We start from the raw sequence: 72,089 nt of genomic DNA on the forward strand, positions 1-72,089 counted from the left end.
AAGGCGCAATTACAGGAGCTATTAGATCAAGGTTTTATTAGACCGAGTGTTTCTCCGTGGGGTGCACCAGTACTTTTTGTTAAAAAGAAAGATGGCTCGATGCGATTATGTATACTGAATAAGGTGACGGTGAAGAATAAATACCCTCTTCCAAAGATCGATGATCTGTTTGATCAGCTCAAGGGTGCTTCAGTATTTTGGAAAATTGATCTTCGATCAGGGTATCATCAGCTAAAGATAAAAGAGGAAGATATTCCTAAGACGGCTTTCAGAACCTGATATGGTCATTATGAGTTTGTTGTGATGCCGTTTGGACTGACCAATGCTCCAGCAGCATTATGAATCGAGTGTTTCAGTCATATTTGGATCTATTTGTGGTCGTGTTCATTGATGATATTTTGGTGTATTCTAAGACTAAGGAGGAGAATGACGCACATCTCTGTATCCTACTACAAACGTTGCGAGATAAAAAGTTATATGCTAAATTGTCAAAATGTGAATTTTGGTTGTTAGAGGTCGCCTTTCTAGGCCATGTGATTTCAGCAGAAGGAATTAGAGTAGATCCCAAGAAAGTGCAAACGGTAGTGGAGTGGATACTATCGGAGATTTGTTAAGAATTTTTCAATAATTACATCTCCACTTACCAAGCTACTTCGAAAGGATATACCATTTGTCTGGACTGAAAAGTGTCAAGAAAGTTTTGATATGCTTAAAACGATTCTGACATGGGCCCTAGTGTTAGTGTAACCAGAGTCAGGATTATGTACTCTACAGTGATGCGTCCCAAAATGGTTTGGGATGTGTTCTAATGCAAGAAGGTATTCAAGGCAGTTAAGGGCACACGAATATAATTATCCGACACATGATTTGGAGCTAACAGCTGTAGTGTTTGCTCTGAAGATATGTCGCCACTATTTATATGGTGAGCGATATTACATTTATACAGATCATAAGAGTTTAAAATATTTGCTCACTCAGAAAGAGTTAAATCTAAGGCAATGGAGATGGATTGATCTTCTCAAAGACTATGATGTGATTATGGATTATCATCCTGGGAAGGCTAATGTGGTAGCTGACGTACTTAGCCGAAAAACCTTTGCTGCTATGAGAGCGTTAGATGCACGACTATCAATGGAAGATGATGGTGCATTGATTACAGAATTAAGATTGAAACCTGCCCTATTAGATCGTATCAAAGATCTACAGAAGAAAGATAAAAAGTGTTTGGATAGAATGGAGCAAGTGAAGAAAGGAGAAATGAAAGACTTTGAAATTAAGTCTGATGGTTGTTTATATTATTGGAATCGAATTTTCATACCCGATGACGAAGAACTAAAGAAAGATCTTCTTTTTGAAGCTCATTATAGTCCTTTAACTATGCATCCAGGAGGAAATAAAATGTATCAAGATTTGAAGAGTAGGTATTGGTGGGCAAGTATGAAAAGAGCTATCATTAAGTTTGTTTCTAAATGTCTAACCTGTCAGCAGGTAAAAGCAGAACACCAAGTACCCTCGGGGTTGTTGCAACCTATCTCAATTCCTCGGTGGAAATGGGAACGAATTACCATGGACTTTGTGACAGGTTTACCTTTGACACCCATTAAGAAAGATTCAATCTGGGTGATCGTGGATAGATTGACAAAAACAACACACTTTATTCCAGTTCGAGAAGATTACTCTATGAACAAATATGTTGAATTATATGTCAGAGAAATTGTATGACTTCATGGAGTACCCATTTCGATAGTTTCAAATAGAGATCTAAGATTCACTTCGAGATTTTGAAAGTCTTTGCATGAGGCATTGGGAACTCGATTAAGTTTCAGCACAGCTTATCTTCCTCAGATAGATGGTCAATCTGAGAGAACTATTCAAATACTTGAAGACATGCTAAGGGCGTGTGTTATTGATTTCAAAGGATCATGGGAAAAGTATTTGCCTTTAGCAGAATTCTCTTATAATAACAATTATCAGTCAAGTATCAAAATGGCTCCTTTTAAAGCATTATATGGAAGAAAATGTCGAACGCCACTAAATTGATATGAATTAAAAGATCGAGATGTAATTGGTCCAGATCTAATTAAGGAAGTGGAAGACAAAGTGCGGGTAATCCAAGATAATCTCAAGATATCATCCAACAGACAGAAATCTTATGCTGATTTAAAAAGAAAAGAGATTGAATATCAAGTAGGTGATAAGGTATTTCTTAAAGTATCACCTTGGAAAAAGATTCTGAGATTTGGACGAAAAGGGAAATTAAGTCCAAGATTCATCGGGCCATACGAGGTTGTAAAGAGAGTTGGACTAGTAGCTTATCAGTTGGAGTTACCTCCAGAGATGGACAAGATTCATAATGTATTTCATGTGTCGATGCTTCGAAGATATCAATCAGATCCTTCACATGTGATTACACCAGAGAAAATTGAGATTCAGCCTGACTTATCATACGAAGAGGGTCCAGTAAATATTCTAGCACATGGAGTCAAAGAATTGAGAAATAAGACGATTTCACTGGTAAAAGTTCTCTGGCGAAACCATAAAGTTGAGGAAGCAACTTGGGAACGAGAAGAAGATATGAAGAAAAAGTTTCCTCATCTATTTAATTCAGGTATGTAGATACGTAGAGAAAATTCGAGGATGAATTTTCTTTAAGGGGGAGGAATTGTAATACCCCAATTTTGATCGGTGACTAAAATGTAAGTTTTGAAAGTTTAGTGGCTAAAGTATAAACTTTAAAAAGTGTAGGGACTAAAATTTGTAATTTTTAAAAGTTATATATTTTAGCCTGTAAATGAACACTTTGGATTAAAACAGAGATTTTAGTGATAATCAGATTTTTGATACGGGAATTATGTTAAAAGTTAGAAGTAGTAAAGTTCGGTATTGAAATCGGATAATTGGATCGAGCCGAAATTTTACGAAAATTGCAATGATGTTAGAAAATGATCGGAAATATTATTTTCATATTTTAGATCAGAGAAATTTAGTTCAGAACAATTCAATTTTTCATATTCGATCGAACAGTGGAATTTTAGTGACTAAAATGAAATTTTGGAATATTGAAGGGTCAAAAAAATATTGAGAGATGAGAAATTTATATCTATTTTAATAATATTAAAATAGAGGTGAAGGAGTGGCATTGAGGTAATTTTGGGAATTTATTAAGGGTAATTTGGGTTTTTGGCCCAAAATGAATATAAAATTCATTTTTAATTATATATTAAAGATAAGGGGGGGAGCTTTTTCTTATAGAAATCTCACGAACTCTCTCTTTCTCTCCATCTTCAACTACTATCAAGCCTACACAGCAAGGTAAGGATTTTTATTTTGATTTTTGAAGTAATATACTTGATTTTTGGAATTTAGCTATTAGATAGATAATTAATCTACATAAAATTCTCTATCATTTGGTACCAATATTTCATGGAGAAGATGATTATGTGATGAGATTTTATGATTTGGAGTTATGAAGAGTTAAGTGATTTTAAGAATTTGGTTGTAATAATTGATGAAGAACCTAAAGATACAAATTAAGGAAAATAGTTTAGATTTTGAATCTGACAGTTACTTTGAAAATTCACCAGAAATTATATACAATTTATTTGGAGGTTATGTTTATATAGTTGTGTTCGTATATCAATCTAGTTTTGTTTAAAACAAACGGGGATCAATTTTAAGGTGTATAAAAAAAGATATGAATATTTAACCGAGGAAAGGTCAGAAAAACGGGCAGCAGATTATGCACAAAACAAGTTCTGCCAGTCAACTTTGAAAATTCACCATAAATTTTACATAATGAATTAGAAAGAGTTACTTATATGGATAGATTCATATTCGAGTATAGTGCTCAAAAGAAGAAACATAATTAAATTCCAGTGTTTATATCAATACAAAATACTAATTCTTTAAAGGTAGTGAAAGTTGTCTGAATATGGAAATTTTAGAATTTAAGTTGAAATGGATTAGAAGATGAAGAGTAATGTTTAAATATTGAGTATATTTTTGGATGCTTGGAATTTAAGTTAAATGGCAAGAGACCATTTTGAATAAATTGGAAATGTTGAGAAGAATTCTAAAAGAATTCATTTTAATGGTTAGATGGTGGAATTCGAAAGGTTTCAAAACTTTGGGGACTTGTTTACAAGTTCTTAAATGAAGAAGTATTATTTGGGTATTTTATTCAAGTGCTGGAATTTTAGTAATTAATGTACAATTATCATAATGGCGAAGGACCATTATGAATTAAAGGAAAAGTTGAGTTGAATTCTAGAAAGAATTTAAAATATGTGGTTTGATTTTATAATTGGTAAAAGTTGAAGATCATGTTGGGAATAATTATTTGTGGAATTGAATAAGTGTTTCGAGAAGTTTGAAGTTATAATGGAGTTATGAGTTAGATTGATATCGATTTAGTTATCGATTTTATTTTATAGATTTTCAAATGTCAAAATAAGCTTATGTTATAACGATACTAATATGTAGTTTAAACATTTTGTGTTATAATTTGGTATTGTCAGATTTCAATAAACTAGCAATCCGAACGATCTGAAAGGAAAGGACAAAGCTTGTGACTAGTATTATCGTATACAAGTTCTGTAGTGAGGCAAAGGTGAGTGTAGTTTATTTATTTAATTATTTTGATCGAGGACGACTTGCGATAAGTCAACCTCACCTTGCTTATTTCAAATATATGAATTATGTTTTGATTATGGAATTATATCCATAATATTTTTAATAAGTTTATGAAATTTTTTGGGTATGAACTGCCCATGTCACATTTTACGAATGTGAATTAAATATATTTCTGACTATGATATGATATTTATCAAATGATTACGAAATGAACTGAAGCCCAATCTTTGTTATATTGAGAGTCAAAGGTACAATTGGTATGTCATGAGGTGGAGTGATTATCTGTTATGATTCTGATATACTGTGGTGTACCGTAGTGTACACTAGTATATATATTCTGATCTGAATGCACTTGGAGTGCATATTGTTATTTCCGATGTGATAGCATTGTGTGTGCTTATCTGTTCTGACTCTGATGATCTGATATTTGTATTGCGCACACTCGTCTTACTCACGTACCTTATATTCTCTTAAAATATACTTTGGGTTATAAATATGAAATAGGAAAGTTCTGAAAAGTGTTTGACTACAAAGGAATATGGATTGATTATTCAATCTGATTTATTATGATCTTGTGAAAATTATCAGATGATTCTTTTCAGGTTTATGATAAAGTTCAGCATGAGATATCTGGTTTGAACGTTCTAAAAAATTTAGTTGTTTTATTTTAATGATTTTATATATTTCGATATTTTATTTATTTGTTCTCACTTTTAGTATTACTGCCTCACTAAGTTATACTTAGCGCATGATGATTTTCATGTGTAGGTTCTGATTGAGACATAGACGTTTTGTGAGGAGCCTCCCAAGCATCGTGTGCAGATCATTTGTAATATCAATATCAGTAAGACATCATCGATGTTTCTTTTGACTAGTAGTGGAATGTATATTTATATTATCAACCTAGTTTATCAGTTACGACTATATGATATGTAATAGTAAATTAGGACTGTTTAGTTTCATTACATTAGCTTATCAGTATTTTTAAAATGCCTAAAATTATATAGTAAATAAAATAATATGTTTATAAATGGTATTAAAATTCAAGTAGATAAAAAAAATAGTTGATAAAAAGTTGAAACTATGAATGTTTAATAAAAAAAATAAAATTAATTAAGTGTGATTAGAAATCGTTAGTTAGTTTGATGTGACATCTTTGACTCGTATATTGAGACATATACGGGTTATGAGTGTTACAAGTCGGGCGAAACCCTTCAGAATCATAGGCGGGTCAGGTGACAAGTAGAAATTCTGGATTCAGAGTCAAGTAGATAAAAAATTCGAACCGACCCATGTTCGTCCCAACCCATTTCGTCCCTAATTATCACATATGGAATTTCTCCTTTTTTTCATAAAAAAAGGATCACATTTATTCTTTTATTTGTAAAGAAGGCAAATCACCATGCGCTAGTCACTATGTATGTGTATTTGCACAAGCTGGTTCCTACATGAGCTTGCAAAACTATTTGCAAAAAACTCATGTATAATTGCACATATTCAAATTAAACTCGCTTATTTTTTTTTATTGTCGAATAGAAACAACATTTCAAACTTAGTAACCAACATTACTTTAACGTTAATCTCTATAAATAGATTTGTCTACTTTGAAATTAAGCAAACCAGTTAAAACGACATTATAAATCTCGAAAATGAATTTATTTACTTATCTCAATTTTTCAAGATCTCTGAATCGTCTTAGATTTTTTTCTAAAAAGTTAAAAAATAAAAACCTATCTTAAGATTGTTAGAGGTATAACAATCCAAGATGATACAAATTAGTTGGCTCCTTAGCCACCTTCCCGTATGCAATACCAATCAATTGGTATGCTAAGGACAAAACCAAATTACATGTATGCGATGATAAAATCAAGTAATTCCCATAAGCCAATTGATAAATCTTTTCCAAATTGCAGCAAAGGATAATCGATTCCAATGGCAATACCTCGTCGCAAAATTCGTAAACATGAATTAAGAATAAAAACAAAATGATTAATGAGATGTAAAAATTATTCTATTAAATAATCGAAAGAAATATAAAATAAAAATAAATACATGATTGGAAACGAGTTGAGGCCTGCAACTACGTAATTTATTTAAAAATGATTTTCGGCCACTCCGTGGTACTCGAGATCTTTAGTCGTTTGTCTTCCAAGATATAACAAAGAGGTGATCAGTGCACAGTAGCACAATTGTTGAGATCACGAATTATTCCTTATCTTTGTCTATCACCGAAAAACTAGAGGAGATAAAACTTTTTGAATAGTTTTTGAGTTGTTTTGAATTGTGTTTAACCTAGTAGATTTATATGGTATTTATAGAGATTTCACATCGTAAACAATTGAAATTTTTTGACCTAATGAAGCATTAATGAGAATCGAGTAATTTCCAATATTAATGTTTTAATTAAAGGAACCTTTTATCCAAAAACAAATTTTGAAAAGATATGCTTTATTTAAGGAATATATATCACATTTTGGTTAAAATATCTGCAAGCCCACAAATAGTCCGACAGGTTCGGACATTCACATTATCCACATCATGCACCTTTGCACATGTACAAACCAAGAATTGATTTTACATTTTTCTCAACAACGTTTGGATCAATTTCTCATTCAACGCTCTAAAATTATCGAATTTTTCCACAAATTTAAACGTTTATTATAAAATGATTTAAAGTCTTTAAAAAATATACTACCTTATAATCACGTAAGTTTTATAAAAATAAGTGTATCAAATCATAGTCATTATTTAATGTCATTTTACATTTTTACCCCTACTTATTTAGAATAAGAACCTCAATCCAGTGACATAACAGGAATGAGTGGATTTTCATAAAAAGACAAAGATGTGTTTGGTTTGCGAATTATAATGAAAATCATTATGATTGATTAATACAAAAAGCAGTTTAGTTGCTCTTTTATTACTTTTAAAAATATATTTTATGATTATATTTGAATATAAAACATTTTAAATCAAATTAAATCTATCTAATTTTTGAAAAAGTAATATTATAAAATCATCTTCCATGGTAATTTTTAAGATTTGAATACAAAATAATATATATTTAAAAACTTTCAATTATTTAAATCATATTCTTGAATATGCGGTACTCAAACCCGAAATTTAAAGAGATAACAACACATTTTTAACCACTAAAATTACTTGGTTCGTGCAATTTTATATCAAGTATAATAATATTTTAAATATTATCCTATAGCATTCAAATTCTTAAATCAAGTATAATAATATTTAAATACATTTGAACCATTAACTTAAGGAGGTGTTAAATAAGTTAAAATTCTTTTAACAAATAATAATTTATTTTTTAAAATTATAAAATTTTAATTAATAATTATGTATAGTTGAGAACAATGTTATCAGCTTAAAATTTTGAAAAAATGTAATCTTTAAGAATTTATAATATTTGATCATAAAAAAATAACAGGGTAAAAATACAAGAGATCATTGAATTATATTTGAATGATTATTTTTGGTCATTAATTTTTTGAAAAATATAAAATAATCATTAAATTTACCAAATCATTATAAGCGATCACTATCACGTTATAATTTTTTAACAATTTAAAAAAATAATGATAATTTTATAATAATTTGATAAAATATCATTGTCATTTCATAATAAATTAATGATCATTTTATAAGTTATAAAATTTCAATAAATTATTTTTAATTTTATTTTTATATCATTTATTGAATTTAACTTTTTAAATATTTTACTAATTAAATGGATATGCAATAAATTCTTAGTTCCATTCAATCAATTATTAAAAATATTTTTATTATATTTAAATAAAAATAATTATAGATAAATCATTTTGGAAAAAATGGGTCAATTAAATAATGTGAAATTATAAAATAAAAACTACTATTATAATAAAAAAGACAATTTAATTCAAATAGAAAGGATAGCCATTGGCCGGTTTGCTTACAAAGCCCAAGTGTCAACTACCACGCAGCATCACCAAGATTCCGTACTATCTACAGCTAAAAACGGGAAATATGACACGTCATATTTTATTTTTAAATTTATTTTCACTAATAGGCCAAATAAAAAGTTAATTTATTTTCACAGTCCCTCGAGAAAATTCCCACCCCGAACTCCAAACCCTCTTTCCCTCTATATTCGTCTCCTCGTATTCATTTCATTTTACTGTCAAATCAGTCATTTACGAACAGCGTTTGGTAACATATATATTTTGCATGCTTAACTTTATTGTTCATGTCAATTGTTGATTTTTAACTGCATTATTTTTTTACATGATTTCCGTATCAGATTGACATATTGTCTTCAAATCTTCCAGGTTTTTGTTTTCGTTTTAAGTTTTTATTTTGCTTTAACTAATTGATTATAGTTGAATTTACTGTTTCTTTCTTTCCGTTGATTTTTGTACTTGTTAGGCGTTTATCTGATGCGTTTCTTTTTGCGCTTTCTGTTTGGCTGCCGAGAAACAATTTTTTTTGTCTGCGTTTTTTTTCCTGATTCGGTTTTCTCTGGAAAGAGTAGATTAAATTTAAGCACAGTGTATTTTTCAGAACAATTTATTTATCGATAGAATTGCATGTTAATTTTGATGTTTTTTACTCTAATTATAACAATTATTGTTATTTCCCCATTTTATGAATATATTCTAATAAACTTATTAGTTTTTTTCTTCGAATGAAAATGATTTGCCATATTTCTTAAGATGCAAGACGAGAGTATTATGGCTGAAAATTATAAGCTGAATCTAGAGGTTAGGGTTAGTGAACAGAAACTTTTACTTTGTTGCTGTGGACAATGTCATTTTCAGGGTAATTCTTAAGCTATTGGTGACGCTGATTGTTTCGAGTCTCTTTTTTTATTCTCTTTTTAACTTGATCTAGTGACTGAAACTTGAGCATCTTGCATTTTTAGTTGTTGCTTGTGAAGATTGGTGGAAATGTATCTTGAACTTCGTATGTTACTAAGGACGTTGTTGTTTCTAATGTCAATTTAAAAAAATACTTAGGTAGCTTTTTGTTGCTTTTAATGTTGTATAGGAGTAAATTCCATATATGCGACATAAATTAACTTGAGCACAGGTTGATTGTTGATAAATTGTTTGAAACATGGGTTCTGATCTGTTTCCATGTCTCTTTTACAGGTTAAGAAGCTGCTCTTGGGCTGTACTAAAGCTCAAGGGAAATGGTACTCTTTAGTTTTAGCATTTATTTCTATTTTTTTTTTATTCTTGTAGTATTTCTTGACAAATTTTCGGTTATGAACTAGGTTCAGTTGTATTATTTGGCTGCTTAAAACCAAGGAAAACTAGTATTATATTATTATTCAATGTTATATATATATATATATATTTGATACCATGATGTTATCTGCAATTTTTGTAGGATCGAAATAGTTCTGGTGGTGATGCTGATAATTTTGACTGGGATACTGAAGATGAACTGGAAATTGATAATTATGCCATCTCTTCTCACTCAGGAGTGTCACCTACCAATGGGGAAGCTGTTTTGGGTACAACGGAGGTACATGCTCTTCTGTAATTACTTTATGCCACATTCTGGAATAGGAATAGTATTGCAGTTGCTGTATTAATTTGGATTTTCAGAGGAATTTTTTTAGTGATTATTAGGATTGTCTATGATTGAGTTATCTTCCATTTACAATTTTCAAAGAAACAATACACATTTTGTTAGTGATATTAATTGATGAGATCTTATGGGAACTAGTTGAGAAAATGGTGCATTGACCGTTAAGACATTTGCTACTATAGGTTTCTGTAATTCTGCATCTCCGTCTCATGTACTGCTTTATTCTGAAGTCTAAACTCTTTCTTATATAAGGATTGCCTACCCCAATTATTCTTCTAATACCTGGTTTTTTGCTGACAATCTTCTCTCCTATGCTTTATATGTAACTTTTCTACAAATATTATGGTTAAGGGAAAAGTAATTTCATAACTAACTCATGATTAACTTTTATCTTCTCAAGGTGAGCTCTTCTGCAGATTCTCCCAATTCCAAGTTAATTGATCATTTTGTTGGAATGGGGTTTTCCGAGGAACTTGTTGCAAAAGCAATTGAGAAAAATGGTAAAGCTTCTTGGTCTTTTCTACTTGGAGAATAAGTATAAATCTTAAGCTCATTTATGATTCTGCTTTACTATTGTCCAGGGGAGGAGAACTCAAACTTGATACTTGAAGCTCTACTTCAGTACTCTGTGAGTTACTGCATATGCCATGTTCTAATGATGCTTATTAGTTGCATATACTCTGATGTTAGAAAGTTTATGCATATGCTCTTGGCTGAATTTTCACTTCTAAATCATTGATTTGTTAGCCTGTTGATTTCATAAATTTATTAATCCTTGATTTCCCGTTCTGGTTTGAAGGCAAGCTCATTGGCTAGTTCTTCCAATTCCAAGTTGATTGACCATTTTGTAGGGATGGGTTCTCTGAAGAAATGGTTATCAAAGCAATTAAAGAAAATGGTATGGTTCTTTCTTGTTTTATTAGACATCACTGCTCATATCAACTACTTTATCTATAATCTTGTCTATTTTCAGGAGAGGGAAATACAAATACGATATTAGAGACTCTGTTGATGTATTCGGTAAGTTGTACACCTGAACCTTGTTTTTAGTGAACACTATTTCTGGAACATATTTTTTTTGTGGGAGAGAAACCAATTTATGTGAACAATAATCTTGATTTTTATGCAAAGCAAGACTACATATAGAGTGGTTCATGTGATATTTGTCAATCCTTTCCAAATAGAATTGTCTTTCTGAGTTGTTGGATTATACATGCAAATTAGTTGTTTACTCTCCTCTTGTTATATCATTGAATGATTAGTTTAAATTTGCAGGCTCTTGAAAAGTCTGCTCCCATGCAGCATGTTGATTCTGAGAACTACTCATCTGATTATGAAGGGAGCTTTCTGGATGATTTCACAGATATCGATAGTTCTTCTGAGACCGAGGTATCTAACCTTTAATGTCATATCTATTATTTCATCTGTTCATTTTGCAAACATTTTAAAAAAATCACCATCTGTTAATACTATGATAAAATTTAATTCTAAAGATTGATGTTGTGCTTTAATTTTTCTAGTCAAGTGGATGCTATAATGTGGCCTTTAGTCACTGATTTGCATTTTCTATAGATGTTATAATTTAGCTGCTGACTAATTACATATATTACATTAACAAAATATTTTATCTCATTTTACTTGTAGATTATTTATTTGAGTTTTTGTTTTTAATATTTTTATATTCTAGGAAATCCTGATTCTGATGAGGAGAGTAAACTGTTATACTTGACAAAAATGGGGTACTCAGAGGTCGAGGCTTCAGTAGCCATGGAGAGATGTGGTGAGTGGGGTTTTTTTTTTTTTGAACGAGGAACTATAAAACACAACCTAAGCTTGAATTCCATGTGAAACATCCAACCTATAACCAATTGGTAATATGCGAAGGAACTAACTCGAATATAAGACCACATGAGAGAAAATACTTGATAGATGTGAGATATCACCATGGAACATAAAGTATCCAAATTGGAACTCCCAAATAACTCATAGATGGTTCAGATTTTACAGACAATAAATTTGCCTCAAAGTTTTGTACTTTTGGAGGTGTTATCATGGGCCTTTTAAAAGGGTATGTAGTTCTTATAGTCATACTGTACCTTAACATTAACTCTTTAAATATTGTAGGTCCGGATTCATCAATTGTAGAGTTGACAGATTTTATATGTGCTGCTCAAATGGCTAAGGCTGCTACGCACTTCTTCCGGTAGATGATAGGGTAGTTTCTTTCCCCTTTCTAATAATTCAGATTTGAAATTCTCTTCGTAAATATTTGTGTTTTTCCTTTCATATTTGCATTTAAATAACCGAATCTGCAAAATTGCTGCAGTTTTACGTTTATTATGTTTTGTTAAACTTACACCTTCCATCCAATTAAACAGAAGTCATTCTGCAATGACCCCAATTACAAAAAAAGCGAAACTCAGGCTATGATTTTTGGAAAAGAAAGAAGCAGAAGAAGCTTGAAAAGAAGCTTCTTAATGAAGACGATCATGCAGTTCATCTTCTAAATCCAATGATTGGTTTTGGGGTTCCTATCGAACCAAATATGATAACTCAAAGAACACTTCCAGAAGATGCTATTGGGCCTCCTTATTTCTACTACGAGAACGTGGCACTTGCTCCAGTTGGTGTTTGGACCGAAATGTCACGGTACTTATACGATGTAGATCCAGAGTTTGTAGATTCGAAGTATTTTTGTGCTGTTGCACGGAAAAGGGGCTATATTCATAATCTGCCAATTGAGAACAAATTTCCTCTTGTTCCGCTTCCTCCACGCACCATAAATGAAGCTTTTCCATTGACAAAGAAATGGTGGCCTTTCTGGGATCCAAGAACAAAGTTGAACTGTTTACAAACATGTACAGCAAATGCCAAATTGACAGAAAGGATCCGAAAGGCTCTTGAAGCTTATGATGATGAGCCACCTTTGAGTGTCCAGAAGTATGTTCTTGATGAATGCAGAAAATGGAATCTGGTATGGGTTGGAATGAATAAAGTTGCTCCACTTGAACCTGATGAGGTGGAAATGCTTCTAGGTTTCCCTAAAAACCATACACGTGGAGGAGGATCTAGTCGGACAGAAAGGTATAAATCGCTCGGTAATTTATTCCAGGTGTGTATTTTTACTGTTTTTTTCTCTTGTAATAGCCAAATTCCCAATTAATAATGGTTATGGTACATCAATGTCATAATGTTTCCGTTATTAGTTTGATTCTTCTTATGTGACTCTTTGGTTTAGAGGTACATGAATCCATGCTTGCAGTGTTATGCTTATAGAATAGCTGATTTCAGGTCGACACAGTGGCTTATCATCTTTCAGTCTTAAGAGACATGTTCCCCGGTGGTATCAATGTCCTCTCTCTTTTCTCTGGGATTGGTGGTGCAGAGGTTGCCCTCTACAGGCTTGGCATACCTTTGAAGGTTGTTGTATCAGTTGAGAAGTCGGAAGTGAGTAGAAACATTGTTAGGAGTTGGTGGGAGCAAACAAATAAGCGGGGGACTCTAATTGATATACCAGATGTGTAAGAATTGAATGGTGATCGGTTGGAGCAATTGATGAATAGATTTGGCGGATTCGACCTTGTTGTCAGTGGCAGCCCGTTTAACAACCTTACCGGAAGCAACATACACCATCGGGACGGACTCGAGGGTAAAAAATCTTCTCTCTTCTACGATTATTGTCGTATATTAGACTTGGTTAGACTTATGCAAAGGAATCAATGATTTCATGTGAAGGCTTATTTGTGCATCAAATTGAATTTATCTTGCATCTTTTTTATTGTTTGAACATACATTCTTTCCAACTTATGAGAACTTAAGAATGAAGTTTTTAAAGTTGAACATAATTGTGTTGGACCGTGTTCGTATCTGATACGTACACTTAACATTCTTCACCTTGTCTCGTGTTCTTACATAGTTCAATTCACTTCTTTACAAACGCATTTTTCTATAAATTTAATTCTATTTATTTATGAATATAATTTTGATATATATATTTAAGCATAATGCATAAAGTTCATTTAGTACATTTCAAATATATATTTACAAAAAGTATACATGAAATATTCGTATATTTATGATTTTAGTATAAATATAATATTCTAAAATATTATATAATATTAATGATTATTTAATCAAACACTGAATAATTTTTGATATTACACTAAAATTATATATATATGCTAAACTCTTTTTCCAGACTTAATAAAAATAATATATATATATATATAGGTTAAGATTCATTTACACCTAGTGTAAAACTTTTTATTTTACATCCTTTTAGTATCTTGGATGAAGGAAAATCAAAGTTTAAGATTAACTCTTTAATTTTTTTAGTGAATATCTTCTCATTTCTACTGTTTATTTTAGCATTTGATTTCCCTTCATCTAACTATCCTAAAAAGTTGTAAAACTTTTTAATTTTAAACTATGTAATTAGATCCTCGCCTTATATGTGTGTGACAATGACTTGTGTTGGGTCATATTTTTATTAACTTGAATCTTGATTTGAGTTTTATATACTTCTACCGTCCATTAAGTCTGACTTGAGTTTAAGAAGATTCAGTTCCATTCGAAACTTTATTCAAATTTTAGAGTTGAAATTTGCACATGATCTTATAGAAAAATATTTTTTTATATTTTATTCTATAAAATAGAAAATTATTAAAAAAATAAAGAGAATAATAAATTAATTATCCTTAAAAATATAGAGTATAATTATATTTGTTGAACATACTTTGATATTTTTATATATAAAAAATTAATTAATATTTATAAATAAATTTTAAGATTATATTTGATTTGGTCATTCGAATATAAAAATTCTTTTTGAAGTCAAAAACTTCATTTTACTCCTTACTTTATTCAAAAATTGAGTCATATGTTGAACATACTTTTTTAAATAATTTTACAAAGGGTTTCGAACATTAATCGAGTCAAAAACAAATTTGAACCCATAAGTGTCGATATTGCAAGAACAATACTGATATTGTTCATGTGGTATTGATGCAGTACTGATGCTAATAGCCTAAAAATACACAAAAGTACTGATACTGCTCATAACAGTATTGATACTCGATGAGCATTGCAAATTATAGTAAGCTATTTTGGTATCGATACTACGCAGTATCAATATTAGTATCGGTACTTGAACTAAGAGTACCGATATTGCCCTTATGTTTTTTTTGACAAATGACAAATTTCAGTATATAATTTTGGTATTGATATTCCTTCTAGTATCAATACTCCCTTGATCAGTATCGATACTTCTTTTCCTTAACGGCTAGATTTTTGTACTTAACATAGGTAGGGATGTAAAATCGGGTAATCGTTCAGGTTTCAGTCAGATCCTGTCAAATCGTGTAAAATCAGATACAGGTCAAGTCAGGTGAATTTGATGCTTCGACTCGGATTAGGTCGGGTCATTTTCAGGTTGATTTGACACCATGTACAGTTTGGGTTTAGGTCGGGTTACTTTCAGTTCGGATCAATGCTAGTTCAGGACAAAATAGTTTAGGTCTGGATGAGGTAAAGACCAGGTTAATTCAGGTTCGGATGGACTTTAGGCGGATCTTGTTCAGATCGAGTGACATCATTGGCATATAAAATTCAGGTAATATCTTTATCAGATACAAATTAAGTTCAAATCGAGTCAATTTTTATTTTTGGATTAATTATTTTCGTCTTTCGCAAACGTAGAATTGCAATTTGTAAGTGTATATGATTTAGAGTAAATTACTAGGAATATAAATAATCATGGATCAATTTTATGAAAAATATAAAATTAAGGACTAAATTGAACAAACTGAATTTACAAGTAAAATTTTAAATAAATTAAACGACACGCATTGATGAGGGATCGAATCGATATAATTTTAAAATGTGAGGTTGAAATTAATATAAAAAGTACTAAATTATACATATTTAAAAAGTACTAAATTATACCTATTTAAAAAGTTATGGGCCAATTAAAAAATATAAATAAGTATGGGTCAATTTCATATGCAAATATAATTTTAAGAACTAAATTGAACAAATATGAAATTACAAATAAAAATTTAAACAAATTAAATAACACAAAGGGGTCAAATCAAAATAATTAAAAAATGTGAAGAAAATTTGTAAAATGGACTAAATTGAATTCATTTCAAAAGTTGAAAAAATTTGAAGCAATTATAATATATATATATATATACACACTATATATGAACTATATATATTATGTATAAACTATAGTTTATATATAAAGTATATTTTACTATATATATAAACTATATAGTGTATATATAAAGTACATATATAATAATATAAAATATAATTATAAAGACTAAAGTATATAAGCATATAATATAAAGTATATAAGTATATAATTGTCGGAACCGCCTTTCCGGTGGGCCCATAATTGGGCTTCGACTTGAATAATTAGGTTAAAGTCGCCACCGATCATTTTAAAATGAATTTTAGGTTGATCGTACACCATCTTACATGATCCGCGTTTTACCAGAAATGTGTCGGGTTCGGGAGTCGGTTACAGTCAAGGAAGGATTAGCACCCTTGAACCGCCCTTTCGGTACCAATTAATTTGTCGGTTATCTTTAATTGCAAAAATTAAAATTAAAATTTAAAGCATTCGATTCGAGTTACTTACATTTGATTAATTTAAACGAAGACCCTTAAAAAGATAGAAATGTTAGATAAAAAATAAATAAATAAATATTAAATAAATAAATAAACATAAAAGAAAATAATAAAATTAACTAACGTAATAAATCAAAGGAGGAAAAAATAAAATAAAAAAGTGAGAATAAATAAGATAAAGAAAATAAAAAATCAAATCAAATAAATAAATATAAAAATAAAGGTATATATACATAAATAAAACGCTAGGAAAATATATTAAACCAAAAAAGGAAATAACACAATTACAAAAATAATAAATATATATATATATATAATAATAATAATAATAGTAAGTGACAAGATTAAAAGAAAACAAAATAAAGGGTACAATTCGAAAGGAAATTAGGGATCAAATTAAATTTAGGGGTAAAATTGAAGATTTAAAAAAGGGACCACGATTGCAATTTACCCTATTTATTTCAGAAACACGCGGGTCGTGTATGTTGTGGGTTGGGTCGGTTAGGCTCAACGGGTCGGTATATAATCCCAAAAAATCCCAAGTTATCTTCATTTTCAACCCCTTTCTCAAAATAAGCCTCTCACTCTCTCCTAAATTCTCTCCATTTCCTCTCACCCAGGCAATATTCGGCCACCGCTCCGGTGGCCCCCCTCCGCTCCGGCCGCAATCACTGGCGGTCGGAAAAGAAACCGAACCTACCAAAATGACCCCATTCACGTCGTGAATCCAAATCCACCACCTGATTACCACAAAACAATATCAAACGACCTAGATCTAAAAGAGAACCCTTTGATTTCCCGATTGCTCCATCTCCGAGGCCTTTGGGCTTTGTTTTTCTCTTTATGGCTTGATTATTTTGCTTGGTTCTGGTTTGTGTTTTGGTCGACTGTTGTTTGTTTTGTTTTGTGTTGTATATGAGTTTCAGCGTTGGTTTTTTTTGTGCTCTGTTGTTGTGTTTTTGGGTACCCTCACTGTTTGTTCGATCTTGTTTACTGTTGATGTTGGATCTCGGTGTTCCCGTGGATTTTGTGTTGATGCTTCGGTGATTTTTTTGTATACCCTTGATGTCTGATGATGGTGTTGTGGTGGGGTATTTATACCCACCATTGGTTGCCTGTTAGTTTCGATTATCTCAGTAACATACTCGTCGTTGGCCGGGGATTTCGGGATAAGTCAGTCCCGATTTCCTAGGCTGGAAATCCCGGTGACCGGTGCGTAGTCCCTTGACTGGCTCTCGATCTCCCTGTTTCCCTTCTATGCGACGCCTGACCGAAACAGTAGGAACCTTAATTTCCCTTTTGGGCCTGACCGGGTCTGCTGAGTCATGCTACCCGGTTAGGCTCACTGGACTTGGACTGGATTATTGAACCCTGGACAGAAAAACAAAAAAAAAGAAATAAATAATAAATAATAATAAATAATAATAATATATTATATAATATATACAAAAATATATTCAAAAAATTATATAATATATTTTTAAAAATATTTGAAAACTATATATTATATAGTTTTCAAAAATGTTTTAAAACTATATATTATATAAATGTTTTAAAAATGATTTCAAAACTATATATTATATATACTTTTAAAATGTTTTCAAAAACTATATATTATATATTTTTTAAAATGTTTTCAAAAACCATTTTCAAATATATATATATTATATGTATTTCAAAAACATTTTCAAACTATATAATATATATATGTATATATAAATAAAAATCAGACGAAAATAAGTGTCTACAACTGCCCCTTTTTGTCATTTTTCGTGGAACGAAAAATAGGACAAAGATAAAAAGACACGAATTTTTGTTCGGTGGAGTTAAAAATTAACTCTGATATTTCAATTAAGAATAACTCTTTGTCGAACTGAGTTGCGGATGACTCATCCGTCGCGAAGTCGAGTCCATCTTGAAATAATATGGAATTGAAGTCGTAGTTCGAAATTTGAATAAGAATACGGCTTCTCGTTGTCTGATTATAGTCAACTTAAGTCTTCTTCTCGGTTTAAAGACCTTGGTTAAAAATTCGACTGGAAAATGGTTCTTTGACTCCACCATATGGTGGATAGGCCCTTGAAATCGAACTCAGAAATTTTCGTTGACAGATAGCTTTTCTTGACTTAAGCTATACTGTTAGAAAATGGTTTCTTGTCACTAAGGTACGGCTAACCCAGGTCTTCTTCTTGACATAAGAAAACCAGTTTAAACTTTAGCCGGAAAGTAGTCGACATGTCATCGAGCTGAATAGAATCGAACTCAAAGGTATTTGATGACAGATAGCCCTTCTCGCCTTGAGATATGCTGCAAATGATATGCCTTTGAGCTTAGTGTAATAGAACTCGAAGGTCTTTTGCTGGAAGATAGCCCTTCTTGCCTTGAGCTATACTGCAAATGATGTGTCTTTGAGCTGAGTGTAATCGAACTCAAAACTCTTTGTTGACAAATAACTCTTCTAGCTTTGAGTTATACTGCAAATGATATGCCTTTGAGCTGAGTGTAATCGAACTCGAAGGTATTTTATTGGCAGATAGCCCTTCTTGCCTTGAGTTATGCTGCAAATGATGCGCCTTTGAGCTGAGTGTAATCGAACTCGAAGCTCTTTGTTGACAAAAAACCCATCTCGCTTTCAGTTATGTTGTAAATGATGTGCCTTTGAGCTGAGTGTAATCAAACTCGAAGGTCTTTGTTGGCATATAACCCTTCTTGCCTTGAGCTATGCTGCAAATGATGTGCCTTTGAGCTGAGTGTAATTGAACTCGAAGGTCTTTTATTGGAAGATAACCCTTCTTGCCTTGAGCTATATTGCAAATGATGTGCCTTTAAGCTGAGTGTAATCGAACTCGAAGGTTTTTGTTGACAGATAACCCTTCTAGCCTTGAGTTATGTTGTAAATGATGTGCCCTTGAGCTGAATGTAATCAAACTCAAAGGTCTTTGGTTGGCAGATAGCCCTTTTTGCCTTGAGCTATGCTACAAATGGTGTGCCTTTGAGCTGAGTGTAATCGAACTCGAAGGTCTTTGTTGACAGATAACCCTTCTAGCCTTGAGTTATGCTATAAATGATGTGCCTTTGAGCTGAGTGTAATCGAACTCGAAGGTTTGGTTGGCAGATAACCCTTCTAGACTTGAGTTATGTTGTAAATGATGTGCCCTTGAGCTGAGTGTAATCGAACTCGAAGGTCTTTGGTTGGCAGATAGCCCTTCTTTCCTTGAGTTATGCTGCAAATGATGTGTCTTTGAGCTGAGTCTAATCGAACTCAAAGGTCTTTGTTGACAGATAACCCTTCTAGACTTGAGTTATGTTATAAATGATGTGCCTTTGAGCTGAGTGTAATCAAACTCGAAGGTCTTTATTGGTAGATAACCCTTCTTGCCTTGAGCTACACTGCAAATGATGTGCCTTTGAGCTGAGTGTAATCGAACTCGAATGTCTTTTGTTGGCAGATAGCCATTTTTTCTTTGAGCTATGCTGCAAATGATGTGCCTTTGAGCTGAGTGTAATCGAACTCGAAGGTCTTTGTTAACAGATAACCCTTCTAGCCTTGAGTTATGTTGTAAATGATGTACCATTGAGCTGAGTGTAATCAAACTCGAAGGTCTTTGGTTGGTAGATAGCCCTTCTTACCTTGAGCTATGCTGCAAATGATGTGCCTTTGAGCTGAGTGTAATCGAACTCGAAGGTCTTTTGTTGGCAGATAGCCCTTCTCGCCTTGAGCTATGTTGTAAATAAAAAATGGTTTCCCTTCACGGGTCTAAGCTGGTCATAATTCCTAGGTGGTTCCCCTAAGCGGGTCTGTACCAGGTGAGATGATCTTTGAATGACTCCCCTTCACGGGAAAGTCTACTGATAAATTCTATCAGCCGAATATCTTCTGTTATGGAATTGAAATCTGGCTTGAAAACGTTAATTGGAAACTTGCTACTCATTGTTGAGTTAAGATGGATTCGTTCTAAATTGGCTCTCGAACCAATATAAAATTGATTATGAGATCTGTCGATCTTTCGATATGTCAAGTTGGTTGAGGTGTAGCTTCTCACTGCTAAGTTAAGCAACCACCATCGATCTTTAAAGGAGCTTCTGAATCGAGTATCTTTCGTCTTGAAGTCGAAACTTGACTCTAAAGCTACAAAAAAAATGTATATGAAAAATGATAAATGTGATGCTCTTAAGTATGCCTAAGATGCATGCAACATGAATTAGTTTTGTTTTATGCTATGGATGGAGCCTCATTCTGTCGGCCGATCTTTTACTTGGAATCGACCATGCCCCATTTTCTTCTCGGGTTGTAGCCTTTCACATTACTGTCCTGTTTGAAAATGTTTTTCTCCTTTTTCTTATTTTAGGAGGAAAAAATATATGGAAATAGAAGAATTTTGTAAAACATTGCCCTTTAATTTAGGCTCTCAATCGAATCAAATCATAAACATGAGTTCAAAGTATATCAAATGAATCAATAGCTCTTTTAATGCTTTCAAAGTTATAGATCTTTGAAAAATATTCAAATGGATGAGTTGACTTTAGGTTGACCTCATAGTTTCTAAGGTTTCAGCAAAAAAATGTCATTTTTTTGGTCATTGCAACGTGTCGTTTTCTTGGCTTGGCATTTTAATTGGATGCGGACAAAATGACGCAACTAGCATGATCAATTACTAGACCTTCTATTTCGTTCCTCTGAAATCTTCCATTTGTTCAAGCTTTGTAGGCTACTCTAACAAAGGCAGTGCAAAAATATCGGTCTAAAAATGAAATTATTGAGTGCTTGTGTGAAATTGACTATAACAGGTGTTTCCTAACTCCCTTAATCCATTATTACCGAAAATTTCTTGCTTAGATAAATTTGATTTAGTTTTTCATTGTCTGGCTAGCTGAATCCATAAAGTTGGGGCATTTAACCAATTGCTTTAGAGGGCCAGCTTAATATTATAATCACTTTTATCAGGTTAACTGAAGGGTTCATCTTATCACAAAGTCTTTGGCCTGACAATAGAAATGGAGCAAACACCGAGTTGTCAAGTGTCCTAGCTATGTCATGGTTTGAACGCAATCTATTCATAAAGCCAGGCTTTCGAGTTTTCTCTATAATTAATTGCCTTAGTAGAATAGCTCAGCCTTTACGGATTTAATTTCTTAAGATTGTCAAGAAGAACCTGTTATAGTCTAGGTGTTTGTTGAAGGTCACAAAATTTCATCTTTAGAGTTCAATTTCCGAGCAACTGACCTAAACTAGATTCATCTACTCGCCTATTCCACCTATAAAGATCATAATCATCATTGAACGTCTTAAACAAAAAGTATAGTAATGTCCTATACAAAAGATGCCCCATGTGTCCGCACCTATGTACATCTAAATACCAAGCATCTTTTTCGTTCCCTTATGAGAGGAGAATGTTATATCGATTATTTGCAAGAGAATGGTTTAGTGTTTGAGGCTTTTTTTGGGTAAGGTCAAAATCCTTGTTTTACCACTTTTTAATCGTGTTACTTTTTCAAAGATCTATAACTCCAATCATTTACAGAGTTTTTAATTCAGTTGATATTCAAAGAATTTCAAGTCTGCAAATTTGATTTATTGCTCGTCGTCTTTAAAGTAACATAAATTTATATAAATATCCTTACAAAAACTTGAGAAAAGATTAAGAAAAAACAAATTCAAACAAAATACCTCAGATGATGAAATGATATTCCTCACTTGGATGCCCCCAAGTTGTTAAAATCGATCCAGTTCTGGTTACGCATCTTCTGCACGATTCTCTTGAATGCATAACAGTTCTCAATAGTGTGCCCTGGGACACCGCCGTGATATTCACAATGAGCATTCTCATCATACCACTTGGGGTATGGGGGCTTCATGGGTTCCACTGGATATGGTGACACTACGTGGGTGTCAAGAAGTTGCTGGTAAAACTCCTTGTAAGTTATGAGAATAGGGTCAAAATGTTCTATTTCCTTATTGGGTTCTCTGGAATCTTGTTTAAAAGTACCTGACGGTACATCTGCAGTTGATTTTGGGCTGGAGATTGTAACACATTTACTGACGTGGTTGATATTGTTAATCTCTCCATCCCTCTCCCTCATAGGAGGTTTCTTACTGGCCTCTCTATACTTAATATTGCCTTGCTTTATGACTGACTCAATCATTTCTCCGGTCATAACTAAGTCTGAAAAGCTTCCTGATGTGATGGCAACCAGGTGTCTGAAGTATTGAGCCTTCAGGGTCTGTACAAAAAGCTTCTAGGTTTCTTTCTCATCCAAGGGCGGATGAACTTGTACATCCAAATCCCTCTATTTATGTGTGTATTACCTGAAACTCTTGTTATGCTTCTTTTCCATACTTTGTAGAATAACTCGACCTAGCTTTATGTCGTTGAAATGCTTGTATTGTTCCAGAAATGACTTGGCTAAATCCTTCCACGTTTTGATATGGGATTGGCTTAGCTGATTGTACCACCGGATGGTTGAGCTCGACAGACTCTCCTGGAAGCAGTGGATTAGGAGTTGGCCGCTTCTTCCATATCCTATCATCTTTCGACAGAATATGGTAATGTGAGCGGATGGGCAGCTGTTTCCATTGAACTTCTCGAATTTTGGGGACTTAAATTTTGAAGGAAGGACCAAGTCAGGGACTAGACTGAGTTCTGTGGCATCGACTCCATGGTAGTAATGGTCTCCTTTAACTACCTTCATTTGGTCCTCTAATTGTTTGATTTTCTACTCCATCTTCTTTGATTTGTCCTCTTCATCCAAATTCGGTATATGGTAATAACCCGGATTGTTCTCAGGGTTAGATACAACGGTATGTATCTTTATAGCAGACGAGGCCTTCGCTTTTACAGCATATGAGTCCCCTTGAAGTTCCGGTAAGATTCCAGGTGAGACAACCACTTGTGGGGTAGGTGGTATAGTTACCCCTTCCGATGAACCTGCCCAGGTGCACTCGTTTGATGTAGACCAGATAACTTGTCCACAATTTGATTGACCAAGGCCTCTTGGCCTTTTGTGATTGCATCCAGAGTATTTCAACTGGTCTGGTTTAACTTGTCTTCCAACTCTCTCTGTAGCTTCGACATGTTCTCCTCGATCTGAGCAATTTTGGCTTCCATCTTCTTCTTTTTTGAGCGGGTGTTATGTAGATGGGGTGTGTCAAATGCTTGAGGTGGTATATCTCGTATTTGTTCCCTTTTTTTTAGGAGACATTCTTCTGTTAGTTAATGCAAATGTAAAGAAATGAAAATAACAAAATGCAAAATATGTTTAAATGCATAATGCATGTAAGGAATTGATCAAAAACTATGTCTGTTATTATAAATAATCTTTATTGGGGACAAAAGTGTTACGTTTTAGGAGATAAAAAATATTTTAAAGGTATAGACCCCGAACAACTTCGGGCTGGTTGATTCGTCTTCAGCCTTTTTTGTCACTGGTTGAATGCCCTGTTAAACTGTTCCGGTTTCTCTGGCTAAACTGTGCAAGTGACGAGCTAATTGCTCCAAAAAGTTTCGAATGACTGCATCTTCGGCTTTTCACTCTCTGATGAGTGTGCCCTCAACGAAAGCGCCCTTGAAAGCCTCCATTGGAAAGAACTATCTGAAACTCACTTGTTTGTTTCTTGGATTTGTCAACAATGGCATGTTATCTTCGAAGGGACTCTCCAAGTCAATGATTTTTTCTCGTCTTGCCCCTGCAACCTTTGCCAGCTCGAAAAGTCGACTTTTGGTGTGCACAGTGTAAATCCTAGTTCATCCTGAGTATTCTCTTACCATAGTTGGACTTCTGAGCTTTTCATATCTTGTATTATAACCCCTTTGTCCATTAATGCAAATTATTTATGTTTAATGAACACGTTTTTAGTGGATTATCACCTCTTTTAGATGATATAAATGATAAAAAAATAAAATGAATGCAAACAAAAATGAAAAGAGTTAGTGAGGTAAGGATAATAATAAAAACAATAATGAAAAAGTCCTACCCCATATGATATCTACCCAACATGCTTATTAATCCTACCCCGGACATGATCTCTATCCCACATGTTGATTTTGAACCAGTCTTAACCGCATAAATTTCTAATCCACATGCTTTGAACAAAAAATAAAGTAGGAAATAATTCAGGCATCCTAGGGTTTAAAATGAGGTTTTGGGGTGGGCTCTAATTCTCTGTACTCTCCCTGTTTATTTTTTAAAAAAGGTACCCGAGTTCTCCTTGCTGGTGCCCCCTTGGGCTTGCCAGACCCTTAGTCCTAAGGCCATTACAAGCTTACGTGAACTAAGTTAAACTCGAAATGAAAGATTCTCTTATGATCGTACGGTGAATAAATTCACACGAAGACATCAAGTATATGAATCCCGAAGGCTACTTGCTAGGCCCACACGGAGAATAAATTCTCACGAAGGCGTCGCTTTCACCCCCACTTAAATAAGGTTCAGAGCTCGGGTATAGAGCTTGAGATGAAAATGTTAAAGATTTGAAATCACTGAAAAAATGATAGTACAACTATTTATTTGAAAAATAATCAAAGATAAATAATTGGAATCGAATGAATAAATTAAATTAAAATTTAATATTTTTTGTATAAAAAGACAACCAAAAATTAATTCTGGCATGACTCACTTACCTATCCCTAGCGGAGTCGCCAAGCTGTCGGAACCGTCTTTCGGGTGGGCCCGAAATTGGGCTTCGACTTGAATAATTGGGTTAGAGTCGCCACCGATCATTTTAAAATGAATTTTAGGTTGATCGGACATCATCTTACCTGATCTGCGTTTTACCAGATGTGTCGGGTTCGGGAGTCGGTTACAGTCAAGGAAGGATTAGCACCCTTGAGCCGCCCTTTTGGTACTAATTAATTTTTCGGTTGTCTTTAATTACAAAAATTAAAATTAAAATTTAAAGCATTCGATTCAAGTTACTTACCTTTGATTGATTTAAACGAAGATCCTTAAAAAGATAGAAATGTTAGATAAAAAATAAAAAAATATTAAATAAATAAAAAAACATAAAATAAAATAATAAAATTAACTAACGTAATAAATCAAAGGAGGAAAAAATAAAATTAAAAATGAGAATAAATAAGATAAAGAAAATAAAAAAACAAATGAAATAAATAAATATAAAAATAAAGGTATATATACATAAATAAAACGCTAGGAAAATATATAAAACCAAAAAAGAAAATAAAGCAATTACAAAAATAATAAATATATATATATATATGTATAAAATAATAATAGTAAGTGACTAGATTAAAAGAAAACAAAATAAAAGGTATAATTTGAAAGGAAATTGGGGTTCAAATTAAATTTAGGGGGTAAAATTAAAGATTTAAAAAAAGGGACCACGATTGCAATTTACCCTATTTATTTTAGAAACACGCGGGTCGTGCGTGTTGTGGGTCAGGTCGGTTGGGCTCAACGAGTCGATATATAATCCCAAAAAATTCCAAGTTATCTTCATTTTCAACCCCTCTATCAAAATAAGCCTCTCACCTTCTCCTAAAATCTCTCAACTTCCTCTCACCCGGGCGATATCCGGCCACTACTCCGGTGGGCCCCCGCCGCTCCGACCGCCAACGCCGGTGGTCGGAAAAGAAGTTGAACCTACCAAAATAACCCCTCCACATCGTGAATCCAAATCCACCACCCGATTGCCACAAAATAACCTCAAACGTCCTAGATCTAAAAGGGAATCCTTCAGGTTTTACCTTTTCCGGTGACCCTTTGATTTCCCGATTGCTCCTTCTTCTCCGAGGCCTTTGGGCTTTGTTTTTCTCTTTATGGATTGATTATTTTGCTTGGTTCTGGTTTCTGTTTTGGCCGACTGTTGTTTGTTTTGTTTTGTGTTATGTATGAGTTTCGGCGTTGGCTTTTTTTTGTGCTCTGTTGTTGTGTTTTTGGGTACCCTCACTGTTGGTTCGATCTTGTTTACTGTTGATGTTGGATCTCGGTGTTCCCATGGAATCTGTGTTGATGCTTCTGTGATTTTTTTATATACCCTTAATGTCCGATGATGGTGTTGTGGTGGGGTATTTATACCCACCACCGGTTCCCTGTTAGTTCCGATTATCTCAGTAACATACTCGTCGTTAGCCGGGGATTTCAGGATGGGCCAATCCCGATTTCCTCGGTCGAAAATCTCGGTGACCGGTACGTGGTCCCTTGATTGGCTCTCGATCTCCCTGTTTTCCTCCTATGTGGTGCCTGACCGAAACCGTGGGAACCCTAGTTTCCTCTTAGGCCTGACCAGGTCTGTTGGGTCAGGCTACCCGGTTGGGCCCATTGGACTTGGACTGGATTCTTGGACCCTGGACAGAAAAACAAAAAAAAAGAAATAAATAAGAAATAATAATAAATAATAAAAATATATTTATATACAAAAATATTTTCAAAAAATTATATAATATATTTTTAAAAATATTTGAAAAACTATATATTATATATTTTAAAAAATGTTTTCAAAATTATATATTATATAGTTTTCAAAAATGTTTTAAAATTATATATTAAATATTTTCAAAAAAAATGTTTTTTTAAATTATATATTATATAGTTTTCAAAAAAGTTTTAAAACTATATATTATATAAATGATTTAAAAATGATTTCAAAACTATATATTATATTTACTTTTAAAATGTTTTGAAAAACTATATATTATATATATTTTTTAAAATGTTTTCAAAAACCATAAATATAAATAAAAATCAGACGAAAATTGGTGTCTACAATAATATAAAATATATAAGTATTAAATATAAAGTATATATACATATATAATAATATAAAGTATATAAGAATTAAATATAAAGTATTTAAGTATATAAAGTACATATACATATAAAGTATAAGTGTGTATATATATATATAGATATGATATAATATAATATAAACTATATATATATATTATTTTATTTTTTCCCAACTTTTGATATTAATGCAATTCAATCCATTTTACAATTTTTCTCACATTTTACAATTTTTTTGATTTGATCCTTTTATGTTGTTTATTGTATTTTAATTTTAATTTCTAATTTCATATTTATTCAATTTAGTCATTCAAATTATATTAGAATATGAAATTGATCCATACTTATTTATATATTTTTGTAATTTACTTAAAACCCTATAAAATGTAAACATATAATAAATTTCTTTTCAAATTATGTTCATCAACTTTTTAAATGTATGCAATTTAGTCCATTTTTATATTAATATTGACTTCACATTTTATAATTAATTCAATTTCATCACTCATCAATGTGTGTTGCTTGATTTATTCAATTTTTATTTCCAATTTCATGTTTGTTCAATTTAGTACTTTATATATATATAAAGTATAATGTATATTATATATACATGCATCATATTATCATAACATTCATTATACATATTATATAATATATATATATATATATATATATATATAATATTATAATTGTTTTAATTTTCCCCAGCTTTTGAATTTAATGCAATTCAGTCCATTTTACAATTTTTCCTCACATTTTACAATTTTTATTTGATCCTTTTATTTTGTTTATTGTATTTAAATTTTAATTTGTAATTTCATATTTTTCAATTTAGTCCTTCAAATTATATTTTTATCTGAAATTAACTCATACTTATTTATATTTTTGTAATTTATTTAAAACAAACCCTATAAAATGTAAATCACATAATAAATTTCTTTTCAAATTATGTTCACCAATTTTTAAAATGTATGCAATTTAGTACATTTTTTATATTAATATCAGCTTCACATTTTATAATTAATTAAATTTCATCTTTCATCAATGTGTGTTGCTTAATTTATTCAATTTTTTTATTTCCAATTTCATGTTTCTTCAATTTGATACTTTATTTCCACCAGTTCCGACTCGAGTCATTTTCGAATCGCCATAGCGCAAGTTAAAAACAGTTTTGACTCGAGACGGTTTCAGTCATTTTTACAGGTCGGGTAAGCTTTTTACACCCCTAAACATAGGTAGTATCGATATTCCAAGAACGAGTGTCGATACTTAAGGTATTTGGGCAGTATTTATTGTGAGAAATTTCATCCCAACAACTCTATTAACTCCTACAACGACTCAAACGACTAGAATTGAATGAAAAAATATAGAAACAAGATTATAAGTCATATGTGAAGATAAAAGATGAGAAAGCCAAAACAATTAAATAGAATCAAAAATTCAAGTCAATATTCTCAAATATTCTTTTTTACTTTCAAGAACACTTTCGAACTTTTTTGTTTCATTCTTTTAAGTGCCTTGTTTGTTCTTAGTTCTGCAAACAAATTTTTTAAGAGATTTTTCAAAGTTTTCTATTTGTAATTTCTTCTTGGGAGGGGTTGTACACTTTAGACTTTAGGGTATAAGTCTAAGTTTATTGTGAGGTTACACCTTATCCTGCAAGGTTTAAACAAATTAGTGAATTTGTTGAAATCCTTAGTGTGGAAACTAAGGTAGTGGATGTAAACTTCATTGAAATTGAACTACTCTACAGTTGTTCGTGTCAATTTTTTTTATTTTCTTGCAAAAAGGTTCCATCAATCTTTTTATTGTCAATTCACACCTCTTGGTCATTTCATTAGTTTCATTAACTTAACAATATTTTTATCTCAGATCAAAGATTTTTACTTAAAATTTGAAATCGACCTGAATCGACATTGTTATTCATAAAACTTAACTTGATTTAAACCTAAAATTTAATCTAAAATCAGATCAGATCAAAACATGTCAAATTCACTTAAAATTATTATCTTACATGTTGAATTATGATTTTGATATAATAATAAATTAAAAAAATGATTTTGGACTTATTCGAATTATCAAAATTTTATAAAAAATAATTTAAAACCAAATTAACTTGAAAATATGTTTTAAATATTTTCCAACTTAGTTGAACCTTTTCCAAAATATACTCGATCGTTTTCGCGCTTTGAAGTTGAGTTTCCAAGCTTTTCTGGCTTAAAGGATCAATCTCTTGGCAAAAGGATCGATCCCTTTGAACAAAGGATCGGTCCCTTGGACTCCAGTAGCTTTAGAATCGATCCCTTTACAAAATGGATTGATCCCTCGAGGAAAAAGATCGATGCATGGAGGAAAAGGATCGATTCCTTCACCAAAAGGATCGATCCCTCAATGAAAATGATAGATCCATTTCCCTAAAGGATCGATCATTTCCCTTAAAGATCGTCCATTTCTTACATCAATCAAATTATTTCAAAAAAGATCTATCCCTTTCACCGTAACAACTATAATGTTCCCCAATGGTTCCAAACGGCTAGAATTGACAGAGAAAGTATAAATTGAAGGTCAAAAGTTTCCAAGTTCAACAAGAATCATATTGAATAAACCTACTAGCATCAAAGTTATGCTTTGTGCTTAATTTGTCAAATTCTTTGTTGTAAACACACTTGTGAGTTAAATTGTTTATTTTGCTCAAGTATGTATTGGGTGAGAGCTTAAATTGTGCAAACATATTTCCATTGTGAGGTTTTCTCATTTGTTTGCTTTATTTGTATTTACTCTTGGGGAGAGTGGGTATTCAAAGTTTTGGAGAATAAACCTTGAAGAGCTTGTAAGGTTTCACCTTGTCCTTAAAGGTAAGCAAATCTAATGGATTTGAAAAATCCTTAGTGTGGATGCTAAGCTAGTGGATGTAGACTTTGGTTTAGAAAGTCGAACCACTCTAACTTGTTGTGCAAAAAATTTATAATTCAGTTACTTACACAAAATTTCTTAAAAGACCAATTCATTCATTCTTGGCATATTTTGATTGTTCTTAAGATCTAACAGTTGGTATTGGAGTGGGTCATAATCGACGGTTTAACAACATTGTAAAAATCCTAGAAGCACTCTATCAATTCTCGTCTCATTCAGGAAGATGACTTTGACTTCCAACTCATACTAACTCGAGGACTCACTCCATCTAGAAGCCTCTTTACTTCAATGGTGTCAACTACTCCTATTGGAAGAATATGATGAGTTTGTTCATTCAAGCCACCGATCTTGATGTTTGGGATGCAGTCGTCGACAATTCCCTTTACCCTCCAAGAAACCTATCGGAGTGGACCAATAAAGGCAAGAAGCTTGCATAAGTCAATGCTAAAGCCATGCACATTCTTTTTTCTTTTTTCTTTTTGCACTGGGCCTGGACGAATATAGTAGAGTATCTTCATGCTCTAATACTAAGGAGATATGAGACAAGTTTGAGGTGACCTATGAAGGAACAAGTCAAGTCAAGAAGTCTAAGATTGGTATTCTCACTCTTAACTACGAGAACTTCAAGTGAAGCCTGATACATAAAGACAATATCATATCGGTTCACTTCAATAATCAACGAGTTGAAGAACTTTGGGAAGGTCTATCACAAAGAAGTAGTGAGAAAGATGCTTGCCTCATTGCCTACATCTTAGGAAGGCAAAGCAACCGCCATCGAAGAAGCCAAGAATTTGGAGTTGTACACCCTCAATGAGCTCATCGGATCATTACTCGTTCATGAGATAAGACTCCAAAAGAATAAGGAAGAAAAAGAGATGAAAAAGAAAAAGAATGAGGTAAGAATCGCCTTCAAGTCCACCAATGAGAGTAATCATGACTCAAGCGAAGATGTTGATGAAGATGAAGAGATGGCCAAGCTCTTGAAGAGATTCAAGCGATTCATGTCATCCAAAGAAAAAGAAAGGAATCATGGATCGAAAAAGGAGAAAGATCCCATTATATGTTACAATTGCCAAAGACCGGAACATGTGAAGTATGATTGTCCCCAATTGAAGAAGAATTGATCAAGTAAGCCAAAGAAAAAGGCTTTTGTTGCTACTTAGAGTGATGAGGACATCACCGATGATGAAGATAATGAAGTAGCCAACCTTTTCCTTATGGCCATCCAAGAAGATACAAAGGTATCTTCTAACTCAAATGAATTAAATTCATATTCTTTTGATGAGTTACATAATGCTTATGATGAATTGATTTTGGAATTTGAGACCATCAATTTCAAATATAAGAAAATTATTTCTAAATTTAAAAACAAAAATAATTCTCTTTTGAAAATTAAATTGGATTTTGAAAACAAAAATGAAATTTTGAAAAATGATTTGGAGCTTTCAAAATTGAAAAATGGAAATTTTTAAAAATGGAAAAAAATTATTTAGAAATTAATCTTGTTAGTATGTAGTTGACGGGGTTAGTTTTTTTCTTTTGAATTTTAACATTCATTGAGGTCTTTTTATTGGCAGATCTGGGTGTTGAAATATTTGAAGCTTTAACCTTAAATTTTGTACTCTCGTATTGACTATTGGAATAAGCCGTTTAAATTCAATTAGGTATCTCAGTTTTATTTTGTATTCAATTAGGTATCTCAGTTTTATTTTGTATTCAATCAGGTATCAGTCAATTCCTGAATTTAATCCTGATCTTTCCACTCATTGGTGGTGAGGTCAGCTTTATTTAAGTGGTTAAAGTGGCCTTGTCATCAACTCATGGCAAGCCCAAGGCTCAAAATTTGATTGGACTTTGCCATCCCTTGGTGGCAAAGGTGAGGTCCATTTAATATTTTAAAAAATGGCATATTCCGGGAATTGATTTCCCCTCGGCATTAAGTACAGAAATTTTTAAAATATTACAATTCCAAATGTAAAACGGTAAGGGGCAAAAAGAATGATTTATTATAAAAGAAAAAATTATTAAAATGGAAGTTTAATTCATGGTTTTGGTTATCCAAGCTATTTACCTTTTGAGTTTGTGGTTATGATTCTTTTATTAGTTTCTCAGTTGTGCCTTTCGGAATTTTTGGTGTTGTAGATTTTTGTTGGTGTTTTTTCTTTCAATGGTTCCTACAGCTACTATCTTCTCTGATGATCCAAGATTTGCTCCACCATACTCTACTCTTCCCGAACCATAGAAAGGTTTAATTGATGGTAAAACTGATAATCTCTACTTTTGGATTCTAGAAACCAATGTTACCCAATATGAAAGGCCTACAAGCGCAAAATCTGTTCCAAAGTCTTCTTCTGTGTCTATAAGTTCTCAAATTCAAGTGCATCAATCTTCTGAAGGACATAATGGATATAATCCTAACAAGGAAAATGATCGGCATGAAAGAGGCAACAATGATGTATCAAAACTTGAGTCAGTGTCACATTATAATCAGGTAAATTTTTCTCTGGTTTCCTTAAAGTATTTCACATAATTCTATTGGTTTACTTATTGGTCTCACTTGAAATTCAAAACTAGTACATATGCCTTAACTAGTTTCTTTTTCTTTCTGGTGTTTAAAAGGTTTAGTTTCTGTCTCATTTGATTTTGAAACTTTGATTCTTGATCTTGACACATTATACCTGTAACATATTATATAGACTATCAAAATTCCTGATGTGTGGATTTTTCAAAATTAAAAAAAGTAAAGCAAATCAAGTTGAAATCTATGAATATATGTATTTTATCCTACCTAGGATTAATCTAATGTTCTTAATTTGCAATAGAGTGCAGGTGGTGGACTTGTTCATTCCCTTAATACACCTAATGGGACATATGGCTCTGTGATTGAAGGATCTGCTAGGGGACATGGATTGGTGGTTGAGGGAAGTAATTTGTCTGGTGATGTCTATCGCCGTCAGTATGATAGTCGCAGGTTTCTACTCCATTGCCATGAAACCTATTTCAAAGCAGAATCAAACTGTTACTCAGTAGTTTCAGTTGTGAAGGAATGACCGCTTTTATTATATTCTTGCTGATAGAATTAAAATTTTCTTATCTTGCAGTATGTTGAAGTATTATCACCGATGGATAAACACAGAAGATTGGAGCAGATACTGCGTTCCCAAGAACCAGGATCGAAAATTATATTGTTTTTAGTTCAACCAAGAAGATGTGTGATTAACTGGCTCGCAATCTCAGTCGACATTTCGGAGCTGCTGCTATACATGGAGACAAATCTCAAACTGACAGGGACTATGTGCTGAATCAGTATCGAACCGGGAGGTCACCAGTTCTTGTCGCTACTGATGTTGCTGCTCGGGGATTGGACATTAAAGATATCAAGTAGGTATTTAATGTTTTCTCGGTGACTTCATTACATCTGCTGTGTTAGTTTTTGTATCATGATATTGATTGCATCATTCAACATCTTTCGTAGGGTGGTAATCAACTATGACTTCCCTACTGGAGTTGAAGATTATGTTCATAGGATTGGAAGGATCGGAAGGGCAGGTGCAACTGGATTGGCATATACATTCTTTGCTGATCAGGATTCGAAGCATGCATCAGATTTCATCAAAGTTTTAGGAGCAAACCAGCAGGTGCCTGCAGAACTTCGAGATATGGCTTCACGTGGTGGAGGGATGGGAAGGCCTAGGCGATGGGCTCCCAGTTCTGGTGGCTTTAATGGGGGATGTGCTGGACGTACTGATTCGGGGTTTGGTGGCAGGGACGGTGGAAGGGGTGGTCATGGAATTTCTACCTCATCTTCTAGCTGGCATGATAGAAGCGGAGGACGTGGTTATGATCACGAGTCTCGTGATAGGTAATAAAATGATCTGTACTTTGTTCTTGATTTGTGTCAGTTCTCCCATTATGCATTTTTGCAGTATTTGGATATCGATAGTTGAAAGCAACTTGTTTTAAGTTCACCCTTATTTATAGAATCCTTATTGTTATGCATGAACAGGTATACTCATGGCTTCCATGATAGTTACGATAAGGGACATAGTCGCAGTCGAAGTCCTGCTGGGTGGGGTGATCGCCAAAAATACAGTGGCCGTGACCACAGCCGGAGTCGTAGTGCTGACAGGTATGGTAATGGTCATGGACGCTCCACCTCGGAGTTTCCATGAGGTGACGGTAAAACGTGATCGATCATCCCCACCGAACCATCATGTGCCCCTTAACAATAATGAAAATTCAAGGGAGCCAAGACATTTTATGGATCCACAGGAACCTTCTCGCGAGAGGGACAATTTTGGAAGATCGTGTGGTGATTCTCAGCACGAGCGGGCAAGATCAGGATTTACAAATGTGCCTCGTATAGGTTCCGGCGATGCAAAGGAAGACATGATACCTCCCAATGATCATTGATCTCGTTAACCCGGAAGTTGAGGCACTTGGTTTTTATCGCTGCCTTTATTAGCTTTTTAGCTGACCCTATTCTCATATGTAATGGAATAAAGGGAGGTAGGGTAGTAGGTTGTCCCCAACGTCAGGTTGAGAGCAATTTCCATGGAAGACCTCCGTTATGAATTGCCCTCATTAGGACTCGATCCCACAATCACAAATTTAAGAGACTTGCACTCTACTAACTGAGCTAGATGGACAATTCCTATATTGCTGTCTTTATTGCATGTCTTATTATAAGTAGAGCCCCAAGTTGGCGGCAGTGCATCGGCAAAGGCTTAAAAGCTCCACAAGTTGACATTTAAAGTGGAATTCTCCGTTGATTTATTATACATGACATGGAATTTTTACAAGTGTTTTCAAGAAGGCAAGTAAGCGAAGTTGTAATTTTATGTAATGTAATGTGAGCAAGACAAGACTAGCTTTATTTTTATATAATTTTACCTAGTCTGTTTGTCCAAAATTTCTGATTTTAGATTCAGGTAAATGGGGATATTTAATTTGTTTTTTTCCAACCCTTTGATATCTAATAAGTTATATCTAGAGTAAAAACATATAAATGGTTTCATTGAGTCCTCAAAACCCCCTTTATTATTAAAAGTTGCAAAAGTTATTAAAAGCTACAAAAATTCCTTTAATTATTAAAAGTTGTCAAAATCCCTTCGAATATTAAAAAGTTATCAAAAGCATAAATTATAGTGTTATTTGTGATCTTCTGATTATAAGGACTTTTTTAACTTTGGATTATTTAAAGTTATATAATGATCATTCAATTATTGATATGTTTTAAATTTGTCCTTTTTTGTTAAAGAAATAACATTGGACGTTAATTTGTTGATTTGGATGTGGTAAAATTTGATCTCGAAAGACTATACAACTCAAATGGTTTGAGATCATCTCAGTCAATAATTAATGTTCAGCTTAGAAAGTTATTTTTTTAATGAAAAATGATAAGTTTAAAAAATATGAATAATCTCGTGACCATTTTATAATTTTTGATAGTTGGATTCAACAAAATAATTTCATATAAGAGACAATTTATTCACTTTACCCTTGTTTTTATTAATTTTAAAATTAGACAAATTAAATAAAAGTTGAATATTGATTATAAGTAGGGGCGGATGCAAGATTTCATATTAAGATTGACTTTATAAAATTTTAGAGGATAATAAACTTATAAAATTTTAACAGGACAAAAAGTAAATTATTTATAGAAAACACACAAAAACAATCTAAAATATAAGAAAATTAAAAAAAATCAGGAGTGGTTATCTTTAATTATAAAGTGATATCTCTTAATTTATTAATCCATATACCATACAAAATCTTTCATAAAAAAAATATTATTTTTATCTCTAAAATCACTCAATAAATCAATAAATTTATAAGATGTCGTATCTCAAACATTTTATTGTTATTTATATTTAACGTTGTCTAAAGTTCCATCATAGTTTCATCTCTGTTAATATAATTTTTTATTAAAAAAATCCATGCATATTATCACAGTCAAGAATTTTGTATTAAAGACCGAGAAAAAGAATAATCCACCTTGAACATTTTCTGCCGACCTCTTTCGCCAAAACGACAGCGTTTGATTCCGAATCATATTAAATATATCTTGTAAAATGAGGGTACGATTAGGTAAAATGGAAAATTTCTGACCTTGACTTGACTCAACCCGACCCATAAACAAGACTTGGTAAGAACAATGACCGGTAGTGTGTCTGAGCTAAGAATCAATCGAAATACTAGGATTGCAATTCTCGATATAGTTGTTCATGAGACACACTTACGTCTTGCGAATGTCAAATATCCCGTATGCCCTCGGGTTTCAGCGGATGGCCGAGCCACGACTGCCGGAAAACTTGTGTCATCCCCCACACTTGCTTCACTTGAAGGCTGCCTCCTCTTGCATGGAGGTCCTGCAATGGAACTACCATCTTCGAATTTCGAATGATCCATTTTCCATTCGCGGACTTCATAAGTACGGAGCAGTATTTCAAAGGTCCTTATATCTGCGTTACAAGAAAATTTAATGATGCTTTTAACAGAAAGACTGCTCAAAACTCGAACACATCACCTGTAAAGTCTGATCTAAGAGTTTCACATGAGCGCTGCACTTGTTCGATGCACGGTGAGAAGGAACACAAAGTTCCATCTTGTTTCAACATGTTTCGAGCGGAAGGGATGGCAAGCCAAGGTTGAGGCAGGTCCAGAAATACGGAATCAGCCAACCCGGAAAACTCATCGGGAAATCCCTCACCCTGGATATCTCGGACTCCCACAGTGACTAAATTGCTTATTCCGGTACCTTCAAAGTCCTCTCTGTTAAAGGAGAGAAAAATCATAAATCGACAAGCAATGAGTCTTTGGCAAGGTTCATTCTTAATCTTTCAGTTACATAAACTATTAAAGATCCGATCCGTAAACCTACATAATTTCAAGGCTATGAAGCATCTCAGCAACAGAATGTACATATTTGCAACTCAAATCTTTGAAATCGACCTAGAATTCAAGTTCAACCTAAGCTATTACTAAATCATATTTTGCAACTCAAATCTTTGAAACCAAATTTCTTCGGAACATATTCTCTCAGAAAAGTAACTAGAAAAGATCTGTAAACAGATATTTTGAGACTATGAAGCATCACGACAACAAAATGTGAATCTAGGCATACATCAAAACCCGAAAAGTCTTCTGAAATCATAATTCAAGCTCAATCCAGGCAGTTAATGAAATCTAATATTGCATCACATTGCACTCTCACAAACAAGACTAGTAAAGATCCATAAACCGAGATAATTACGAGACTTCAAAGCATTACAGCATGAATACATCAAAAAAACAAAGACTTCAGAAATAGACATATATTTCATTACTACAAATCTTTTGAACCCAAGATTTAATCAGAATGCACTCTCACAAATGAAACTTTATACAACAACAACAACAAAAAAAACCCTATTCCCATATGCAAGGGGTAAGGGGAAGGTAAGGTAGTAGGCTGCCCTCAACGCCAGGTTGAGAGCAACTTTCGTAGAAGACCTCTGGTAGTCAGAAAATTAAAATAAAGATAAAATGCAATGCATGTGTAAATAAATAAATAAATACACAGTTGAACAGTCTTCATATGTATTCTTCATATGCGCGTATGTAATGAGAAGTAATCCCTGCAATTAATCCCCGCGTAAAAATCTCTGCATATAGACAGAAACGTAAGACCCGCCTAAATTTAAAAAAAGGAAACATGAAGAGAAAGATACACAGAAGTCAACGATAGCAAGCTACGAGAAGAAATAAAGTCAAATGGGTTAAAACCTAAAACTAAGGCAGCAGTACTCCGCTATCTTAGTTCTAAGCCTTCATAAATTCCAATGACAGAAACGTATAAAAAGTAGAAATCATGGAAATTACTACAAAGGCATTTAAAGAAGACAGAGATGATACACCCTCTGGATGTTACCCGCACTACTCGGCTACCCTAGTCTTAAGTCTTCATACTTTCCTATCAGAGGTCATGTCCTCGGTAAGGGTTAAATCCTTCAAATCAGATCTCAAGCAGTCTTCCCACTTCCGCCTTGATCGTCCTCTTCTTCTAGCACCGTCAACTGTAATCGACTCTACCCTCCTGACCGTATCCAACGGTTGACGCCTAAGGACATGTCAAACCACCGTAATCTTCTCTCCCTCAAATTTTCGGATACAGGCACCACCCTTAAGGACATCCTAATAGCAGAGTTTGGTGTCATGTCACACAGAGTTCTACCACATGCCCATCGAAGCATTCTCATTTCTGCGGCCTCCATCCTCCTTACATGATCCTTTTTAATTGCCCAACATTCTGATCCATACTGCAGCGCTGCTCTTATTGTCATTCTATAAAATTTTCCCTTAAGTTTTAGAGGCACATTCTTGTCACACAAAACTCCAGCAGCAACCCTCCACTTTAGTCATCCAACCTTTATACGGTGTGTAACGTCATCATCCACACCCCCATCTTTATGTATCATAGACCTTAGGTACTTGAAACAATCTTTTGAGGGGAGAACATGTCTTTCTATGCATACTTCTACATCTTCATCATTTTGGTTCCCACTGAAGTTTGAACATAAATACTCTGTCTTTTCAATATTGATCCTTAGACCTTTTTCTTCTAGAGTAGTCTTCCAGGTAGTCAGTTTACTATTCAGCTCAGTTTTTGTTTTAGCAACTAGGACAATGTCATCAGCGAAAAGCATACACCATGGAACACCCTCTGGTGTCGCACAATAGATGTCGTCCATAATCAAGGCGAAGATGTAAGGGCTAAGAGCCGACCTCTGGTGGAGTCCGATTTCCACCGGGAATGTCTCGGTGTTGCCAATTGTAGTCCTGACGTATGTAGTAGATCTACAGTACATATCATGAATCGCACGGATATAAGTAGTTGGGATCTGTCTCGTTTCCAAGGTCTTCCAAATCGTATATCAGGAAACACTATCATACGCCTTCTCGAGGTTAATGAACGCCATGTGAAGATCTCTATTTGGTAGAGCGCAAGGCTCTTAACCTTGTGGTCATGGGATCGAGTCTCACGGTGGGCAATTCATAATTCTAACTGCCGGGAGCTCTTCCACGGAAGATGCTCTCAACCTGGCGTTGGGGGCAGCCTACTACCTTACCTCCCCTCATCCCATTACATATGGGAATAGGATCAACTAATGAAACTTTATAATATCCATAAACCAAAATAACTTGAGACAATGAAGCATCAAAGCAATAGAACGTAGAGCTAAGAATACATTAACCTGAATCAAATTCAGAAAATGACTTAGAATTCAAGTTCAACCTAAGCAGTTATCATATCATATTTTGAAACTCAAATCTCCGAAACCGAGATTTCATCACAATGCATTCACAAACAAAAAAAAACAAGGCTTACCTAGCTGAGGCAGCCCTCTGTTCATGGAAATCAAAAGTATACACATGTCCCGTAGGAGCCACAGCCCTTGCAAACGAGGTCGTTAACGACCCACTACCGGTCCCGGATTCAAGAACCAAACAACCAGGAACTACTTCCAAGTACATAACCACGAAGCCAATATCGGCAATATAAAGAATCTGAGTCATGTGACTTAGAACCAAAGTCCATAACTCCGGCGTCGGAGCCAATAGGTATACGAATCCACCTTTGTTGCTGAACACTTTGGACCCGAAAGGCTTCCCGATCCAATCCAAATGCTTAAACACGCCAAATCGATTTTGAAGAACCGAATTCTCACACACTTTAACAGCTTTCATAGTATCATGCTTCTCATAAACAATAACTAAATCTCCTTCTCTAATGCAACGATTGAAAGATATCTTCTTTGAGGAATCCATAAGCAACATCCTTAAAAGACTGAAAAACACATTGAAATTAAGCAACTATGTACATTGTTATCAGGAAATTTTACCACATACCCAAAGTTTCATCAAGAATAAAGAATCACATAAATTACCAGGAAGACCCAAATTCATGAAAATACATACATATATATATATATGTGTGTGTGTGTGTGTTCAAGCCAGATAGAGGGGGAAAATACAATATGAATAATTTCATGGATCGTTCAGCTAGAGAGTTGAGAAAAAAGGCTTACCCTAAAGCACTTAAGAATCAGGAAGTAATATTTGTCAGAGATGAAGAAGAAAGATCATCAAAGCAAGCTAAACCCTGGGGGGGGGGTCGTTCAGCTAGAGAGTTGAGAAAAAAGGCTTACCCTAAAGCACTTAAGAATCAGGAAGTAATATTTGTCAGAGATGAAGAAGAAAGATCATCAAAGCAAGCTAAACCCTGGGGGGGGGTGTTCCGACTTCCGTCGTGAACAAAGTAGGGCTTTTTTTATTATAAATTTTCATGTAGACTTGAAACTCCATCAGAGATGAATCCATCAGATTAAGACCCAATAAGGTTTTTTTTCAGCCTAACCAGGTTTGGGCCTCTGTGTAGTTTCATTGGAATATTATATACATACATACATATAATATATATATATATATATATATATAGATATATATATATATATATATATTATATATATATATTATATATATATATATATATATATATATATATGAAAGATACCTTGTGTAATTTTTTTTTAAAAATTCTACACTTACTAAAATTATTAGATTATTTTATCTATTTTTTTTGCTTGCAAAAACTTTATTTTTAATTTTATATTTTAATCATTTATATATATATTCATTCAATGATCTTAAATTAATGTAAAATTAAAGAAATTTATATAATGAATCTAAATCTTACCTCATATGTATAAATAGAGTTAGATTTGTTGAATTATGTGTAAAAATTTTAAGTTTTACCTCTTTTTAAGATTGTTTGACGAATAAAACTGAATAAAGTTAATAATAAAAAATGAATATATTTTTACGGAAAAATATTATCATCAATTTAAATTTTTTAATTTCATTTCATTTATAATCCTAAAAAATATAATTTTGAGAATTATACTGCGTGTAAGTGAATCTTGAACTCTATGTATAAGGACAGCTGATGAAAAATAACGAATGATTTATTTCAGAACGTTTTAGAAGATTGAGAGTAGCGTTGTTGAGATCAATTGTTTTTTATTACGTAAGAGAAAAGAATTATTTGAGATGGAGTTGAAGGCGGGCGAGGCAAAAGCCTAAAGATTTTTTATGCTCTTGCGGCCCTTCACTTGGATGTGCTTGTGGTTTAACAATCCTTTTCTTTGTTTTCCTCGTGTTTCCAACCCCACTTTTATGCCTATAAAAAACCCCCACCGCTAAATATCTAACCCAAAGATATCTGACATTTTCATACCCTAAAAAAGATGTACCAAAAACATCAATTCCCTTGTTTGCATTGCCACCCACATGACTACACTAGGATGGTATTACCACTTATCTCCGTATTTATTTTTGCTTAAAACACATCTTTAGTTTGGTTTGGATATTTTTGTAGGTTCAACAGATGATAGAGAGCTGCCTGGTCTTCCGGATGAGCAGAGGTGAGTGCGGGGAAGCACTTACCAAGCATGCCAATATTCAACCCACCATCACCCTAACTGGTACTACACCTCTTCCTTTTGTTTTTAGCTTAATCGCTCATTGTATATCATAATCACATGCCAACACCCAACCATTTAGAGCTGTTTCTTTTTGTTTAGCTTAATCTCTCTGTACTCATCATCTTGTTTGAGTTGTTTCGTTTTTGGAAGAATTAATTAAAGAAAAGAAAACCTTCTTTCAAGAGTATTTCCAGGCTTCATCTCCTACACAGTTTAGCAGTGAAGCCAACCAAACTTTGCATTCTTATGATTAGTGTAATTTGTGGAGATTTTTCCAAACTAATGGCTCATTTCAGAAGCTTTGATTCAAATAACAAAAAAGGTCACCAAAAGTCCAATCAATGAATTGGGTGTCACATAAAAGAATGTTCGATTTATCCAAATTTTGACGCATCCAAATATATATACCTAGTGAAGGTATAGGTTCATGTTGTGTGTTTATGACCAACTTTTTCGTGACAAAAGAAACTAACCGGCCATCACATATACATATTTAATACAGATCCAAAGACAAATTATGAATTTTTCGAGTTGATTACTGGCTCAAAGTTTGGACCAAAAGGGGGAAAAAACAATAACGGTCCAACCTGAACATTATGGCATCTAAAGAAGAATTCATGAAGAAACAGATCCAAAGACAAATTATGAATTTTTCGAGTTGATTACTGGCTCAAAGTTTGGACCAAAAGGGGGAAAAAACAATAACGGTCCAACCTGAACATTATGGCATCTAAAGAAGAATTCATGAAGAAAATAGTCACAGCAATGGAACAAACAAGACGTATCTGATATCTGATTCAGCTAAACTTCATATCTCTATTAAAAGCCACTCAAACGGAAATAGTACTAGAAATTAAACCACAATTCATATTCGATACACTGTCTTGTTGTAGTAAGGATTCGACTTAAAGGACAGAATCGACATGAAACTGAACTCGGTATTCATTTATTAGTTTTAGGGTAGATAGGAAGCTGAACTATATTCTAAACGGATGATTTTGCAATAGCACCAGCTTCGGTTAGCAGAGGAACAAGTTTACCTGCCTTGTGCATGTCTGTTGTAGCTGCAAGATATACAAATACAGTAATTAATTAACAGGGATGGTAAGGGGATTTCAATTCCTATATGAATAAAATATGGCAACATAGAGTTTAGGGCATACTGTCACAGCCTCCGATGTGTTTCCCGGCAATGAAAACATTTGGCACAGTTCGTTGCCCAGTCCACTCGGCCAGAGCTGCTTGAATTTCACTTCCATCACCTTGAAAAAAGCAAAACACAAAAGCCAATATTAGTTAAAGTTGAACAAGAAAGTTGCAAATCCGACCGTCAACTCGTATCAACAAATAGAAAATTTTGCAGGGAGCATCTACAGCTACAATCCTGGAGGATGTAAACTGTTCAGTGTATCAATGAGCTGTTTAGTACTGATTCAAGATAATGTACCCAATCATTCAAAATGCCAGAAGAAATTCAATCGGTTTAGAGGCATTCTTTAGAAGACTTCATTAAAGGTAATGGACTTGCATCCCATTATTTTTATAACCAAAACCATACACTCTTGTCGTCCAAATCAACATCTTGAAACATTGGAACCACACAATCGACAACAAAGCTAACTGTGCCGAGCTGAATTATGTCATCTTTCAAAGCTAAACTCGGAATACTAGAGAGAGGGCTTTGTATCCATTGCTAGACGCAATGGAGCCATAGAATTTGATAATGAATGCTACAGATTCTCCTATATTACCATTCAAACTGCCCTTCGAACTCAAGATTACATCCCACATAAAACCCAACTGATGGAGCCATGGAATTTGATTAAAAGAACACTACAGATACTCGTATTGTACTGTTGAACAATCCCTCAAACTAGAGATTCTGTCTCACCCAAAAGAGGGGAAAAACACTAATGGAGCCATGAACTTGAGATTATTTCGGCATAAGAACACAATTAATAATCAGCAAATTATCGACTTCTCGACCAGAAAGCAAGGTTCAGTCAACCAAAAATAAATATAATTGTTTTAAAACACTCAGTCAAACAGTTGAATAAGTTCTACCAAATCCAAGAAAAAGTAAAATACACCCTAGGTTATTGAACTATGCTCAAATGATCATTTTGGTTAATTAACTATTTAAAAGTTACAAAGTGGTCATTTAAATTTATTGAATGATTACAAAATGATCACCAGATTTTATGGAACTGTTACAAAATGATCATTAAATTTACAGAACTATTACAATTATTACCAAAACGATTATTTAAGCATAAGTCAATGACATATGGATTACATAACCTCCACAAAAATCTTAGAACAAATTCTTTAGCTTTTGACGTATCCACTATAGAAGACTTTTGCTAGTTTCCCAACGTTTTAATAGATTAATTTATATATGTTACCTAAAACCAGCAACTTTTTTTCATAGAATATAGCACACAAAAATAAAGCCCCAGAAAACATTGTTTGATTGTAGTGAAAGACATCAATTTCAAGATACCAAGCGGAACCCAATCAAATTAATACTAACAAGAATTAAAGCAATTAAAATTTCATTTCAAATCTTAAATCACGAAACCTGTTTGATTTCACCGCAAACAGAAGAAGCAAAAGCATTGCTTAATTTTAGTGAAGGGACCAACTACATAACGCCAATGAGATTAATAATATCAAAATCCAAGCAATCAAAACTTCATTTCAGATCACACAATTGTTCCAAAAGAATAAAATAAGAAAGAAAACTAACTTTCTTTGTCTAGCTCGATGGCCTTGAAAGAAGCTCCAAGTTGTTGAAGCAACTTCTTCACATCCACACAGAACGGGCAGTACGACTTGCTGCGTCAACACATACGTATAAAATACCAAGAGAAAAGAGAAAAAATTCATACGAACGAGGGATGAGGATACGTATACCTGAAAACGACGGCAGGACTGGCATTAACGATTTCCTCAGCCTTTGGCAAAGCCATTTTTCTCTTCTCAGCCTTTGGAGTAAACGTAAGAGCGTTTGGTTCACGGAATATAAGATTACCAGTAGGAATAAAAGATTACCAGGAATAGAATTACTAGGAATGTTGTATTTTGTGTTTGGTTGGTTTAGCAGGGATGTAAGATTACCGTGTTTGGTTAAAGGAATAAAAGATTATTGGAATGTATATTTAACCAAATTGTCCTTATTATACATTTGTTTTTAACAAGTTGGAAAATATTTATATATATTTTTAAAAAAAAATTAAATTCATAAATTTTTTTACAAAATTAAAATATAAAAAGGTTTAATGAAAGGTTAAAATTTTATTTTAATCCAAACTTCATATATAATTAAATATAAAATTTTAATTATAGATTTTTTTGTAAATCTAAAATAGTTTAAGGATAAATTTGTAATTTAACATTCGTAGAATTTTTATTATTCAATGACAGAATAAGAATATTTTTGAAAAAAAAATTAAGAGCATTTTAGTCCAAAACGTCGGTAATCCAACAATACCTAAGGAAATAGAGGTAATGACATTCTCGGTAATGACATTCTCGGTAATATACTCCAAAAAATCCACTATTGGTAATGTAAGATTACCGGGAATGACATTCTCGGCCAACCAAACGAAAGAATATGGATTTTATTTTTATGGAAATCTTACATTCTTCCAACCAAATACACCTTAAAATAAAATTGGAAATGAGAGAGAAAAGAGGCGTGGATTTCGTGAGAAATCTAAAATATTAATATATTTTTTAATATTATCGGAAGAATACTATCTAAAATATTTTTTACAGAAAATATTAATATCATATATTGCTTAAAATATTTTTTTCTATCGAAAATATTTCGATAAAATATTTTTTTAATTTTATATTAAGATATCGTATAACTAAACTTCCCGAAAAAGAAGTGACGAAGAAGAATATAGGTTTTCCAAAACGATCTGAACCATTGATTTGATTCAGGCCCTTTCGGATTTAGGCCACGAATTGTTTCTGCTTTTTTTCCAATTAATTAATAATTTTCTTTTGATTGGATAAACATTAACCGGAAACAAATATTCGAGGTCAAATTCTTTTATCGTGGTATTACTTTAAGTTAGTCGTTCTTAGTTTATGTATTTTTTTAAAAAACTTAAATTTTTAAATTCGATTTTAATTTAAATAATAAGTGTTAATATATATATCCTATATATATTTTTTTGAAATAGAAGACATCAAATCAATCATTTAAACACGAATAGTTTTATAGTACAAAAGTTTTGATATATCTTTTGAAATGAGTGATATAAAGTCCGACAATGAAATTTGATATTAGTCAAGGACAGATATTTTCCCAATCAGTTGGCCATCGTATTATATGTTCTCTAATTTATGTTCAACAATGAAATTTGTATTATATGTTCTCTAATTTATGTTCAACAATGAAATTTGTATTATATGTAAGTTTTAAATTTGTTTTATGTTCTCTAATTTAAGTATTTTAAGTTTTTATAATTTAATCATATTTTTTGTACTATTTAAGTTAGAATTAATGTTTTAAAAAGGAAAAAAAATTAAACAAAATTGGGTTAAGTATTTGAGTTAAGATTGACGAGTTGCCGTTGATATTTAATTAATTTAAATTTAAGTTTTAATCATTGTCATAGTCATTTTTTATGAAAAAATAAAATTTCAAATAATTATGACTTTATGGTTCAAAACATTGATATTTTTAATAAAATTTGAATTAATTACTTTGATTTGGAGTCCTTATCGATCATGTTAGGTAAGTCGAATACTTAAAATGTTTTTAAAACAATTTTAAAAAAAATCATTTTAAAGATAAAAAAAAATTCATTTTTAAGATTCGAAAGTCAATTACACGTGGAGAATGATTAAAACCTCACAATGTCCAAAATTAGTACATGGACGCTTATACGACATCGTTATAGTGGCATTTACAAGTTCAAGTCAAAATTAAAATATGATCATTTGTATCAAACATTGATTAATTATTTTGAACCACAAAGGTACACAAAAATGGATTCAATTTATTTCAAATTCGCTTTTCGTTCGAATTTCATCGAATCGCACTACTTCTATTAAGTTATATTTTTCACGCTCATTATACGAATGATGTCCTTGAAAATATTTAAGTAAAAAAATATTAGTAAATAAAAATGACATTTAAAATTATCCAAAAATATTAATTCTAAAAAATAACAAAATATATACATATAGTAGTACAATATACTAAAACGTTAATATAAATATTAAACGTGTTTAACAAATAAATAATGAACGTAAAGTAAAAGAGGAATGAACATATATGTTTTAATACATAAACATGTATATGAACACACAAGCAAAGTATAATGACTAAGGTATAAAATATATTTCATATATACATATATTAAAAGTATAGGGATTTTTGTGATTAAGTTTTTTTCTCAAAATGATCAAAATAATAGTAAAATGATAATCCTAATAAATAAATAAATAGAAAACATTATTCCAGGGTTAAATAAAAAATAGAGAAGTAACGAGGGTTAAGCATGCCAAAAATCTATAAAATCTCATACAATAAACTCAAAGTGGTGACCAAAATATGTACATGGCTGAATTTAAGGATCTAGAAGATAAATTAAACATTTTTCAGCAAATAACAAAAACAGAGGACCAAATTGAACTACATCTCAAATTATCAGGAAAGACCAAATATTAAACCAAGCTACAAGTACAAACAAACAATGACTAGAATATAAACATAATGAAATTTAGAGCTAAAAGTAAAAACAGTTAATATTCCATTTAGTAGCTAAAATGAATTTCCTACAAAAGACGAGACCTTTCTCGCAATGATAACCCAAAACCTAATACTAAAAAAAAAGGTGGTTGACTAACCCTGTTGTGTTGTTTCGTGGGCTGCTTTAAAGGTCTAATTAAGGCATAATAAAACTCAAGTGCAAATTCTCTCACCAAACAGTAGCCCCAAACTCCCGTGCCTTTGACATTCAAGAATGAGCAATGGAAGACTTAGAGAGCATTCTGCTCACCTCAAAAGTCATCGGAGGAGACGAGGTAAGCAAACTAATTCATAATCCTTCGATCGAAAACCTAAAATCAAGGAAAGGGATTATCTTCCGAAAGATTGTACCTCATCCTCTTTGAAAATCTCCACGAACCCCTCTTTATTTTACTTGCTTTCGTTCCTTTTTCCCTATTTTGATTCGAATCTGTCTCGTTTTTTTTCTTATTCTGATTTTTTATATGATTTTTCTGGGTATTTTCGTTCACCAAAAGGTCTCATTCTCTCGTTTTTTATTAGAGATCTTGTTTTTGGTTCATGATCTCTCCTTTTTTTGTTCCTTGCTTGTAGATTATAGGGGTGTATTCGGTTCGGTTCGGTTTGGTTTTTTACAAAAAATTGAACCGAACCGAAATAAACGATTTTTCAATATTTAAACTGAAATCGAATAGTTAAAAAACCGAAAAAACTGAAAAAATCGAAACCAGTTTTATCGGTTCGGTTCAGTTTTTTTAACGGTTCGAGTTTTTCGATTCAGTTTTTCGGTTTTTCAATGAAAAAATCACTTGAAACCATAATTTTTTTTTACAAAAATTGCCTATTCGGTTCAATATGGAACAAATGGGTTCCATATGAAAAATCCGACCCGAACCGAATCAAAAAAATGAAGCCTTTAAACCGAACTGAAAATCGAACCGTTTAAAGCCAAACCGAACCGAACCGAACCGTTTTAATCGGTTCGTGTCGATTTTTCGGTTTTCTCGGTTTCGTTGCTCAGCCCTAGTAGATTATATCATGAAGATTGCGTGTAGCAAGGAGGCTATACTGACAAAGTTGGTGAAGCTCTGTTAGTGTAGCTGTGATAGGCAAGGGGCATGGCCTTTAATGGCAGTGGTTCGAGCTCTCGGATTTTCAGAAATTTTCTGATTTTTTTTTATTTTTTTGTTGAAATGTCTGTCCAATTCAGTTGGTAGAACACAAGGATTTTAATTTTATGATCGTGCGATCGAGTCCCATGAAGGATATTTCATAATTCGGAGATCTTTTACGGAAACTGTTCTCAATTTGGCGTTGGGACAGCCTACATCATACCTCTTCTTATCTCATTACATATGAAAATAAGAGTCAGTTAATTTTCTGATTTTTTTTGTTTGGTTTACTAAAACCAGTGGTGGCTCATCTCTCGATGACGACTCCACTCTTGGCGGTGGCTCGACACTTGGTGGCGATTGGAAGATTAGCAATGGCGACGGCCATAGTATATACAACTTTGGGGGTGATTGTTCACGGATTTTTACATTCCTGTAGGAATATTTTTTTTTTGATTAAGATTCCTATGTTTGGATGACACACATTCCAAGTGAGGGTAAAAACTCAATATTAACAGTGTTTTTTGGGTCTGTATTACTGGAATATTATTCTCAAGTCTCACTTAGGTATTTTTTTATTTATGTGCTTAAGGGTTAAAATACCATTTCTTATCTTCTTCTCTCGTGACCTTGTCTCTGTGAAAGAATAAAAATTGGTGGTTTCCAGTGAGATTCTCAAGGAGAAGAAAAAGAAAGCATTCATTTCCTTTTGTTTTACTACTTCGGGGATTAGGGTTTTGGTGGACGACCATTTATGGCTGCCACCGCTAAATCTTCCAATCATTCTCTTTGGTGGGAGTCGTTCTCTTCTCTTCTGATAAAACTTGAGAATACCTCTCCCTCCGACGATCTCCCGAAAACCTTGGTATATTTACTATTGATCTTTTTCTTTTAATTTTCTTGTAGAGAACATTCTGCCTATTGGGCTATTGGATTTTTTTATGCGTTTTGAATTATGTAGGCGAAGAAGTTGAAAGAAAATCACTATTGGCTCGTGGAGACGGTTTCCAGGTTTGAACAGTCGAATGAGAAGTCAAAGGAGGCTTTGGCGACTTCGAAACAAATCAAGATTGGTCCACATGAGTTGACCATAAAGCCCGATTTCAGAGACAAGGCTTTGCAAGTCAGGTCGTATTTGGTTAGTTACACCTTCACTATTCTTAGCTTGAATATTCTCTCTTTTTTCTTTTAATTTTAATTTACATTCATAAATCTATATTTTAGTATTTAGCACAATATATTGTTTGACAGATTAAGAGGAGATAGCAATTTTAAGGAAACAAAATGAGTCCTACATCGAAGACAATATCTCCTCAACTAGAAAGAATTCATGTCTTCTGGCATTATATAGTTCGTTTCTGATTTTAGTTTTGGCTTGCTAACAGTGTTTGGATGAGGTGCAGTCCTACATTCTTGTTGATAGGTATCTGGAGCGCGGAAATGTTGTGGAGAATTGCATAGTTCATGATCCTATTCATGTGGTTAGTAACTTGTTGAACCTTTTTGGATGATTATTGTAATTATAAACATGGATTCCTATTACACATACATATTGCGACAGTGCTTGTTCAAGTGCACAAGGCAAATCCTAATGCATGCTTGTAAGGCTATTATGAGGCTGTTATATTCTTTGATCGCCCATTGCTGACACATCTTTCAATAATATTTTAATTTTGTCATGACAACACTACTGTATTTGATTCAGTATATTTGGGGAATAGCTTGAAATAAGGGAGTCTGATTAGGGAGAAAGCACTAAAGATGATTTCTGATGGGTTAGAAGGAAAACTAATATCTGTTGTGGAAGTCCTCATGTCTTGCAATCATCCAGAGTGATGGTATGTTTGATATGATTTGTCATTTACTTTTCACCCCTGCAAGAAAATTAGGAGCAACACGTTTTTACGAACATGACCAGCTAGTAGGAATGCGTACGTTATGATGGTTGATTATGTAGCATGCATCTTTTGAATTTTTGAGGCAGTTGTCTCTTACTATGTGTATTGCGTATGCACTACATTTGATACACGGATAGATATAATGTATCTCAGTTGTTTTTGATTGTTGTCAGCTTAAGCCTTCAACTTTTTAATGCATTTGAGAATATTATAGGATGTTGATCTTTTACCTTATGGGCTGAGGAGAACTACTGAAGACAACTTGGCTTTGGACATTATTTTTCTCATTATTATGAGTCACTTTGTACTGTAGTGCTGAAAGGCGGAAAATTTTATGCAAAATTTAGACCATCCTTTTGACGGTGGTCCTTCTAGAATTATGTCGATCTCTTTTTTAATTTGACTTTATAATATGGTCCCAACTTTTTTGTCTAGCTTCACCAGGTATATGTCAAGCTTTTGACTTGGAGATTTTTTTATGTATTTAATATAACCAACATATATGATTAAGTTTAGAATATCATGGCTATTATCTTTTGTAAGTTGAACATTGTTGTTGCTTTTAATGGTTAATGTTATACTTATTTTTGTTCTGTAAGCTAAACAAAGAATGTAAGCTTATCTCTTATCTTTCAGTTTGCACTTTTGCTTTTCATTCTACTGTTGCATGTTGCCTGCTAGTGTTATCTGTCAGTCTATCTGAAATTGCTAAAATAATTTATTGCTTCCCAGTGTTTCTCATAAATGTTGCATCGTAATGGGTATCAAGAATACCACATGTTTTGCATTCTGTTTATTATTGTGTGCAAAATAAAATGAATCTGTTGTGTTGAAATAAAAAGGGTCTTGCAAAGCCAATAGGTTGTTGCTGAAATAAAATGAATCTGTTTTGTATACTGTTTTGTTCTCATTTAAAGAAAAAATTGTTTAAATTATAAAAACGAAAAATGTGCTAACATTTAATAAAGCATAAAAATTATAAGAATCTACAAGTTTATTTTTCTAATACAAATATGATAAATAAAGTTTACTTGACTAATGCAAATAATTGCAAGGTAGAATTGCAGAATTTAAATATAACGTATACACACACTATCATTTACAGAGAATTCAGTAAAATAAGTGAGCATCATCCTACATTTTTGGTAGGAGTAAAATGATTCATCTATTAAAATTTTTATATGCTTATTTAGTTAAATGTTGATGTAAAATGTTAATATTTTTTAAATAAATAATGTAAAAAATAATATTATTTATAATTAAAATAATACATGATATATTTAGTCTTTTATTCTACCCATTTATCTTTAAAATTATATAAATTTTTTTTTAAAATATATATAGATTTAAAATAATAGAGTAATATATTTTTGATGATTTTTTATATAAATATTTTCATTAAAATATTTAGAATTCCACTTGTTAACACATAAAGAACAATGGCAATTTGGTAAAATATACGTTCCAGTAATCTCATATTCTTTCAACCAAACACTATAATCATACATTCCTGCCAGACATACCAAACACAATAATGTAACATTCCATTAATGTATCAGGTAATGTTACATTCCGGTAATCTCATTCATGGAGGTAATGCTACATTCCATGAACCAAACACACCCTTTGGGTTATGGTCATTAATGATTGGCCCTAAAATTAGGGTTAATATTAGCCCCTTAGGGTTTTGCTTTGGGCCTACTGGTTGGGTATTAATTTTAATGGGTTTCAAAATTAAGTTTGAGTCTACTGTAATGGACATGTAAAAGGAAAATAAATAAAATATATTAGTACTATTATAAAATAAAATAATAAAAATTAAAACACGACACAAATAAAAACCGTTGTCAACAGCTGTTCTTCTTTGCCTATTAGTGTGAAGACATGAATAGGGAAAAGATAAAAGGACAAATAATTTTTGTTATATTCTATCTTTTGCTTTGAATTTTAATGTTGTCTTAAGCGAGACTGAAATGATCCTTATCTTGAGGGACATTGAAATATTTATTTTCAAGAAAAATAATTTCAAAATTTTGTTTTAAGGGAAATATTCTCAAAAGAGTTGAATTTTATTCCTTTGAAGAGAATAATGTCAGAATTTGCACTTTTAAGAGAAACAAATTTTAAACAAGACAAAATTTGTTTCAAGAAAAACGAGGTCAAAGCTTTAGGTTCCAAAAGAAATTGTCTTGAACGAGACAAAATTACTTTCAAAAGAAATTATCTCATGTGAGATAAAATTTTCGCTTTTGAGAAAGAACTGTCTCAACTGAGGTAAATTTTGTTTAAGTTTGTGTTTCAAGGGAAACTATGTCGAGTGAGATAAAATTATTTCAAAATGAAAAAAAAAATTGGTTCTTGTTTCGAAGGAAATTATTTTGAGCAAAATGAATTTTTGTTTTAAGAGAAACAATCTCAAAGGAGGCACGCGATATGTTCCTTCGCATTGAGGAAGTCTAATCATTATTTGATGATTCAATTCGTTTGAAGATGTCGTGTTTGTTGATGATATTGTTCCTTCGTGTTGAAGATGACTAGTTGTATTTGAATGATTGTGCATCTAAATACAACACTATTTCTTCGCGTTGAGGAAGTTTGATTGTCTGTAGATAATTTAATTTTAGAAATGACCCTGCTCCTTTATATTGAGGAGGTCTAATTAGTGGACGACATTGTTCATACGTGATAAGGACGTCTGGTCATATTTGGGTAGATAACTTGGTTGTCGAAGACGACATTGCTCCTTCAAGTTGATGTGATCTGGTTGTCACCAATCCTTTATTTCCTGAAATGTTTGTAAAAAAATATGCATGTATAAATGCAACTATCTTGAATGTTTTCATGAATGTTATGATGAAATTCATATGATGTTTTTTTTAAACTTTTTGAAAAATAAACCTTCAAATTTTTCCTCATGAGAACTGAAAAGGTTTTTGTTGAGTTAATCAATCGACGAATATAGCCAAGAGGGGGTGAATTGGCAATTAAAAATTCGGTGGATGCTTTTGCAGAAAATTGAAAATATTTGCACAGCGATTTAGAGTGGTTCGACTTTCTCAACCAAAGTCTACGTCCACTACCTTAGCTATCCACACTAAGGATTTTCCACAAATTCACTAATTTTTCTTTCTTTTGAGGACAAAGAGTAACCTTACAAATCCCTCAAGAATTATACCCCAAATTCCTGAGAACACACTCTCTCAAAGAGAACAATACAAATTTTGCAAACTTACAAGAAAATCCTCACAAGGCAAGATGTTTGCACAATTCTAGAAAAAAAAGAACAATCAAGAATAATACAATTGAGCGCAACAAGTGTTCTTGAAAACAAGGATGAATATTGAATGAAATTTGGCTTGAAATTGCTCAAACTTGAGGTTTAATGCTTTCTCTTTGATTCTCTCTTGATTCTTGTTTCTTATTGTTTCTTCTTGTTGATCAATGGCTTCTAAGCTTGTTTAAATACTCCTTCAATTGATTCTGAATGTTGGGGATGATTAATGGAGTCAATAGAGTCGTTTAAGTGTGAAAACAATTAATAAAATCAGTTGGGAGCGTGTGTGCATCGATGCATCAAGTGTAAAATTCAAATATTTCGACCGTTGGAACACTTAGTGCATCGGTGCACTAAGGATGCATCGGTGCACTAAGGATGCATCGATGCATAAAATGCATTCGATGTTTTCATAAAAACCTGAGTATATCGATGCATAAAATACATTCGAAATGGTGTGTGCATCGATGCATCAATGAGGGCATCGATGCATCCCTTCACAAATTTTATTTTTGGCTCGTTTTTGGTTCAAAATACTTTGTGAAAATTGTTTCAAAAATATTTTAAGTATAAAACATAACTTTATACTTTAGTAAGGATTGAAATTGAACTTTGAAAGACTTGGAGTAATATTTTGATATTCGAATAATTATATCGAATATACTTAGAAAATCTTTTATAAAATCTTAAAATTCATTTATCTTAATTTGTTTTATCGAAACATCAAAATGTTTTCAACAATCTCCCCTTTTTTGATATAACAAAACATCTGAGTAATTTTAAGATTTTTAAGAAAATCATTTTTTGAAATCAAATTTAAAAATTACTCCCCCTTACTATAATACATCTTCTCCCTCTTTTTGTTAAATCAAAAAGACTCTAAAAGGATTTCAAACAAGAAAAGGAAAATTCTAGCCAATTGATTTTAGTAAATATAGCTTAAGCTGCTAAGATCACAATCAAGAGAAATGTTAGCCATTAGTTTCATAATTCAATATTCATATAAAAAATGTGTAATGGAGAATTGGTCATATATGTCTAAATGATGCAAAAATTAAGATAAAAATTCAAACACACCAAATATGTATTAAGTTCAAATATCCAAGCATCCAAAACATAAATCCAAACATATAATCATCCAAAATCAAACAATCCAAGAACATCAAAATGTTTATCAATCCAAGTTCTAAATCCAAGAAAACGTGGCAAGAAAAGATCTACTCCATCGGAGGATCGGGAGGAGGAGGATAATATGCTCGCATCTCAAGTGTGAGCGCATCTAAAAGGTCATTCATTTCCCATTGTTGAGCCCCCATAAAGGATAACTGGGACTCGATGGATGCAAACCAGAGATCAAATATCTCCATGAATGACCGAAAGTATGGAGGCATTTTTTCCTCTTGCAGTACTGGTTCCGGTGCCGGAGGATCATCGTCAGTTATTTCCTCGTCAATATCTTGCATAAGCTGTTGCAGCTCGGGATCATCGTCAGCAGCCGGTGCCGGAGGAGGTGGAGGTGGAGCACGAGAAGAACTAGGTGCAGGAGGAGCTCTTGAAGAACTAGCTCTCGGAGTTTGCTCAGTGGGTCTATATTCCCATTAACCCGTTACCTTATTTTGTTTCCATCCGGCTTTCTTTAAGGAAGTTAGGTTGATTTTGGTTTTGGAGAGGCATGGGAAAGTCAACCGAGACCTTAAGACCTAACTTGATAAAAAGATTAGAAAGAAGACAACCGTAAACTAAGGTTTCTACATTTTTTAAGGGAATGACGTTTACAGTATCGATAAGCTCACCAAAGATAATCTGTGGAAAATCAATTTTCTTATTATTTTGGATACAATTTATCCACCATAAATCTATGACTCTAAGTTTAGAGTACCTACCTCCGGATGGTCTAAACCACCAAGAGATCATCAAATGAACGAAACGATTGTGATGAGTTCGTAAGGTACTAACACTATCATTAGACTTATATGGAGTAGCCAGAAGATATTTTTAATTATTTATCCCATCATCATCTAAACCGAAAACATCATCAATTGTTTTTGAATTGATAAAAAAGGACTTCTCCTAAAAGATAGGATTGTATACCTATGGTAGCGTCTTGAGTAGCATTTTGAACACAGATTGCATTTGAGTAAAAAATGTGAACTAATTGCTGATAGACAATGGGCTGAATTTGAGACAATTTATCAAATTTCCAGGAACGAAGAATAGGGAGATATGTAAAGTTAATATCTTCTATTGCTTGAATGGAAGGGATACGTTCCTCTCGAATTTTGTAGGATTGAAAATGACTAACGAACCTATCATATAAATAAACTCTATGACGACCGGGTTGGTTGAAGCAAGAGTTAAGAATGGTTAACTCGAGTTTGTTTGGGTTTGGATTTTGTGGTGGAAGAGGAATAGAAGGGCGGTTAGATCGACTTAAAGAGGACCTAGGTCGTTTTGGATTAGACATGATTTAAGGAATGGAATGTGATTGTAACCTACAATTTGAAAAACATGTATGCAATATAATCAATCCCAAAACTCAATTGAGTCCGTAATAATTCAAGGTTCTCTAAACCAAATCCTTATGGGCAAAGTTTTTGAATTTTTTTTGAAAACAACGTTTGAAAAATCAATGTGTAGTTTCAAATCAACATAATGAAAACAAAAACATCAAATTTAAAATTAAATTAAGATTCTCGATTTTTTTTATTTCAAAATTCTTGAAAAATTTAGTGTTTTGATGAAATTGATTATAGAATATAGTTTCTAAACACTAAACAATCAATGCCCGATGTAATGTTCATCCTAGAACTAATCAAAACTAATTCTAAGTTCATAAATCAATAAAACAGAGGTTTTGAAATATTACCTTGAAAAATTCGGATTGAGAGGAATATGATGTTGTTTTGCACGATTTAATGATACAAGCAGGATTTGGAGTTAAAATGATCAAAATCCGTCAAAAATACGTTAATTTGAGGCAAATGGAGAGTTTAGAGAGAGAGGGACGAACGACGGCTTGGAAGTGTTTAAGAGTGTTTGAGAAAATGAAGAAGAAATAGGGTTTTTAACCAAAAACCCGATGGATGCATCGATGCATGGCATTGTGCATCGATGCACATTTAAGGAGTGCATCGGTACATCTTCATTATGTATCGATGCACATTCATAGTGTATCGATGCATTATGCACAAAAATGTCAAAAATCCGTTTTAAACACTTAAAATGCTAAATAATTTAGCTCTAGTGGTATTGGCAACTCATATATTGAAAATTAATCATGTTCAATCACTCAATTTTATCTTTAAACTACATTTGAACATATAATTAATTCTTACGAAAGATCATAAACTCCCCCTAACTATTATCATTGAATGCATTCAAAAATGTTATTTTATAAGCATTTTCAAATCTAATTTAAAAGAGTTAAAATTATTTTAAACACTGAAGATAGGTCAGTTAAACCTAATTCTCTCCTAAGTGTCCAAAATCTTTCTTTGTCTAAAGGTTTTGTAAAGATATCCGCTAATTGGTGCAAAGTATCAACAAATTCTAAAACTACATTTTTTTAGTGACATGGTCTCTAATGAAGTGATGTATAATTTCAATGTGCTTAGTTCTAGAGTGTTGGATAGGTTTTTTAGTGAGACAAATAGAACTAATATTGTCACACTTGATACAAATGGTACCTAATTCAATTCCATAATCAAAAAGTTATTGTTTCATCCATAAAACTTGTGCACAACAACTGCCGACTGAAATGTATTCCGCTTCAGTGGTAGATAATGCAACAAAATTTTGTTTCTTTGAAAACCAAGAAATCAACATATTTCCAAGGAATTGGCAAGTACCGGAGGTGCTTTCCTATCGCATCCATAACCCGCATCAGAGAAGGCATGCAAGCTAAAGCTAGAGTCTCTAGGATACCAAAGTCCTAAACTAGGAGAGTCCTTAAGGTATCTAAAGATCCTCTTAACAGTTAGTAAATTTGTTTACTTAGGAAATGATTGAAATCTAGCACATAAGCAAACACTAAACATAATTTTCGGTCTACTTGAAGTTAGATAAAGCAAAGATCCAATCATTGACCTATATAATTTAGCATCCACACATTTACCTCCTTCATCTTTGTCAAACTTTGTTGATGAGCTCATTGGAGTGACATGAGGTTTACCATTTTCCAGTCCAAACTTCTTGAGCATATCCTTGACGTACTTAGCTTGATTGATGAAGATGACATCTTTTATTTGCTTGATTTGGAGTCCCAAGAAAAATAAGAGCTCCCCCATCATCTCATCTCGAATTCACTTTGCATTAGCTTAGAAAATTCTTGGCAAAGAACATCATTAATAGAACCAAATATTATATCATCAACATAAATTTGAACTACTAATAAATCTTTACCTTTATGCTTTAAAAACAATGTAGTGTCAACCTTCCCTTTTGAAAACCTTTTTTCAATTAAAAAATTTGACAATCTTTCATACCAAGATCTAGGAGCTTATTTTAAACCATAAAGTTCTTTTGTCAATTTAAAAACATGATTTGGAAATTTTGAATCTTCAAAACCAGGAGGTTGTTCCGCATACACTTCTTCTTTTATAAAACCATTTAAAATGCACTTTTAACATCCATTTGATATAATTTAAACTCATTGAAACATGTAAATGCTAATAACATTCTAATTGCTTCCTTCCTAGCTACGGGAGCATATGTTTCATCATAGTCTATGCCCTCTTCTTGAGTATACCATTGAGCAACAAGTCTAGTCTTGTTTCTCACTATATTGCCACTTTCATCATGCTTATTTCTAAATACCCATCTAGTACCTACAGTAGACTTATTACTAGGCCTTTCAACTAATGTCCATACTTTACTTCTCTCAAATTGATTTAACTCTTCTTGCATAGCCATAATCCAATGTTCATCATTTAATATTTCTTTAATATTCTTGACATAGTTGTATTCCCTTAGGTAAGAAACTTCACTTTCTTCAATGGTTGGATTCTCGAGAGGATCTTGAGTTTCCTCATCTTTCATTTCTTCATTTGATGATGGTTCTCCAACGTCATGTTCAACGTCATTTATGTTTATAATACCTACATCATCATTCACACAAGAATCCTTCCTCGGAAGGGGATTATCATCGAAAACAACATGTATAGACTCTTCTACAACTAAAGTTCTTTTATTAAATACTCGATAAGCTTTAGAATTTAAGGAATAACCCAAACAAATTCCTTCATCACTTTTAGCATCAAATTTGCCAAGATTTTCTTTACCGTTGTTTAAAATAAAACATTTACATCCAAAATGATGAAAATAGCTAATGTTAGGCTTTTTATTTTTAAAAAGTTCATATGGAGTTTTCTTCAAAATAGGCCTAATCATTACTCGATTAAAAACATAACAAGCGGTATTGGTGGCTTCCGCCCAAAAATATTTTGGCAAATTGTTTTCACAAAGCATGGTTCTAGCCATTTCTTCTAAAGTTCGATTTTCCTCTCAACAACTCCATTTTGTTGAGGGGTTCTAGGTGCTGAAAAATTATGGCTAATATAATTAGAATTACAAAATTCAGTAAATCCAAGATTTTCAAATTCAGTTCCATGATCACTCCTAACATTAGTTATAAAGTAACCTTTTTTGTTTTGGATTACTTTTGAAAACGTGATGAATTTTTCTAATGCTTAATCTTTAGTACTTAAGAATAGAACCCAAGTATATCTAGAATAGTCATCTACCAAGACAAATGCATATTGTTTTCCACCCAAGCTAGTAGTCCTAGATGGCCCAAAAAGATCTAAATGGATCAATTGTAATACTCTACTAATGGATATGTCATTAATGGATTTAAAAGAAACTCACTTTTGTTTTCCCTTAGCACAAGCATCATAGATTTTATCATTATCAAATTATAGCTTTGGCAACCCTTGAACTAAATCTCCTTGAATTAGTCGTTGCAAAACACTCATACTAACATGTGCTAGTCTCCTATGCCATAACCAACTATCATGCTCATCCTTAGCAACTAGGCATAAATTTTTCATATCTATAGAATCTAAATGCACCATATATATGTTTACTATTCTATGACCAATAAGCATAATCCAATTAGATGCAATGTCAATGACTTTACAACCATTAGTTTCAAACATGAAATTGAATCCCTTATCGCACAATTAACTAATACTCAATAGATTATGCTTTAATCCATTCACATATAAAACATTCTTAATTTTTATGGAAGAGGTATTACCTATAGTGTCTATACCTTCAATGTGACCTTTTGAGTTGTCACCAAAAGTCACCTCTCCTCCATTTTTGGCGTTGAGCTATATGAACCGGCTCTTGTCTCCGGTCATGTGTCTTGAGCATCCACTATCAAGGTACCATGAGTTTGAGTTTGTTTCTCGTGCCTTGTAGCAATGCTCATTTTCCTACAAGCATATATTAATTTCTAATTTTTGGTACCCAAATTCTTTTGGTTCCATATTCATTAGTTTCCAAAATCCTAGTCCCCTTAGGTATCCATTTATGTAGGATATCCTTATCTTTAGTAGTAATGAGTTCTTTAGGAACTCATATACTTCTAATAATTTTTCCATTAGAGGTTCTTCGGGGGCCTCTATGATTATAGTTTTTAAAACTTTTCTAACAAAGTTGGAGTTTGAACTTTCTCCATTTCCAAAACGTTTTGTTCCAACTTTATCAAAAGAAGCTTTAAGATCATCAATTTTCTTTTGATGATCATCATGAACTTTTGAAAGTAAGTTATGCAAATCATTATTTTTCTTTTCAAAATCATCAATTTTGATTTGTAATTCTTTAATCTTACTTTCAAGCTCCTTGTTGGTTTTGGACATAAGACTATTTTCATTTTTCAATTTTGAAATATCATTTTTGTATTTTGAAAATAGAGTTTTATAATCCGAAGCCAATCCATTATAATCCTTTAATAACTCATTATAATATAAATAATCTAAATCGAATGAGTTAGAGGTTACCTGAGAGTTTTCCTCGATAGCCATCAAGCACAAGTTTGCTACTTCTTGTTCCTCTTCATCTGAGCCTTCTTCATCGATCCATGTAGCTACATGAGCCTTGTGCTTCTTCTTTGATTGACCATTTTTCTTTAATTGAGGACAATCGTATTTGACATGCCCCGGCTTTTTGTATTCGTAGCAAAGGATCGAGTCCTTCTCGTTTGGTTCAGTTTTGAAGCCTTCATTTCGTTTGAATTTTCTTCCTCGGTTAGGCCTCATTAATTTTTTGAACCGTTTGGCAAATAATGCAATTTCCTCGTCATCATCTCATCTTTTGTGAATTTGAGAGCAACTCCAACGTTCTTCTTCTTCTCCTTCTCCTTTGGTGTCTCATCAATCTTATCGACGTCTACCTCATCTTGAAGCATCATTTCATGAGTGATGAGTGAATCGATTAGTTCTTCAAGGGTTAAGGACTTTAAGTTCTTAGCCTTGATGATTGCCATGATTTTGGATGTGAGTAAACCAACTTCCTCACAAGCTTTTCATTTAGAATGATCTCTCCATATGATTTGAGACCATTGACAATCGTGGAAAATCTATTCTTCATAGCTTTGATGTCTTCATCCGGTTTCATCCTGAAATTTTCATAGCTATGAGTTATAAGACTAATTTTAGATTATTTTACCTCGTCGGTGCCTTCATGGGTGACTTGTAGTTTGTCCCATATTTCTTTGGCGGTTGTACAAGATGAAACTCTTCCATATTCATCTGGTTCAAGAGCACAAAAAATAATATGGATGGCTTTGGAGTTGAGGTAGAACATTCTTGTCTCTCCTTCACTCCACAATCTTGGATGAGTAAAAGGTTTGATGAATCCATATTTTATGACATTCCATGCTCCCATGTCACTTGCTTGAATGAAGTACATCATTATATTCTTCCAATAAGCATAGTTAGCTCCATTAAAGAAATGAGGCTTGTTGACGGCCATTGAATCGAGAACGAAGTCAGAGTTTGAAGCGTCGACCATTGATGACTTGAATATCGATGTAACTCTTCCCGAATCGAATCAAGAGGCGATTAAACCTTCAAATGAGTGAGGCACTATTGCCAATTGTTGAGTTAATCGATCGACGAATATAGCCAAGAGGAGGTGAATTGGCAATTAAAAATTCGGTTGATGCTTTTGCAGAAAATTGAAAATATTTGCATAGTTATTTAGAGTGGTTTGACTTTCTTAACCAAAGTCTACGTCCACTACCTTAGCTATCCACACTAAGGATTTTCCACAAATTCACTAATTTGCCTTTCTTTTGAGGACAAAGAGTAACCTTACAAATCCCTCAAGAATTATACCCCAAATTCTTGAGAACACACTCTCCCAAAGAGAACAATACAAATTTTGCAAGCTTACAAGAAAATCCTCACAAGTCAAGATGTTTGCACAATTCTAGAACAAAGAAAGAACACTCAAGAATAATACAACTGAGCAAGGATGAATATTGAATGAAATTTGGCTTGAAATTGCTCAAACTTGAGGTTTAATGATTTCTCTTTGATTCTCTCTTGATTCTTGTTTCTTGTTGTTTCTTCTTGTTGATGAATGGCTTCTAAGCTTGTTTAAATACTCCTTCAATTGATTCTGAATGTTAGGGATGATTACTGGAGTCAATAGAGTCGTTTAAGTGTGAAAACAATTAATAAAATCAGTTGGGAGCGAGTGTGCATCGATGCATAGTCAAGGTGCATCGATGCATCAAGTGTAAAATTCAAATTTTTCGACCGTTGGAACACTTAGTGCATCGGTGCACTAAGGGTGCATCAATGCATAAAATGCATTCGATGTTTCAAACAAGCCTGGGTGCATCAATGCATGGTCTATGCATCTATGCATAAAATGCATTCGATGTTTTCATAAAAACCTGAGTGCATCGATGCATGGCAGTGCATCGATGCATAAAATGCATTCGAAATGATGTGTGCATCGATGCATCAATGAGTGCATCGGTGCATCCCTTCACAAATTTGATTTTTGGCTCGTTTTTTGTTCAAAATACTTTGTGAAAATTATTTCAAAAATAGTTTAAATATAAAACAAAACTTTATACTTTAGTAAGGATTGAAATTGAACCTTAAAAGACTTGGAGTAATATTTTGATATTCGAATAATTATATCGAATATACTTAGAAAATCTTTTATAAAATCTTAAAATTCATTTATCTTGATTTGTTATATCGAAACATCAAAATGTTTTCAACAGTTTTACCTAAGACAAAATTTCAATAAAAATTTTAAATGCATCCTCATGAGAGGAAAGTCCAAGTTTATTATGTTTTTATGTGATGATGAATGTTTGATGCAAAGATGCAAATTCATATAATATGTATATATGTGTGTGTGTGAATGCATGTTTTCTTGATTAATGGTCAGGAGTGGATGCCTGAGCAGTCTTTATCTCTTCCTAGTTCAATTGTCTTCATTCTTTTTCACACAAGAGTGTAACTTTGTAATTCTTGACTTGTATCAATTTTCTTCTTGTCCCAGTAAATTTTGCCCAAAAATGTCATCTTTTATTGCCCCAGTTCTAATAATGAGCTTCTATGTTTGAGAGGCATTTGACAATTTTCAAGATATATTCCCAAAGAGATTTTCTTGTTTGAAAATGTTTTCTTCCTCTTTGTATTTTGAAAAAGTTTGATGAAAAGGTTTTGAAACATGGTGTTCCTTACTTTAGGTTCATGATTGAAATAATTTATAAAACAAGAGTTCATTAGATATCAAAAGAATCAACTACTATTTTAATTTTTTTAAGTTATAATTCTTTGACAAGTTTCAGGGTTGATGGTATGGTTTATTGGGCCTCTAGGTGCTCTGAAAAGAAAAATCAAAGAGGAAACATATGGGTGTTGGATTTGGAAACATTTTACATTTGATTGTGGATGCAATTTTATTAAGTTATTATTATTATTTACATTTGATTGAAATATATATATATATATATATATATATATATATATATATATATATATATATTCTTCATTTTTTTTCATATGTGATATACATATATCATACATAGTTGAGAGAATCGACTTAAACTTGAAAATCAATCTATTAATTATTAAAACTTTTGAGTTATTCGGGCTACTATTCGGCTATTCGAGTCTATTTTATAACTCGACTCCAATTTATTTTTTTTCTTCTAAATTACAGGTCAAAGTCAATTTGAGTGAATTTTTTTAGTCAAATCAAAATATCATTTTTTTAGTTGAGTCAAATTTTACTCACACCTAATTGTGAATAGAAAATAGGGTTTAAAAATGAAAAATTTTAAAATATATCAAAAAATTCAATATTTCTTTAAAATTATTTTAAAAATAAAAAAAAAGAAAATACTAGTTAATAATATAGTTTACCTGAAATGTTTTTAAAGGTAAAAATTAATTGTCTAGTGACAAAAAAACAATTTGAAAAGTTAAAAGGTAAAATTATTTTTTTTATAATTTGATGACTAAAACAAGATAACACCTAAAGCTCAATGATTAATGCTATAGTTTACCTCAAATATTCTTAAAGTATCAATTGAATTTTAATTTGGTTGAAATTTATTAGGGTAAAGTTCACAAATGATCTTTAACTATAGGGTACTACTTTATTAAGTCCATTGACAATTAAAAGTTATAGAATGGTCTTTCGACTATAGAGTGTTACTTTGTTGAGTCCATCGACTATCAAAAGTTACAAAATGATCACCCAACTATTCATATGTTCCAAACTCATCCTTTTCCGTTAAAAAAATAACAATATTCTAAGCTAAACGTCAACTTGTTGACTGTTATATGATAAAAATTTAATTCAGAATCTGAAACGACTATCATATCCTAGTCATCAAGTTAATGTCCAACTTAGACAACCACCAATTTTTTTAACGAAAAATGATGAGTTTGTGTTGAATCAATCGAACCAATGGAATGACCAAGAGTGAGTGAATTGACAATTAAAAAATTGATGAAAACGTTTTTGCAAGAAAATGAAATTTTTGAAAAGCAATTTTAGAGTGGTTCAACTTCTTCAATGGAGTCTACATCCACTACCTTAGCTTCCACACTAAGGATTTCAACAAATTTACTAATTTGTTCAAACCTTTTAGGATAATGTGTAACCTTACAACACACTTAGACTTATACCTCAAAGTCTCAACTATACAATTATTTTTAAGAATAAATTACAAATAGCAAACTTTGAAAAATCCCTTACAAGGAATGTGATTTCACAATTATTTTTAAGAATGAAACAAAATGTACAAAAGTGTTCTTGAAAGCAAAAATTTTTGTTTTTGGATAATTTTGACTTGAATTTTTTACTTTTGTAATTGCTTTGATTTTCTCTTTGATCTCTTATCTTCACATATGACTTGTCATTTTGTTTTTATATCTCTTCATTCAATTCTAGCCATTTGGATTGTTGTAGGAGTTAATAGACTTGTTGGGATGAAATTTCCCACAATAAATGTTGTTCATACTTCTTGAGTATTGGTACTATATGTATTAAATATAAAAATTTATCTGTTGGGAGAGGGGAGTATCGGTACTCCAACATGAGTATAAATACTGGTATCGATACTTCTACTGTATCAATATAAAAATAGGCTTCAGGAATTTGCTTTTGCCAAAAACTTAAAGGGTGTATCGGTACTCCTATCAGGAGTATCTATTCTCCTGTGTATTTTTAGGCCATTAGTATTGATACTATATTGGTACCACATGAACATTATCGATATTGTTCTTGTAGTATAAGTATCACAGGGTTAAAAATCGATTTTTGACTTTATTAAAATCTGAAACCCATTGTAAAATTTTTTTAAAATTTTTTTCTAATATATGACTCAATTTTTAATAAATTAAGGAATAAAATGGAGTTTTTGACCTTAAAAATTTTTATATTCAAATGTCTGAATCTAATATAATCTTAAAATTTCTTTAAAAATATTAATTAATTTTTGATATATCAAAATATCAAAGTATGTTCAACAGTTTGGAATATAATGACTAGTAGAGTGATCATTTTGTAACTTTTAATAATCAGTGGACTTAATAAAGAAATATTCTATAGTTAGAGGATCATTTTATAACATTTAATAATCGAGTAACTTGATAAAAATAATACTTTGTAGTCGAGATTCTATTTGTGTACTTTACCCAATTTATTACTGGTAATGAGAACGAATGCTTTCAATTGAATTGTCAAATCCGATTTACAATTTACGGCATAATAAATAAGGGTAAACTGCAAATTTAGTACTTAAACTATTATTTTGTTCTGTTTTGTACTTTTATTTTTCTCAAAATCATACATAATATTTTTTTTTATTTCGTTTTGGAACATCGCTAAACTTAACAAAACTATTGTACATGACACTTGTTAATGTGTAGTTACATCATTCTGTTATAGTTGAGAGAAAAAGAAAGGATTTAGGAGAAGAATTTAGACGAGAGAGAGAGTTGATAGAGAAGAAAATTCATCATTCATTGCATAAGGATCTTTTTACACCTGAGTCTGTTAATTATTTAATTACAAATGCCATTCAGTCATTGCCAGCAGTCCCAGCTATGTAACTAACTGATTCTTCTCTTCCTTTTCTTTCACAGGTATTGGGCCTTCTGTCTTGGGCTTCTCCTTCAGTCCTTCCTCATGCTCGCCTGCTCTGTAAGTACCGCGTGCCTCTCACATGATTGAATTCCCAATTTCTTTCTTCAATCCCTAACCCCCGATCTTCATTTCCCAAATGTTCTTCGATATTTTCTCGCCGTTCCTCTTCTTCTTCTCCAATCCTGACAATACCCACCCCTCGAGACGAGCCTTGTCCCCAAGGATCGAACGCCGGAAACTGCCCTTACAAAGTCGAGTAATCCTCCCAAGTATCGTTTTCTGCAGCGAGATTCTCCCAGCGAACCAGAAGTTGAGTAACAGGTTTACTGTTTCTGTTTATAATTCTTCTGGCCATAATTTTCATTGGTTTAATCTGTATTTCTCCTTCTTCATCTACTGCAGGAGGATCAGTAGCAACAATGGAGAAATCACCTATGAACTTCTTCAATAAACTGACATGGAAAACTGGATGCAATCGAGAAGAATCGGGTAAGTCCAAGCGATATGCGACTGCTCTTATTCTTTCCAGAATACGATAGGGTCCAAAAAATTTTGCTGCTAACTTCAAGTTTTTTCGCAGGGCAATCGATGTCTGTCTGTAGGGCTGCAATTTCAGGTAAACTAAATCCCCAATCTGAAAGGTTCTTTTAGTTCTATTTTTATCTTCTTGCTTCTTCATTTTATTGCTTGCTATCTGTAACTGATTCTTTAGCAACTGCCTGGTAGCCTCTCTACTGCTCATTATTTCATATATAGTCTGTACTGTAGACTTAATAGGCCAAACCATAATAGGTGGTTTATACCCATATAATGCCTGAAAATGTATTATTTTTAGAGCAATATGATAAGTGGTGTTGTACCACCATTCTGCATGTGGTAACCACTTAGCCCATTGCTTAGGTTGATAGAAGCAAAGGCCCCTCAAATACTATTTTAAGCATTGATTGACTCTTTCTGTTTGTCCATCTATTTCTGGATGGTAAGCAGTACTGAAAAATGTATTTGTTCCCAACTGTTTCATTAACTCCCTCCAAAACACACTTGTGAATGTCTTATCCCTGTCAGAAATGGCCATCTTAGGTTGGCCATGTAGCTTATACACATGATCTAGGTATAGCTTAGCCACCTCTGTTGCAGAATAAGGGTGAGCTAATGATAAAAAATGGTTGTACTTTGTAAACTTATCCACAATCACCAAAATATAATTTTTCTTAAATGAAGTAGGTAGACCATCAATGGAATCCATAGTGATTATCTCCCAAGCCTGATTAGGAACATGAAGGGGCTGTAGCAAACCAGGCTTTGCTACATGTTCAACCTTAATCTGCTGGAAAATTTCACAACTTCTCACATAAGTAACAACCATAGCTTTAAGATTTGGCCAATAAAAATGTGACCTAATCCTATAATATGTAGCTTGAGCTCATGAGTGTCCTCCTTGAGGAGAGTCATGTAAGGTCTTCATAATCTTTAATCTAAGACTGCCATAAACCCCAATATAAACTCTACCACTGTATCTAAGGATAGCTTTACAATATTTCCATTTACTGTCAACTGTAGGATTAACAGTAAGAGTTGAAATCCAGTACTGAGCTAAAGTATCCTCTTGATAACTTTCTTCCACCTCTTGAACCCAAGTAGGTATCAAAACAGTAGCTCCCAAAGCACAGTAGTGAGCCTGATCCTCTCATCTTCTAGATAAGGCATCAGCAACAACATTCAACTTCTTTTTTCTATACTGTATAGTATAGTCCAACCCCAGGAGCTTTGTCAGCCCTTTCTTTTGAATAGTTGTAGTCAGTTTCTGTTCTAAAAGGAACTTTAGAGGCCCATGATCAGTCTTAATAATAAAAGGTTTACTCTCCAAATAATGTCTCCATTTTGAAACAGCCAAGAGAATAGCAAGGTATTCTCTTTCATATATAGATAATGCTGAATTTTTTGGACTTAGAGCTTGACTCAAATAAGCAATAGGTCTTCCTTCTTGTGAAAGAACAACCCCTATACCTCCAGAACTAGCATCTATTTCTAGATAAAATGTTTTAGAAAAATCTGGTAAGGCCAAAACTGGAGCAGAACACATTGCTAACTTAAGATTCTCAAAAGCTTTATAAGCAGCATCAGTCCACTGAAATCTATCCTTTTTCAACAACTGTGTCAAATGCCTACTAATAATGCCATAATTTCTGATAAATCTCCTGTAATATCCAGTTAGGCCTAGAAATCCTCTTAATGATTTAAGAGTTTTAGGCTTAGGCCAATTCTACATAACCTCCACCTTGCTAGGATCAATAGATACCCCTGCAGCAGAAATAATATGCCCAAGATACTCCACCTGATTCTGTCCAAAGAAACACTTGGACAATTTTGTAAATAACTGATTTACCTTCAACACCTCCAAAACCAGTTGTGAGTGTTCAATTTGATCTTGCATACTGCTGTTGTATATCAATATATCATCAAAGAAAACTAAAACAAATTTTCTGAGGAAAGAATTGAATAATTCATTCATAAGTGCCTGAAATGTAGCAGGAGCATTAGTAAGACCAAAAGGCATTACCTTGAACTCATAATGACCTTGATGAGTTCTAAAGGCTGTCTTGTAAATATCTTCAGGTTTAATTCTGATCTGCCAATAACCTAACCTCAAATCAATTTTTGAAAAGTAGACTGCCCCATGTAACTCATCCAACAAATCTTCCACTATAGGAATAGGAAATTTGTTTTTGATGGTCATACTATTTAATTCTCTGTAATCCACACAGAATCTCCAAGTTCCATCCTTATTTTTAATCAAAAGGCAAGGAGATGCAATTGGGCTCTTACTAGGTTGAATAACAGAAGAAGAAAGCATAGTAGCTATCTGTTTTTCCACTTCAATCTTTTGACTGTAAGGAAATCTGTAAGGCCTTAAGTTGACAGGTGTAGCAGTAGCTTTGAGTTGAATAGCATGGTCATGTGTTCTCTGAGGAGGTAGCCCTTTAGGTTCATCAAAAACTGATCTGTACTGTTCCAACACATGTTGAATTTCAGTAGGAATAATAGTAGAATTCCCTTCCATATTCCATAAAACAACATGACCCAAAATATCTGAATCCCAGGCAGACATTTTAAGTAGTGTAGCTCCAGAAATTTGTAGTAATTCATTAGAGGGTTGTTGACCTTGAATACAAATCTGATCCCCTTGATGGTCAAAGCTTAAGGTCATATTGTTGAAGTCTATTAGTATTGGACTGAATAGCTTCATCCAATCAACTCCCAAGACTATGTCACTTCCTCCCAATTTAAGCAGCCTAAAATCATGTAAAAAAGTATGGCCCTGCATTTGCCATTCTACCTTGTTGCACCGAGCAGAGCTGAATAATTTCTGACCATTAGCCACAGTGATAGCCAGAGGATTAGGGGTAGTAATTTGTATACTATCATCAGCCCATTTAGGGGTCAAAAAGCTATGTGTACTGTCACTATCAATTAAGATATTCAGGGGTTTCCCTTGAATCGTACCTTGAATTCTCAAAGTATTATGGCCAATACAATAAGTAATGGCATTCATATAAATTTCTAGATTTTCTTCTTCTGGCTACTGAATCTGCTCTGTATCAGTGGCACTAACTTCCATAGGAAAATTATCAATCTCTTCAGTCATCATATTTAACTGCCTGTTTTTACACTGATGGCCTGGTAAATATTTTTCTCCACATTTGAAACAAAGATTATTTTGCCTTCTATAATCCATAAGATTCTGTTTTGGATTTGATGTTGAGGTAGGCTTTATAGGCACAGACAAAGTATGTGTCTTAGATATAGAGATGGGGTTTGGGTAGGGCGGGCTTTTAAAAGAAGGCCTTAATCTTTTATTTTTAAACTCCACATAAAGTTCATAAAGCTTGGCATGTTTACATGCTTCAAACAAGTTTCTAGGATCCAAAGCCTTGACCCTATGCTTAATATCATCTCTTAGACCACTAATAAAAAGTGATACAAATAACTCCTCAGTTAAAGTAGGATTCTGTAACAACATATAGGGTTGTAACTCCTTAAATTTTTCCTGATAATCTTCCACTGACCCCTTTTGAGTCAATTTAGTGAACTCTTCCACAATATCACATAAAGATCTATCACTGAATCTATGATATATATCAGCTTCAAATTCATGCCATGTTACATGATTCTTTTGCATTATATATCCATCAAACCATATTTCTGCTTTGTCTGTCAAATACATAGTAGCTACCTCTACTCTTTGCTCAACAGGAACACTACAAATAGAGAAATATTTCAAGCATTTTTGAATCCATCCCCTAGGATTGACCACATCAAAAAATGGCAGTTCTATCTTAGTTCTGTGCCACATAGTTCCTAAACTGTTAAGTGAACCTCCTGGCCCCCTTTTGCAGCTTCCAGTCCAAACAGATTAGGTCTAGAGTCACTGTTTTCACCCACTTTATTTTCAGACCTAGAACTGTTCTTAAGAGCTAAACAAGTATCAGGTTTAGTCTTTAATATCCCAGGTTCATCCGGTTTATAGGTAAATCTAGACTTGTCATTCACCACCGTAACCAAAATAATATTTTTGTCCTTATTTTTAGAAGTATCAGGAGATTGTACATGTTCATCAGTAGAATGCTCCTGCTCCCCATCCCTGCCTGTCAGAACCTTTAATAGTTTCTCCATATAACCCTGATTAGTTACCATTCTGGACTCCAATGCAGTGATCCTATTCTCTTGAGTCTCCCACCATTTAGGTGGATTAGTTTCATCTTGCCCCTTCTTCACTAATGTAGCTAAGTCTTCAATCTGTTTTTGGATCCCAGATAAATCAGTTTCTGCCATAGTCTGGTTCTTCTTTGTCATACCCACCAGAAATTTTTGCCAGAATCGAAGCTCTGAATACCAATTGTTATAGTTGAGAGAAAAAGAAAGGATTTAGGAGAAGAATTTAGACGAGAAAGAGAGTTGATAGAGAAGAAAATTCATCATTCATTGCATAAGGATCTTTTTACACCTGAGTCTGTTAATTATTTAATTACAAATGCCATTCAGTCATTGCCAGCTGTCCCAGCTATGTAACTAACTGATTCTTCTCTTCCTTTTCTTTCACAGGTATTGGGCCTTCTGTCTAGGGCTTCTCCTTCAGTCATTCCTCGTGCTCGGCCTGCTCTGTAAGTACCCCGTGCCTCTCACATGATTGAATTCCCAATTTCTTTCTTTAATCCCTAACCCCCGATCATCATTTCCCAAATGTTCTTCGATATTTTCTCGCCGTTCCTCTTCTTCTTCTCCAATCCTGACACATTCATCACTCAACTATCTTCTTATTCATATTTTGGTCACTAAAGTTCAAAAATTTTCAATTTAACTACTCAACTTTCAAATTGCTCA

General features: G+C 32.9%; 2 protein-coding genes and 2 pseudogenes across 2 annotated transcripts; 2 read left to right on the forward strand and 2 right to left on the reverse strand.

Annotated features, from left to right (window-relative positions):
- The first annotated feature begins 9,664 nt into the window (after positions 1–9,664).
- LOC120172002 lies at positions 9,665–14,044 on the forward strand (annotated as a pseudogene).
- An 18,636-nt stretch (positions 14,045–32,680) lies between these two features.
- Positions 32,681–34,941, forward strand: LOC120172057 (annotated as a pseudogene).
- A 1,753-nt stretch (positions 34,942–36,694) lies between these two features.
- Positions 36,695–40,769, reverse strand: LOC120172031 (tRNA (adenine(58)-N(1))-methyltransferase catalytic subunit TRMT61A-like). Its single transcript, XM_039179607.1, has 4 exons — positions 40,704–40,769; positions 39,884–40,342; positions 37,043–37,287; positions 36,695–36,977 (listed from the first exon to the last, which is right to left on the reverse strand). The coding sequence occupies exons 2-4, from the start codon at positions 40,330–40,332 to the stop codon at positions 36,739–36,741; spliced, it is 933 nt and encodes a 310-aa protein (XP_039035538.1). The 5' UTR covers positions 40,333–40,342; positions 40,704–40,769; the 3' UTR covers positions 36,695–36,738.
- Positions 40,770–42,905: 2,136 nt separating this feature from the next.
- Positions 42,906–45,038, reverse strand: LOC120172016 (glutaredoxin-like). Its single transcript, XM_039179597.1, has 4 exons — positions 44,955–45,038; positions 44,788–44,876; positions 43,202–43,300; positions 42,906–43,102 (listed from the first exon to the last, which is right to left on the reverse strand). The coding sequence occupies exons 1-4, from the start codon at positions 45,008–45,010 to the stop codon at positions 43,023–43,025; spliced, it is 324 nt and encodes a 107-aa protein (XP_039035528.1). The 5' UTR covers positions 45,011–45,038; the 3' UTR covers positions 42,906–43,022.
- Positions 45,039–72,089: the final 27,051 nt, after the last annotated feature.

This window comes from Hibiscus syriacus, unplaced genomic scaffold (genome assembly GCF_006381635.1).
Source record: "Hibiscus syriacus cultivar Baekdansim isolate YM2019G1 unplaced genomic scaffold, ASM638163v2 tig00111841_pilon, whole genome shotgun sequence".
Classification (NCBI taxonomy): domain Eukaryota; kingdom Viridiplantae; phylum Streptophyta; class Magnoliopsida; order Malvales; family Malvaceae; genus Hibiscus; species Hibiscus syriacus.

Coding starts and splice junctions, on each gene's coding strand:
- LOC120172031 (XM_039179607.1), bottom strand. CDS start 40,332: ATGTTGCTTATGGATTCCTCAAAGAAGATATCTTTCAATCGTTGCATT. Junction 37,288..39,883: donor CAGAGGGCTGCCTCAGCTAG/GTAAGCCTTGTT, acceptor CTCCTTTAACAG/AGAGGACTTTGAAGGTACCG. Junction 36,978..37,042: donor TCTTAGATCAGACTTTACAG/GTGATGTGTTCG, acceptor CTTGTAACGCAG/ATATAAGGACCTTTGAAATA.
- LOC120172016 (XM_039179597.1), bottom strand. CDS start 45,010: ATGGCTTTGCCAAAGGCTGAGGAAATCGTTAATGCCAGTCCTGCCGTC. Junction 44,877..44,954: donor AGTCCTGCCGTCGTTTTCAG/GTATACGTATCC, acceptor GTGTTGACGCAG/CAAGTCGTACTGCCCGTTCT. Junction 43,301..44,787: donor CATCGAGCTAGACAAAGAAA/GTTAGTTTTCTT, acceptor GCTTTTTTCAAG/GTGATGGAAGTGAAATTCAA.